Here is a 72,089-nt window from a genome sequence, read left to right on the forward strand (position 1 = left end):
TACGATGAAAGAAGGATGAAATGATTCTCATGAAGTACTTACTTCACAAATAAGCACTTTTAAGGAAATAATAAGTGCATTCATCTTAATTATATTATGATTATACGTACATGCGTTGTCCTGGTAAGTATAGGTGTTTTGTTGCACAATGCTGGTATAAAGGGACATATTTTAAAAGTACATGTAACTTGCCCACCTGACCATTACTCGATAACTATATTAATAAAGTAGAATCAGTTACAGACAATAACGGTTAAAAATTAAAATACCAGATCCACACACTTACTGTATTTGTTTGTTTGTTTATTTTCAATATTGGCCTTCACTCGTATACTGTGCATGGTTGATTAATAGAGAGCAACGTTAAACGATATCAATCAAATTCCTGATCTTGTTTGTGACTACATGTACTTCTTCCCCGTCCCTGTGTCTTCATTAACCAGGAAACTTTATTTGCCATTTGTTTTATAAATAAACAGCTTGGTCCCTGAAGTTGCAATGTTGAGGGCGAGTCCTTTTGATTGAGTTTTGCTTTACAATGATTACTTGTTTTTGAAGTTTCTGATAAAAAAAAAAGCCGGCGAAGTAGTTTTGTTGTCTATTTTAAAGTGTTGAAGTTTCTTCTATGATTCATGTTGGTGTTGTGAAAGTTTAGACCATGACCATTCGCATCATGGCCGTTTGGGATCCTGGATAAAATGCCACCACAATGGATATACAAATACATTGTATACCACTATAATCATGTTTTATAATCTGAGCTTTTTGATTTTACTCTATAACGATGGCGTTTTTATTTTCTTGGTTGATTTCTTCGATGGTAATAATGCGCAGTCATGTCTTCTACGCCTGTCTTCTACGGGTGTAATGGTCGTAAATCGTCTGGTCACCACGCGCACTGTCTGGTCCGGGGGGGGGGGGGTCTACAGTGGAACAGCTGTCGCTCTTTACTCAAATCATTAATATCAGCTACCAAAAGCATACACGTACATCCAGATCTCGTAATTATAAGCCGTGCTGAGTATATTTAAAACGAATGCGGTCAAGTCTAGCTGAATTAATCTCTAAGATGAATAGTGCATAAAATGGCCATTGAATTCTTTTTAGTTAAAAGAAAACGAGATTTGGATTTGCAGTAATAGTTATTTAAAAAAAAAAGACTGAATCTTGTCCAGCTTTTACTGCCATTGGACCTTGTCCATTTTCCCCTCCTCAGTTTTGTACTATTAATGTACATCACGATCAGATTGGCCACCAATTAATAGTAAAAGTCTGAGCGGGTTCATTGCTTCTGACCATCAGTACATGGAGTGGTTTTGAACATTACTGCGTCTTTATGACACTTGTCCGGTGTTGGGTAGATGTTATAGCGATGCCCCCAAGGATGGTAGAGCGGCCATTAACGTGCGTTATTGAACTGTACTACTACACCATCTCGATGTAAATGCGTTGTTTTTCCCATTTGTAGTGATAAATTGTGGTTAATTCATTATGAATTTAAAATATCGTGACCCCCATGCAGTAATAAAAACGACTCAATGATTCTCGGTAAAAATCAGCGTCTCTTGCGTTTAGGAGACGTTTTGAAGAGAAAACAAAATGATTAATTCACTACAATGTACATTTACTGGAAACTTGATGCTCGAAATGATGAGATGCATAGTATTATCTCAAGCTCCGCCATTTTTTTTCATGACCGTTGACGCACATGTCGTTGCAAGGATCATGTTTAAATTCGAGAGTAATTAAATCTGTCGTGTATATTTGAAAGAGAGTGTTCGCCCACTGATGTTTTAACTAAACTACATGTTCTGTATGTTATCATTGTAATGACAGCAGCTGTGAATATGCTGGTCAATAATTTTAATAAAATATTAAATGGCGTTCATCCCCAAATCAATAACCGGAATTGGAGATATATATCTAGTTTGATATATATTTCCATTTTTTCAACATACTTATTTGATATAAAATTATCGATGCAGAATCTATATACATATATTCATAAAGGCAACGTTTTGAGGATTGGATCCTGAGACAACAGGTCGCGTTGCTATTAACTAAGCTAAGCGCAGTTTGGTGTAAAATGTCTGATTCTACACAAAAAAAACCCAGAATATTAGATTTAAGAAATGAAGAGCTTGCAGGCGACCAGAATTTTTTGTGCATCTTTATAACAAAGTGCAAAAACTTAATTTAAATAAATGAAATTTGGTTATCTGATCGATGTATAGTTCTCCGTTTCTCATCCTAGGTCGAAATTCAATACTATTGATTGCAAATTCAAGTTTTATAATTTAAGGTACATGAGAATTTCATAAAACATTTTGTTTTGTTTACATTTGGGATTTCGTATTTGAGTGGCGAAAGGGTAAAAAAGTTTTAACTTCCTGAATCCTTGATCCACAATTTTAATTGCTTTATTTTTCAAATTTCTTAAAAGCGATTTGCATATAATAGATGTTTATCTAACAATAGTCCATTCTCACCAAAACAAAATCTGTATTCCGTCTTATAATTTGACTCACGTCGTTCCAATTACGTAACATAATTGAAAGGCCTATCAAGTAAATGTGATAGAAACTGGTCGGGAGAGGGACCAGAAAAACTAACTTTACGGAATAACAAGCTTTTTTATATAGTGTGTATAACATTGAAATGTTGGTCTAATTTTCAGTAACTTGATGCGCAAGGGAAAATTTCTTTATGCATGTAAACCGAAATTTGCTTAGTTTTCAAAGAAAGGGCATATCTTGTTACCCGCAAACAAAACTGTTTAAATGCATGCATGTACATGTAACTGAAGGTTCATGCAGTTTAGCATGGATCCAATCCCCAACCCGGGGGGGGGGGGGGGGGGGGGGTCATAGAAATAATTTTGTTGCGAAGGCGAAGAAGCGATACTACTATCGTACCTTCGCCATCGCAACTTCGCACTCTCGCCTTCGCATCTTCGCACTTTCGCCTTCGCCTTTTTATAATTGTGGAGCTCTCTATCGTTTAAAGACAATTTTAGCTGTATAAAAGGACATCTGAGGCAGACGATGAACTTTTTAGAATTTATTTTCAACAGCCTGCGCAGATCCATAACTTTTTCTAGGGGGGGGGGATAGTTATGTTCCGAGACATATTTTGGAGATTTTATTATATATAATTAATAAAATTAAATATTCCGGGGGAATGAGATCCGGACCCTCTACCCCCTTTACTGCATGTGTGAAGTTATTTATATTGAATTCTCCGGGGGGGGGGGCGGACCCCCTCTCCCCCCTTTAGATCCATACATCAGCAAGCAGTGTCGCATAATGAAATTAGAATGTTACTGTGTTTGATCCACGGTAAACAGACAGCTGGTAAGTGACAGGGGCTGGAAGTGCATATGTATGCATTATGACGGACATTACATTTTATATTGAGTATATAATGATTAGGCATAGCCAGCACTGGTAAACATATAATATATATGTCACATATACACATTAAAATATTTATAAACATTCATAGTAAGCACAATGGCCTAGCGCATGCGTACCAATGATATCATGGATTAATCGGAAAACCTTGGCGAGTACGGTGCCTGCATCAAATTCTATGTAATCGACCGAGACTTTCTGAATGCTATCAAAAAGGCGAAGGCGAAAGTGCGAAGGCGAGAGTGCGAAGTTGCGACGGCGAAGGAGCGATAGTAGTATCGCTCCTTCGCCGTCGCACCTTCGCACTTTCGCCGTCGCACCTTCGCGCTTCGCCGTCGCATCTTCGCACTTTCGCTCCTTCGCCGTCGCACTCTCGCACTTTCGCCTTCGCAACTTCGCACTCTTGCATCTTCGACCTAAAGGCGAAAGTGCGAAGGTCGAAGTGGCCCCATCGGAACACCATAGTAAGGGGGCGATCTTTTATAGAACGGCGTGGTAATGCTGTATCGGTTTCCTCAGAGTACCAAACTTGGGTTTTAACAAACTCCAAGACTATGATTGGTATGAACCCTTAAAAAATAAAATCTTGATCAAATAAGTTGAGTGTGTATTTTATTTTCAGAAACCTGTTTTGCGAGACTTGGAAAGCTACTTCATTGGAATAAAGTAAGCAGGTAGCTATTCAAGCCTCGCCCAAATCTCATTAATCAAATATATTATGTCTCATACAACCTGCAAAGATATTTGCAAAAGAAGTGCATATGTGTATAAAAATGAGTAACCCTATCATTGCAGAATATCTTTAAATTGCTGTTTGACATATGTAGTGAATGTACATTGAATTCAAATTAATGGAATTTGACAATAATTGAAAGAATTTCTCTATATTGAAAATCTCTATATTGAAATTGTAGATATATCACAAGATTCCGTTGTTAGTGTATAGACTTTTGAGATTACATTTCAACAAATAGTTATTTAATGTGCATGCATACAGGGCCATGAATTCAGTGTGTAAACAGAGGGAAAAGAATGTTTTTTCAATACACAAAAATGCACAGTATACCCGTGAAAGAAATAAAACCTGTAACTTTCAACACGAAACAAGTCAATGTCCGTTGGTTCGACGCAAAAAGAAATGACTTTTTTTATATAGCTAGCCGAATGACAAATTGGTGTTATAAAATTTTGTTTAATTTGAGAAAGCACTATTCTTTTAAAAGTAATTTTTCATTGTTATTTTCATTTTTGGGTGAATCAGAGTTAGTGTAGACAATTAGACGTTAATAATGTAGATTTATAGCTACTTCAAAGGACTCATAAGAATATACTCCTATTCTGTTTCAAGTTAAAATTCATTTACATTGTACTTAGAATTTCTCCCAGAACATAAAATATGTTACCAGAAATCACAAACACATTTACACATACAGATTGAGAAGATGATAAAGGGGGAAAAGGATTGGTTTGACCCGCAGCTACATGTGGATTGGTCCAATCATTCACATGACATCAAATAGTATTACATGTATGTACTAAGAACATGTACTTCATGGAGTCATCCACGTCAATTGTTTTAAAGCTATAACTGTCCAGGGTTTTCGAAAGGTGACAGCATTTTCGGACGACATTAGTAGACCATGCCATTTAGTCCTTTGGATTTATGCAGTAAATGCTCCATAAACAATCTGATTGACAAAGCATTCTAAAACATAATGGCATTCATCGCCTATCAGGTAGCTAGCATTGTTCCACGTGCCAAATTCTAAATAACATGCTAGTATATTAAGGAGGCTGAACGGTAAACTAATCACCTATCAGATCCACTGGAGAAGTTGCAATGTGATTGATCTTGCTATAAACCACAGTTACTTGTTTCTGTATAATAAAAAATCACCCCATTAATAAATAAAGAAATCAAATCATAATAACTACCATTGAGGGATGGGAAAAAATCCAACATATATATGTTTTGTTTTATGTTTTAAAATTTTAAAGTTTTCCTAAATTATATACAGAACTCTTCTTTTGAATAAGATAAAAATAGTCTCAAAATAGCCACGGTGATCCAGCTCAGGCTCGGTCTTTTTTCTTGCCCACACTTTTCATGATAATATATTAGCTTTCTTGCAGAAAAAATACTTTGGCTATAAATAAACATATGCACTTTAAATAAAAATAATGCCGTTTAATTTCATCAAGAAAGACATTCTCGTTACCAAACACAAAGTTTCTCTCTGTACAAATTGACTCGTGCATGACATCTCTATATTTTTATACACGCGTAACAGCTATCACAAAGATGAAAATATTCACATCAGAATGAAAAATTGTTCAATAATTTCTTATTCTATAAGTTAAATTTGGCTAAATTGTAACCTTTTCAGTCGGTGCAATGGAAGTTTTTTGAGTCGTCTGCTACACACAGTGAATTAAGAGTTCTGCTGTCATCTGGTACACGGCCGTAAGTCACCGTGACACTTTGATGTACACTCTCTGCATATTAAACAATGGACTTCATCATATGCATATTACAGGCACACTCAAACTTAATTACAGTCATTTTTCTTATACGCGTATATACGTAAGATAAATGTGAATTCAGCAAGTTTTGTGGGGGTTTTTTACACATCAAAATTAACTGGCAGTACTTGTCAAGGTTGACTGTTCACACTGGCGATGTGATGGGTATCTGTTTATGAATTATTTATTTCTCCTCTTCGCAGCCTTTCTCATATTTCATTCTTCTTTTTTTTTAACAAATTGCTCTCAAAGAATTTTAAAACACATAAGGGACCCATTTTATTTCATTTTTTGTAGGTAAATTTTTTAATAGGAATTTCGTGATATATTCGGGTGGATAGTGACACTCCCCGTATTTCAACATCGTTGGTCATTACAAGAACATATTCCATTTTATTTAGAAAAGAAATGTTGAAATAACCAGTAATTCGACACACCCTGTATGTCAAGTGATGCACAAAGGTGAAACACCCATATTTCGCAAACTTTGAAATTGACCTTTGACCTGCAAAATGTTCTCGTATGCTCTCCTTACAGTGTTGCTCATTGGTTTGGGTGAGGTTGCTGCATTTTTGTCTTTTTATTATATGACGCATTCATCAAATATCGTTTACCTTTAAAGACTGTTGTTGGACACTCCACACAATAGCCCCACCCCCACCTCCACCCCCCCCCCCCCCAAAAAAAGAAAGAAAGTAGAGCGTTTTGTCGGTGATTGAGCCAAGAAAGATAACTTTAGCTCGTTCGGGAAAACAACAAGAATAACCCTATCTGACAAATACTATTTAAAGCAATATCCCATTCTCAAAATGGCATAAATGTGAGGAAAATTCTTTAGATTCAGGTAAAATGTACAAGAGTATTATTTGTTATAATATCCCGATAATATGTAGTTGTCCGATAAAATATTGTTCTGCACGTGCGCTAAAATGATATTGTTTACAACTTCAGAGTTGAAGCTTTATTATTTAATTATACTACTGAAAATTACTATGTGAAATTAATAAGGTTGAATATTTTCCGGGGGGGGGGGGGGGGGGGTGGACCATCTTGATCCGCACATGGGATAGTCCAAAATATCTTACGTATTTCCGACATTTTTAACGATTTCGATTTTTTACTTGAAAGGTAAACTGCAAGTTAATTACAAAAAAAACAAAAAAACAAAAAACAAAAAGAAAACAACAACAGATAAACATAAGAAACATCAGATATTTCGGACTACGCATGGGGTGTTTAACGAAAAGCATACGTCGGTAACTACATGTAAACCATGTAAACAGTAGAATCATATGAAGAACGCCTGTTATCTGTAATATAGCCTAAAATGTACACACTGCATATATCTTATTCCAACTTAAATGTCATACTGTTATGAGTTTTCATTTCTTGGAATGTTAAATGATATCTTTGTTTTATAATAGTGACAATCAATCTCTGTCGTTTAAGCAGTAACATCTTTTATATTACTTTAATGAAATATTGTTAGGCAGTTTATTTCGATATTCTTGGGCTGTACGTACAGAATTAAAAGTAGAACATCAGCGGACATTTCTGATATGTAAAGTATTTCAAACAAATTGATGGTTTCAACATGTACATGTACCACATTCACACTTACGAAACTTTCAAAGGAGGCTGGATGGTCAACCAATTAACCATCAGATCTACCTAAAATTTTAAGTTATGATTTGTGTACCTTTATACTGCTATTAACTAAAAAAAAATTCATAAATTTTGGTCTTTTTTCTATATTTTTTTTTTATATACGGCTCTTCTTCTTCTAAAGGAGATCCATACAGTCTAGAAATAGCGATGACCATCGAGTCCTCTTAAACATTTCCATGCTTTGGGCACATTTCATCAATTGATATTACATGTGAAATGCTCAGGCTTCATGCAATCAATTTAACACACACCGTTTTAAAACATTTATCTACCTGGATGCTCTAAATACATGAACACGGATTTTAAGTTTATAGAAAACGGTAAGTTGAGAGGATAAACACCTTGGAATAGATATATTGACATCCACCTTTTTTCAGGTTAAAAAAAATGTTTGTGGCAATCCCCCTTCGAAAAGATTCGAGAAATATTTGTCTTGGACATGCCGAGTGTGTTTATCGTCTGCACAATTAATCGTCTGCAAGACCAAAGATCTTCACGACAGCCGGAATTCTCGGGTTGCCCGGATGTTGGGGCATTTTTACCAATATTGCAGCTCAGTTCACACGAGTATTGAAAAAGGAATGACAAGTTTGCAAGAATAAAAACATGCAGAAGATTCAAACAGTATAAACAAACTGTTTGAAATAATGCAACGACAATGACCTGCCTTAGGCAAAATTAAGACAAACTTCTGTATGTTGATAAACGTTTATAAAAAAACATCTTCATGATTTTATGGACTCTTTTCATTAGGTATGTGTGCCACATTTAACACTGAGGTAAAAATGAATTAGATATGAAGAAAAAAAGTACAGTTTCCTACATGCACTTACACAATTGTTGCTTCCTTTGAAAACGATATGATACTTAGTACCGTAACTAAAAAAGGCTTAATACTATTATTCCTTTCGTTTCTTTAAAAGTATAAAGTGGACAATTGGGATTAGATAAAAGTATTATAGTTCATGTTCTAATGTAATCATTATTTCATTACTTTATTTATACCTTCTTGGTAAACAAACATATATTGAGTTGCATATCAAAATACAAATGTTTATGTATGCTTATGTAAAGCCTTTCCAAAAATAAAACCGACTGAGTGATTCGGATATCGTAATTATCTCTTGTTCTTAATGTACACATTTTCATTGTATATACAATGTATATACATATATGCTTACATGGTAAAAAAAAAACCGTTAAAATGTTCAATCATAAAAGGCCTCTATGATTGCACTAATTGTATCCACGAGATCTTATAGATTCTAGTATCCGAGGGTCTTACGAAACCAATTTGTGCAGTAAGTATATAAAGGGTCGAAAGAATGCAGCGCAGAGGCCATAAAAGGGACGCACAAAGCTGAAACGCCGGGGAAATAATTCATCAATTATACATTCTATACTGCCCAAATACACAAAACCTTTCGCCAACAAAATCAATGGTTAAAAAAACCCCAGCCTCAATTAGTTTAGGATACCTTATACATGTTCCAACGTAACATATGTGGTTTTGGCACAAATCACCGTAATATGATATTATCCACATGATCAACGGGATTTTGCTTTTTGTGTGGACATTTTGTATTATTAATTCTCAATGAATTTTTCGTGGCTTAAAGGCAAAAAACAGGAAAGAAAGAAGCGACGACCCAAAGGAAAATACCGGGTAGTTTTTGGAGGAAGTCGTCATGATGAAACCGGAAGGAATTACATGTATAACAGAATACCATTTCTTGACCCAGTTATGGGACGTGAAGCTCAGCGCATCAGAGGTAATTGGTCATTTATTACCGTGTGTGTTGAGCGTTTGTTCGTTTTGTTTTTCAATATGTTGACATTCAGTTTTGGATCCGCTCCCATGCAAGTATAATGGTGCAACACATTGCAATTTGATTGATGATGAAAGAGATGACTTAAATCAGCTGATCGTTGTTACATATTTAGCTGATTGAACGTGATTGAATTTTCAAAACGACGCATATTATTTATTTGAAACCTTCGAGACTTCTACGTTAGATTAATGATAGATTGTCAATTGTTGTTGAGTCGTAAATGTAGATGTCACTTCTTGTTTTTTCCAAGGTTGCGGCAAGTTTCCGTGATTATACAAATACGATGTAAAAACAGTTGTAGAAAAATTGGTTTTTTTTCAAGACCATATTTAGCAAAAACATCATGCTTTCATCATGATCTCCGTTCACATTAAAAAAACAACAACCACAATATCATTTGCATGACAGGACTTACCAAAAAATCAAAAAAAATCCAACTTGGTATACTGTTTATGTTTGTAATCTTGTTAACGTTTTTTGGAACAACAACAATAGAAACATGGAGAGGAAAAAAATTGCGAATATGAATAAAGAAAAAGCATATACACGAAATACATATGTGGCACACTATAGACAGATGCAAGGTCTATGTATACAGTCATACAACAAGTGTATTTGCACAGAAGACAACATTACCATTTGAGTTTATACCTTAATTAAATTGTTCTGCCATTTGAATTGATTAGCCATAACAAAATACATTAAGTATGGATAATGGCGGGTGCAAAATTAGCAAGTTTAAGTTGATTTTAGTTTAATAGCTGTATATCTACAAACAATGATTATTCTACTCTGTTCTCGATTTTTCAGCATCAAAAAGAAGAAAAAAAATCATTGAAGATTCACTCGATATCATGAACAAATGTTCTGCTGATTCTAACAAATTTTTGACTTTTTGTCCTTCCTGGTTCGCTTATTTAGACAACCTTGAGAAATGAAACTTGGAGGGTAAACAGAGAGGTTATCAGACCCATAAACCAAACACGAAACTGTCCCCTCCAAAGTCAGTTGACGTTTTTTCTCATGTTTAAAATATTTCTAAATATGTATTTAAAAAAATTCAGGCAACATCCCCCCAGCTCCGCCCACAATATTTTGTAAAGACAGCGTGAGAACAAGCAAATGAGATGATATATAATTATTTAATATACTAAAATAGTCCATATATACCCTGCTCCCGACCCCCAACCGATCTCTCTCCACAAATTTGAAACTACTTTGGCGAACTTGAGTCCCCTCCCCCTCTTTTACATGTTTTATGGTAGGGATGTGCGCCCCCCCCCCCGCCTTTCATAAAAACAATGCACGTCCCTGTAAAAACTGGTTTGCTTCGGCATTAGAAATACCGATATTTTCAGGATGGATAGAAATGGTGTTTAAAACTCAAAGTCAAAAGGACAAATCATCTCTCTCTCTCTCTCTCTCTCTCTCTCTCTCTCTCTCTCTCTCTCTCTCTCTCTCTCTCTCTCTCTCTCTCTCTCTCTCTCTCTAACACTCACACAAACGCACGCCAATATTACCACTCCTTACAGTTAACATGAATAGTAAAGGTGTGAAGATGGAATAAATTTTTTCAACAGTACAAACCAAGGATAGTAAAAACCACATATAACAAACTAATTTAATTCTAGAAATTCAGGAATTTGGGCGACACTCTCGTTTTATATCCTGTAATTTGGACAGTATCACTTGGCGTGGACAGATAAATGGTCCAATAATAACGCTGGAATCAGGTTATGTCTTTATAATTACACCGATCTAATAGAGACCAAGGCATTGTCGTTGTTGAAGGAGGTATTACATAACACAATTAATGTGGAATTGTGCACGTGGAATCAAAACACTAAAAAAAAAACCTGGAAAAGTCATTATGACGCAAAAAGGATTATGTATCATTCAATGAATTTCTTTTTATAATTTTTCTCTCGTGACAATGAGTATATATAGGCGTTAGATAAACATTTGTGATTCATTAATATCGTGTCAATAGAGATTTAACACTTTCAAAACAGAGAGAAAAATGAGAAATATTGATGGTAAACATTGCTTTGTAGCGAAGCTGTCCTTCTGTATAGGTCGATAAGCTAGGCCTCTATTTTATGAATTGTCTCTTTGTTTATGTCTATTAAACCTAAGATATTCACCTTTCACACAAAAATCAATTTCTTGGGCAAATTATTTTGCAAATAAGATTTTAATTTTCCCTTGAAGGCCTCATCGCTTTGCATGTAATGATGATTGTTTTGGGGCTGAAAATTTAGCACATTTTTATGGAAAAGAATAGTGATAGCTCAGTCTGAGGGGGGATTTCAGAAAGATAATCTGTCAATGTGTGTTTCCCATTCTTTAATATGTTAATCAAATGGACTACCTTTCCGCAGGTAAAATGTGGCATTTAAAACCCAGGTAGTAGTAGTAGTCTTGTCTGCCTGCATCACCTGGACGCCATTTTTTGTCATTGTCGCTGATATTGAATGAAAAAAAAGAAAGAAAAATACTGCACACGCATTTTGATGAAATGTTGAATCAATACCTCGGAATAGAGGGATCTGCACACACCCTAACCTATCAGGTGTAGAGCAAGGTAAGTTTTCTGGCGAAGAGCGGTTTATCAAAACAGTTTACCATAACAAGTGAAGCGGTATATAAAATCGTCAACAACCTATAAATATTCATTACAAAATTTAAACGTCTGCTGGGGAATATCTAAGAAGGTCTTGTAAGGATCTAGGCTATCCCCATTTTTTGACACGCGCCATATACAGATTGTAAGAAGAACGAAAAGACCACCATATTCATTTGTGTGCGTTCTCTAGCATTCCATACTTTCCCTTCCGTTTTCAGACGAGACTGAAATTTGGAATTTTATTTGTGTGTGTGTGTGTATTTTCACGCTTTGGATAAAGCGTGGTATTTAACAATTATAAACAAACAGGTAAGGCTGTTTAATTCTTTTTGTTCAGGTAATTACCTGTGTAGACGTTGTTTTGTCTACGAAGGAATTTTTACCTTGTACAGCATTAGTGATCTGGATAATCAATACAGAAATAATGTCCACCATCGATGCAAAATCATGGCTACCAGTAGAGGCATTCTTTGCAATGCTGTTCAAGAGAGGACATTCGTTACACAAAGGACTATAATAGCAAGACCAAATTCTGGCGACGTTATAACCTCATCGTTAGGCAAAGGGGTGGACCTTTTGAAAATTCTGTCTTTTATCAGTGTTCCTTTATTGATGAAAAATCTCTTCAGATATATATTGCTTTAAAATTCGGCCATATTTAACCTTTAACAAGTAAGTTTGTTGGCCCCGTCATGCAGACATCCTCTTGATGTGTCAATGCATGATAACAAAATATAAATCTGGTCCCGATTGAAGTGGCGCTTGGTGAGTTTGACACCTTGTTCTTACCTTGTAAAAGTCTTGTATTCGGCGGAAGGACATGTACAAACTTAAAAATTCTCCACAGGTATGTCTTTCATGGTTATTAATTTTCCCTTTCTCGGTTTTTACTCTGTTTTGTAACCCTTAAATTGTTTTATGGTTTTCATCTGATTAACATAGGCAACTTGACATTTCTTCATTACCTTAATTTGCATAATTCTAAGGTTAAATACAAAGATTCTGAATCTTGTACCACTTAAATTTCATTTATTCTTTTGAGGGGACAAAATTGTCATTATTTATTTTTTCACCTGTATAATGATACCACCATCAGGTAAATAATGCTAAAGATAATTGGCTAGCTATATATTAGAGATTGTCTTTCATGTACGTTTTGTATAATTAGTGTTTATGATTTTGGTTTTCCGATCCATTTTTCCTGCAGATACCTTGTATTTTCTATGTAAGGTTCTCGCCCCAACATGCAAACGTTGGTAACCAATTTTAGAGTCAAAGGATTATGCTTTGAATCAATCTTCGCAAGATTGCATAATTTTTCACATGCATGGCTCACTGTCACGTGGTGTGTTTTTTTAGGATTTAATAATGAATGATTGCATCCATACCCAAAAATCCCCTATTTTGTATAGTTCAGTTACAGTGATATTCTATCTCGTGTCTATTCAAAAGTTACACCCATGTCTGAGAGTTAAAAAAAATTCTGCTGCATAATTTTTTTCTTCCGGGTATGGGGTTTAAAAAGGATAATGAAGTCGAAGGAACGTTCTAACCCTAAGCTTTAAAGAAAAACGTTTGACGCCTGGGTGAATTTGAATGAAATTCCACCAAAATCGCAAACTGCAGTCGGAATGTATAAGGATCTGCATGTCATGGTTAAATAAAAAGGTATGCTTGTCATTTTTTCCAACTAATGATGATAATTAACTCTCCCGGGTAGCCCCCGTTTAAGAGATCTCGTATGTACTATGTACTGAAAAAAAGACCAGACAGGTAAAATTAGAGTTAATGATTCTTAGATTCCAAAGATTAATTAGTATAAAGGTAACTTGAATGTCATCCTCTAAACAAATATCTTATCTCTTCAATTTTTTTTATTTTTGTCGAATAGGTACAAAGTTTATAGCCATGGTTTTATTACACCTTAAGTACTTTCCTTTCTGTTTAATAAAACCTTCTACCTGAAGAAAAGTCACCAATGAACAAACATTAAACTGATATTTCACTCAGACCAAGCTGTATTTTATGTGGCACAAAATCGTTGGAATGTCCTGTTTAATTTTAAGGCGACTCCTAAGGTGTGCTGCGAAGGTTTTTATGTGCGCAAAGAAATTGTCATTTTTATTCGTGTGAATTCAATATCCTTATCTCAGGAATTCAATGCATGATCGTACATTATTTTAATACGATGCTTTTATTTTTAGGTGTTCTAAAAAGATATTATAATGGTATACAACATTTGGGTTTTTAATGAAGGAATATGCTTTCAATTTGCATGCATTATGGACGGTTGCTGTAACGAATTGGGTGTGTCCAGAATTATTTGTCCTTGTGGTATCAAATTTCTTGTACAAAACACGTGCAGGATTAAAGCCGAAACTTAAAAAAAATTAAATGTTGTTACCTACGCTGAGATATTGTTGCAATTCAAAAATAATGGCACAAGAATGCAAGACATCTGGCATAATGAAGTATAGCACTACCGTTAAAATTGCAAATGAAAACATTTTAATGGTCGAAAGATTTCTTTCTTTCATACAAGAATATACATATATTAGAATTTTGTTCACGTCCTTCTTTTTATAGCAGTGTTACGATTCTTTAATCTGTGTTCTACAGTTACTGTTGTATTGTATTGTATTGTTTATTACCAAGAACCATACGATTCATAGGTTTGTAAATTAACACGTGTGACGGTTAGCGGAGTTGTACAACTAGCCCGGGGGTATTGTCGTAACATGCTTCTAAATGATGATGGTCAATGAGTTAATGACCTGCCTGTTTACGTGAAGTTGACCGGTGTCCCATCCCTAGGATCCCGCGCGCTAACTGCCGGGTGGGGTAAGAGTCACTGCTGACCAGTAGATAAGGTCATATTGGGGCTTTGAGATGGACGTGCTTAGTAGAAATCCGTGGAATATAAATGTGTTTGACCAGTTTTCAATATTCAAAATGGCTCCGGATTTAGACTATAAGAGATACGGTATGTAAATTGTCGATAAACATTGTGAATGGCCCGACCTTTGTTGTTTATTACGCCAAAAACGTGATTTTGAAAATCCGTGTTTTAGTGTGGTTTATCTTCGTGTTTGTATCACGTTTGGGCAGACTTAATTTTTCAAAGGAACTTACAAAAATTTTATTTTGTGGAATATGGTATTCAATAATGGTACATGTACAACCTCTCATTGCATTTTGTGGTAATCTCTGATATTTTTCCCTCAGCAGCTCCCTTCCCTAAGTAATGTGTACGTGTGATGGTACCAAAGTTTAATTTGATAAATCATTAACGACAATGGTGATCTGTGAAAAACAAGTTCACTGTTGTAATCTTTATATATCATGAATCATCTATCACCAAGACTGTCTAGCGTTTTCTTCTTCTTTTGATGACGTTTGCTTGATATCAAAGAAAATGAAGAATGTTCCAAGAAATAGTGATATTCCCAATAATGCAGGCAGATTTTAATAAGATTTATATCACTGGTTGTTGTAGGACTAATTGTGTCATGAATCATAGACTTGGACTAATGAGTTGAATGACAAGAAAAATGGGAGCTCGTTCATAACCATGACAATACTGCCTACACCTATAAAGGAATTTTAATAATGTATATCATTTACACAAAAACTCGTATTACGATAAATTTGAATACATCCTTGTAGAGGTTAACATTCATTGTTTCTATTGTATGGTAAATTATTCCTTCTAAGAAATGTTATATCTCGGGATACTGGAAGTTTTAAGTATCTCATTGGGTAATTAAAAAACTTTTTGTATTTTTTTTTCAGAATCTGATGTGACGCTTGAATCTTTGCCTCGTTTCTGGGATTACACGTCACATTTCATTATGGATCCCCATGGAGAATTCGTGCTGCAATATTTGGGGAGTACCACTCTCGCCAAAGCTACCTCTTCTGGACTCGGTACCATTCAGAAACCTTTACGTGACAGTTATTTTGAATACAGAAAACATTCTGGAAAGAAACACAAATCCAAAGACCTAACGGAAGTGGCGCTTCAGATAACTCCCAATGGCATAGCCGTTATTGTTGCTGGGGTAAGTCCCGGAAGTGAACTTTTTTACGACATGCAGTCCATTTCCTTTTTTGAGGCCGTGCGATTTACGACAGTGAAAGGCCACGATAAGAAAATTCAGGGTGGGTTTGTTCCCATAGATATTAACCGGGCGCCTAATACAGGGTCGGAAAAACTGTTTACGCCATTAGACAAAAAACACAGCAATCTGGCGAAGGTGGACCACCCTCCAATGTTAGCGCTTGTTATGAGAAGGAATTCTGGTGTGCGGGCGTTAGAATGTCACGGATTCGTGTGTGATAACGAAGACCAGGCATTACGTATAACACAGCTGATATACATGTTACAAACTCGCATGATGGAGCCAGGAAGGCCCGAGTACATGAGGCAACCCTCTGATCCCAATTACGAAAGAGAGCCACCCCAAGTACGCCGACCTGATATTTTGCAAACAACTGAGGGTCAAAGGCCGATGCAACTGACCGATGAATATCTGCGTGGTTCTCGGACCGGAGAGTGGGAGGATTACCGACCGGAATTTGAAAGTCAAGGACATGATAGATACATGAGAGATCCATACGTTCCCCCAGGAGGACCAAGGGACCCTCAGGGATACATGTCTGCGTCAGGAAGGTTTGATAATAGATTTCCCGCACCGGGGTATGATGAAAACATTCGTCACAGACACGAACGAGAACATTCGGGTGATTATCAAAGACCGCCATCCAACGAATTTCATCACGAAAGACACCACTCCAACGAAATGCGTCGTGATCGACCTCCATCCGACTATCGTTACGAACGACAACCATCAATGGAATACAGACATGAACGTCAACGGTCAAACGAACTCGCTCATGAACGGAAACAATCGGGCGAATTCAGGCACGAACGCCAACCTTCGGCCGAATACCATCACGACCGACAGGGCTCGGGAGATTACCCAAGGGGCGATGGTCGCTACCCAAGAGAGGGCTATGACTCTGGTGGAAGAAGAGGCCGTCCCGAAAACAGACAGGAAGACTTCAGGATTCCCCGCGTAATGTCACCCGGTCGTGTTCCCCCGGCCACTGCCCCAAAACCGTCACGTGCTCTGTCTCCAGGACCAAGATCGCCAATGGAAGACCGTTATCTAGGAAACGAACCAACTGGCGTTAAACGTGGTCTACCCCGAACTCCTTCAGTCGACGAACCACCAATTCATTCCCCAACACGTGACCGACCGCCATCTTTTAAAGGCCCAGAATACTCCGCGTCAAGTCTGGAGAGTAGACAGGAAATTGAGCAACAGAGGTCTAAGCCTGTCGCTCGAGTTCCGCCACACCTTGTGGCCGGAGTCAAAGTTCTTCCGACGGGTTTTGCGGCAGCTATTCAAAAGAAACAAGAAGAGAAGAAATCTCCTCGCAGTCCGAAGCAAGAGCGATACGCCGAAGAGGACCCTTATGACAATGCAATGACTAGAAAAGAATTTTATGAGCACGAATCAAAGAAGTTTGACCATAATTCTAATGCGCATGCCCCACCGGATATTGTTCCGAGGGTCGATCACGGGAGGGAGGAGGATTATAATGACTACGACCGAGTGATCCGGAGAGACCCCGAAGGTTACTACCCAAAAGGGCCTGCTAATTTCAGACATAGTGCTCCTTCGGAGGATCTCGGAAAACCTCACAAGCCTTGGTCTTACGATGAACAATTCCAAAAATATTCGCAAGAAAAGGATAGATTTGATCCATCTTATGACACATCACGTGACCCGCTGGACGGGCCACCTGATCACAGGCACGGCGAAATGGCTGAAATGTTTAACAAAATGAATATTCATAATCCTAGCAGTCGAGCGGAAGTGCCAGAAACCAATTTTGAACAATCACTTGGATATTATCCGTAATTCTGATCAAAATCATTCTAATTATACATGTAACCCACATATTACGTATTTTTTTTCTATAGGATTATACATGTATAATTATATTATCTTCTTTGGCTCTCGCAAAAATTTGAAACTTGATATGAGGATATTGTAATTAGAGATTTCAATCAGTCAACCTGGTTTTTAATTTAAGAAATCAAAATTTACTTACAAGCGATGTTATAAAAACGTAACTTAAACGTATCAAGTTAAGCTATTTGTTGTTGATTTATTTCATACAGTCATGTACTTCGTGTTTTATGACCTAAGATTACCTCTCCGCGTGATTATATACAATGTATTTGCTTTACTTTAAACAGAAATCTTTACATGTGTACATGAAACCTGTATATATAGAAATGTAGAAACTCATAGATACATGTATGAATGTATGTTGTTCTGGTTTTGAATTAACCAATTCTCGTATCACTGAATTTGTTATGTAAATTTTTACTTGTATAATTAATATAAAAAGAATTATTTCAAAATTTGTCGTCTTTGTCTTGAAAAAGGTCACAAAGTTATAGAAATGCTTTCATATGTAGCAAACACGTAGGAATTGATGGTAGAACTTGATGAATAGTTAAAGAAAAATGCCCTATTCGACCGACAATAAGATTACTGTCAAATTAATTTGGAATATTTTTCATTAACATAAAAACTTCAATAGCATCAAAAATTGAATGAAATGTGTATTATTTTAGTTTCCAAGGTACCGAACATAAAGTAAATGGACCCCCCAATCCCTCTGCATTTTATCGTCTGCATGTCATTCATCTAAATATAGTTTGAAATATTTTTTGTTGTTGTTTTAAATTGGCATTAATATAGAAAGCGAAAAACGGTTTGTGTTATTATATATAATACGTATTCAAAGTTTGACTTATTCAGCTAATGGTACATTGTATAAACATGTATAATGAATTTCAAAATCAATGTTTTCCAATGGCTTTACATGGCTCGATTGTCGTGACTTTATTTTTTAAAACTGTTAGTAATGACCTTTTAAAGAGGAACTCTCTCTCTCTCTCTCTCTCTCTCTCTCTCTCTCTCTCTCTCTCTCTCTCTCTCTCTCTCTCTCTCTCTGTTTCTCTCTCTCAAGAAAATATAGAAATTTGAAGGTAAATTATATGGATTTTTTCTATACTAAATTTATATAATTATAGTTTATAGCTTAACAAACCATACCTCACAAATGTTAGGCAGATCTGGCCCCACCGTCACCAAAATTTTCAAATCACTCGACTCAGTCCTCAACTCAAATCCTTAAAAGAAACAGTGCATGAATTTGTGGTCAAGCTCAGAATTGAGGTTGAGTATTGACTTGAGGAAAGTTGGTGACTGTGGGACATGATGGTTAATTAGCCGACCATCTAGCCTTTTTAATGATCAACGTAATTACAAACTACGTATTTCGTAACAATTTTAAAGTACAGAATTATACTAATGGTACAACTTGTAAGACTTATTAGAAATGCCCTATCATGCTTACCTCATCATATTTTTAATGACACTCTAATTACTTGAGAAAGACATTTTGAGCAGCGGAAAAAGTTATCTCTCTTTGATTGAGTAACTTCTGTGTAACATTTGACAATATTTCAGGAAAACTTTTTACATGTTTTCATAGCTTAACGAATTCTTTCGAACGCATATTATATCTATAAATTATCCTAATCAATTATTTACAAAATCCTTTCAAAAATGCCCCCCCTCCCCCCCCCAAAAAAAAATCGCAAAAATGTTACTATACAAAAGTTCTACGCATTCTGCATGATTTTGCTATGTTTGCCCGTAACCAGCTAATTAAGTAACATTTAGAAAATGTATTAACATCCACTTTTGCCAATGGGAATGAGATAATATTATTTACATACAACATGTATCTCTAGAAAGTATATTGGATTTTGATTGGTCAATTTATTTTCGCCCATGTTCACTCAAATTAAAAAAAAAACACTCCCGTGATTCTGGATTAAATATTATCATTGAAACATTGCAATAAATCTTCAATGATCCTAAATTTCACTCCTGATAAAATACATCCCGGTACTGTCTCCATGAAAAGTGATTTGCAGGTAAAAATGTTCGACTCAACCAATCTGCTACTTCATTTGCACAGTGCAATATTTTGATAGAATTGTTTTGTTTTGTTTTTAAGTGAGCTAGCCATGCGCAATTAAAACGACTGTTCTGTTAAAGCTGCAAAATCTTTTTTTTTCTTTGAGGAGGCTGAAGCTTAAGATTATCATACAATGTAATAAAATAGAATTTTTGAACATTGACATTAATTGTTAAATAAATTATAGAATTACATATCACGTAGAACCCCTGACGATCAAATGGACTGACACATTAAAATGTCAATAGATGTTAGATAATTTACGCTCACCGTGTGTCATCATGTTTGATTTTTGTAGCAGATGTTGTTTTTGGTGTTTTTTTAATTTATGTCCTCTTAATAACACATAAGAATCCCGATGTAGTGATACGTGATATACCATTTGATAGTTGTTAAAAGGATTTACATTTCGATTTACATGACACCAAAAACAACAATTGGTTAATACGTACAAACATGTATTTTTCCTTGAAAGTACATGTACCTACATGTTTATACATTAGTAAATATTTTTAAACTGTGCAAGTCCTTCAAACTACATGAAACTTGCTTTCATGTATATACATGTAAATATATATTTTAAATTACAACCTACATGTTCCTCATGGAACTTTTCTAGATACCCACTTGATGCCCCTCTCCCCCCCCCCCCCCCATCCCCCATGCCAGTCACACTCATAAAAACCGTGTTATCTTCGACCACCCGTACATGTAAATCAAACCAACTTCTCTTAAAGCCATATCAATAGAAAAATTAATGCTTCTCCAGTTGCTTAAAAATAGAAAAGACAAATAACTGAGAGATTTTTATATTCGACTTACACAAAACACTACAGATATGATTTAGCTATTTCACTTCTGGTACATAAAATACATAAAACATAAATATGGTCAATACTTTTTTGAAGACAAGAAAAGGATTGCAAAGAATTGTAAGCTCTGTAACTCGCTTATAACCCAAAGATTGACACTCACATTTTGATTGCATATTAAAAATGCCTTACTGAAGCATTGTAAACATTAAAATTGGAAAAATAATTTTTTGACAAAGATCATGACTATGCCCCTTTAAGGAATCGATTTTTCAGTAACTAGTATATGAATTATTTCCAATAAAATATGTAATGATGAAAATGAGTTTATATCGTTTGAATCGGGATAGGTAAGGATGATGGGGGGGGGGGGGGGGTCCCTATATTTTCTGATCACCAAATTATCATAATTGCACAAGGCTGTGGGCAAATATATCATTGTTAAGTTTACTACTTTATCTATCTGCGATGATATATTCATCCATGGATATGAAAAATCGAAACTTAAATAATGATTGGAATTAAATGATGCGGACGGACGGACGTGATAATAAAGGCGCTTTGGCATCAAAATCCTCATTAACATCGCAAAATATCACAAAACATAAAAAAGAGAAAGCTATTTAGAACAACAATTATGCTGGTCTAGATTACGAAATAAGATTGTTTCTATGAGATAACCGAGAAATTTGATAAAATTCGCAGCTAATGTTTGTAATGAAATGCTCTAATATCTCTGCATTATGGCACGACGTACATCACTCCAAGCTAGGCCAAAGACTAAAAATGAAAAAATATATTTGTTTCAGGTTGCTGAGGATTTCATACAAGAGCTACATCTCTCCATAAGTAATAAATTTCTCAGAAATTTCGCCAGAAGTAGTTCACAGTAGATGTATAAATACATGTACTTCTTTTACCTTATTTAATAAAATCCCAATAACAAGTCCTCGAGAGCCACCCCGCCATCTCAACATATCAGTAGCTATTTTCTGACCCTAGGATGATTTAAACTTAAAAAGTTCATCTCTACATCTCTTCATCTCTATCAATCTCTACAATCTTGCATCGATTTTGATTTCGCAAATCATCACGTATTACATCGTACAGTTTTTTGTAAACTTGTAAACTTGACAAACTCCGAGTTTCCTGATATCTGGCTCCTCTAAGTCCCCTGTGATTATCATATTATATATATAAAAGTCTCCTTTTTCTCAGAAAATGTCAATGTTCACCCCCCCCCCCCCCCCAAATGACCAACACACAACGTATAAATAAGGTTAATCAGTCAAAAAGTAGCACAAGTTTTTTTCTGCGCAATAAATACATAATTTTTTAATAGGTGGCACTGTAGCCCCCAGTCGTCTATCCGATTTTTTTTCAGACCGGGAGCTACAGACATAATAGTAAATACATCATTTCTCTTATATAAGGAAACTTATTTAATTATTCCAAAGTCCACTAGATATTAGTGGGGTCGGGTTAAACAACTGAATTGGAGGATCATCTTGTCCTTTGTTCGGACACATTGATTAAGGATAATGAAAGCTCTGTACTAGATTTGGTTGAAGTTAGAAAATGGACTGAAAAGGTAAGAAAAAACTGACTTCGATGACAACCGCTTTAACGTCAATGCTCAATTTCGCATTTGAGTCGAATGAAGTAAACATTAGAATATGTACATGTAGGTAGACTTTTGTGTTTTACACTATAAATATTGTGTGTTGGTTTTGTTAAAAACAAACTCAAACAAGAAAACTTCAGTGAAAACATTTATGGGCGACATATTTTGGTAAGTAACAAAAATGAACGATTTTTTTTTCTCATTTGTAGCAGAAATATCGAACTTGCATAAAACGAACTCCGGTCAAGAAAAGATAGAACCATCAAATAAGTTTTAGATTGTTTGAGCGACCGGAAACAAAATATTCGTTACTTTGGCCTCAACTATAACATCTCACCAAAGAGAGCGGTTTTGTCTTCATATTTGCAACAATACTATCATCATTTTAGCTGTTTAAAGGTTGGACAATGATCGCGGTTGATCTATTATACAGTTTCTAGGTATGAGGTTACGCCGTTTACGCACATCGAAGGATGAGTCGTCATCCATACAGTTGCAACGACATCTGTTACAATTGTGACTTCCGGTATATCTAACTGCGGATTACTTCAATGACACTAATAACCCAATACTCCAGATTTCCCACAGTCTTAATCGTTACTTCGTATCCTGGAGAGACAAGAGACAGTCGTACAGTGAAATCTCTTTCGTATGAATGAACTTCTGAAGGTAAGTGAAATCACTTGACGTTGTTTCTTCCTCCTCATTAACTGCAGCAAACACCTCGGTCCATTAACGCTGACATTTTGGTAATTATATAGAAATGGTCAACGTCCATTACCGCCTTACACCGTAGGGGAATTTAAGTTCAAACACCGAATGGTCAATTTTATTAGGACGATTTAACAGCTGATGACGGTTAATTTTTAAACTGTTTACCTTTTAACTGCAACAAACTTCTAGGAAGGGTGAAAAATACAACGTGTCTATTTTTTTCTTTTGCGTTTGTACATGTAAAATACATGTACGTTCATTCGTCTACATGCACGCAGATGAGCAAAGTTTAACACTATTGGGATTGAGAAAATTATTCACTTTCTTAAAATTCGCAAAGATCACCTTATTCTTCACTGTGGACACTTTTCACCGTGATTAGGCAAGAATTCTTTTTAAAAAATCCATCATCCTCCAACCAAATAAAAAGAGAGCATAGCCATAAAACATAACTCACACATTTTACCTATACTGTACTAAAATTCTAATTGCTTTTAATAGCTTAAATAAAAAATTGTTGGCTTCATTTGTCGAATGTAGACTTGCATTTAACATGAATTGTCAAGAAATATTTAAAAGTATTTTTCAGAAACTGCGTATGTTATAGATATTGGTAATAGTTCACGACATCGAAAATGTAGTAAATTAATAGAACATTGCCCTCTTTCTTATAAAAGGGAGTATGGATGAAAAGAACTTCATAATATATTCGGCAATGCACAGCTAGCTTATTACCTTTTTCACTCAAAAAAATGTAATATTACAGCGCCGCTTATTAATCAAACAGGCTTAGTTAAAGGTGTCGAAATATTATGACAGGAGGCACAAGGACCCATCAATTGAAGATTATTAATGGATTAGACCAACAACAACAACAACAACAAATAAGGTTTAACGTTAGCTGGGTTGTGATAGGTTCTCTCAGTCTTTGTCCGTCTGCGTTCTATCGATCCAATGGACAGACGGCAGGAGAACAGGCGAAGTGGGAGTTAGCGTTTTATAACAGTTGCTACAGTTTCAGAACAATATAATAGATTATTATATCTATATTTTACGACTTGGAACAAAATAATGTAAGCTGCTGCCTTAATTCGTGGATATTCAACATGGAAAAAAAACCCTAGCGGAACTTAAAACGCAGTTTGAAAAGTTTAAGGTAAATTATGAGTATCAGTTAATCATGTCAAATATTTCGTTTTTAAATTGCTTTTTTTGAATTTTAATGTTGAATGGAAACAGTTTATACGCAGTACATTAATTAAGTAGACATATGGTCATTTTGAATCTATGCTAATATAGAATAAACTTTGAACTGATGGTGTGATACACTGTACCTAAAATTAAAGCAATATGTGAACACTAATTTGATTGACTTTTTGGCAGTCCCATTGGTGTAAAGCATCGATTTATACAACTTATAAAAGGAGGGGTGTGATTTTTGTGACATAGAATTGTCGTAATGTGCTCCATTAGATTAAGAACAGTTTGAAAAATGGGTTTACATATATACATGTTATTAACTACTTAAAGACATAAAAACACTCTTGTTACTGTAACTATATCACATACTATTAAAATCAAGCTTAACGTGGTTTAAAGCATTTTTCTACTTGAGTTGATGCACGATTTACAATGATTTACAGTTCATTTATCAAAATAACGACTTGATACACAAGAGTTGTTTGACAAAGCTAAATATTTTGAATCTCATTGCATATAATTTTGTAGTCAAAAGACCTTGGCCTGATTAAGATACTGAACTACTATGAATATAGGATATATAACATCTTTAGCTCACATAAAATTGTCTGTGAACAGAAAGTAAGAGAATCTTTTGTTAACCTCTTTGTTTCTTCCCTAAAGTCTCGTATGTCAACCAGAGAGCCAATTTTAATCAAACAAAATAGTTACATAAATTCATCCTTGGGTATAGGGCCTTCGAATTTGCTTTAATGAGGGGCCATGCCAGATGTATAGAATGCATGGGAAAAAACAATGATTTTTCACAAAAAAAACATAATCATTTAGCTAAATTAAGTATCAAAACTCTAGGCTTTTGAGATGTGCGAATGCAACCAACGAAACATTCGAAAAACAATTAAAAAACACCACACAACTATTATAGCTGTAGGTTCAACTCCTAGAAACAATGTACAGGAGGTAAAAGATCAAACGTTAAACGTTTGTGATTTCATTTTAGTGTCGCGAAGTAAAATGGTGTGTTCACGCAGCTGTTAAAAGTGCACGAGCCACCGAAATAACAGATTATCTACCTGCAAAGGTTCGTGAGAAATTGGATGTGATTTTATCTGTATAAAAACACCTATCGTGTGACACGCTTTTTCTTTATGTGGGATTTCCGGTTGTTTTCAGTTGGTATGTACTTTAAGATGTCCGTTTAAGACCAATAGAATATATCTGTAAATTAATATCATACTGAAGGATAGATTGCCATTGTATCTTGTTGAGGTTTGTGTCCTTTAATGTTGTTTATTAATATTTCTATGTTGTTTAAAGTCCCTTCAAGATTTCGTCTTTTCAAACGTTGAATTGAGCACGGATGGATGAACATTTACATGCTTTCACAATACAATGTGTCAAACGGCAATGTGATGTAGGCCTGTCTATTTTATTGTTGGCCACTTAGCCATGGCTCTTTGAAAGCAACAAGATTTGCCTAGCTTTTGAGCTAAGACTACGCAATCTATGCATATTTCGCTTGAAACTAGCGTCATTTTTAACTTGTTTTGACGCAAGAAATAGATAGTTACGTCCTACTAAAAATCCAAGGCCTGGTTAAAATGGTTCGATTTCACTGATAAACCAATGAATATTATTCAAAAGTTTTCAACCAGTAATTGAAAAGCATATGATAAATTGTTCATAATGCGTTTTGTTATTTTTTAAAATTAAAATTGCATGTTGAACTCCGCATATTTTTCACTCTATTTAATAAACATGATTGTCTGTTATATAATAAGGCACAAACTATAAAAAAATATCGATCAAATAGCACATTTCAGTGCACGAAGAACAAACATTTTGGAACATAGGCAAACTAACGATTACCCAATTGTGTACTGTGTCTGAAATCTAGATCTCCTTAGCATGAAAAATATCGTTGGCTTTCGTTTATTGTGAGGTTGTTTTTTTTGTCATAGCAACACTTTGAATTACGCACTTTTTTTCTTTTTAATTTCAACATGTCAATTGCTTTATTAAATTATATCTTATGTTTGACTAAATTTGAATGCAAAAACTTCAGTCTTTAATGCGTTAACGAGACTTGTGCCATGTGTACAAGGGTACTGATACATATAGTGTGACAGTTAAAATTTGATTAGATATGGAAGTAATTTGTGACCACAATTAACAATATTTGAGATATTCTTTCTAACGTTTTGTCACTTGACTTTTTTAAATTAGTTCTGCATCTTCCTTGATACAGTCCGTAATTAAAAGCAAGGCACAAGCTTTGTATGGGTTCTGTATATCGCTTGTAACTCGATGTCTGACATTTAAGGAAATTTTGGCTGGCCGTGCATTTAGAATTACATATCTTATAAATTTTTAAACATTATAAAATTTGAAAATTTTTAGCCGAATCGTTCCCATGTCCCGTTCATAGATCAGCTTGAAGAAAGAATAAGTTGACAGCTCTTAGATAACTTTATTTCATTTAAATGCAAGCCGTATTTTTTTTAATCTCGTAAGCTACCAAACATTATTATAGCTTCCCCCGAATTTCAAGTAAAAACACAACTGCTTTTGTATAGACATGGGAATCCAATATCAATGACTAAAAAAATTATGTGACTATAACAAAATTAAGTTTCCCAACCTCAATTCATGCAATATCTAGTCACAGACAAATTATGGCCTCTGTCTATTGTCTGGTTTTATAGTAAACGAAGAATGGAACACATATTCCGTGAACTTCCTTTGATTAAAATAATACAATAATAGACTCTTCTAGACTTTTCTTCTATTGCATGATACATTACCATAAATCACGATGAATTCCGAGAGGCAATCAATCCGATGTCGTGTGGGTCTCAAGAATATGACCAGTAACATGAATTAAATGGTTTTCTAAAGAGATGATAACTGAGTAATTTATTGTCCAAATGTGTTAATTTGCCTCTCAAGTTTATGACGCCAAATTTCGGGTTTCAAATATAAATTGAACATCATATTTCTTATGACTTTTAGATATTTTTCATTTCATTAGACATGCTTTTAAACTATGTTCAAGTGCAGTTGAAAAACCATTTATGAAAACGGTCCTTCCATCATTGCAATTTTACACGCATAAAACTGATCTCAATGATCACGAATAAATGACGTTTTCTAGCTTTTATCCGTTATGGGACAGTAAAGAGTAAAAAAAAACCCCAATAAATCAGTTAGAGAAGATGGAGTATATGTTACATTTTCTAAAAAGATTTCAACTATAAAAATGCTAGTTTTGTCCATACTAGAGGTGATTTCACCGGTATTACAATTTATTATTCTAGATTACATGACACAATGATGCAGCATTGTCAAACTTAATTTCCTGAACAATTAATAATTAACAAAAACCACACCACTAGTAACTAGGATTTCACAATTATAAAAATAGCACGTGTCGGTTATATGATTTACACATTTTCCATGCAATTTTTTTTAATGGGTTCTATTCAGAAATGTCGCATTGATATCATGATTACGAGGCATTTTTACCTCCTTGAATCGGAGAGTTCTTCTCAGTGCGTGCACTCGATCACAGGAGTTTAATCATTTATGATATCAAGATGGGCTAGATTCAAATCAGACATGTTTCATTGCCTTCCTTGCGCAATCAATTAATTAGCCTTCGTTACCCAACAAGTTTTAATTTGAATTCTTCTTTACCACCCGTACAATAGAATCACTGACGCAATTTCCGGAATTAAATCCATAGAATGAATGGCTTGCACAAAAGCAAATTTGTTTTAGTGTTTATAGCAGAATGCCTCAACACAATGAGGGGGGAAATTGATATTTTACTTTGCTGTGGTCGTATCGGTCCATTGAATCGTTACAAAAAACGGAGACCGCCATCCATTCTAATAATGAAATAGGAAAATAAGTTTGTTATTTCTTGGGATAACACATAGTAAGGAAAAACCTTCGTCTGTTTTGCTGGGGTAAGACCACTTTGTTTCAGTGTTTTCTTTGAATCAATTCTGACCAGAAGAGAGAGGGATATTCACTTTAAGAGCGATGCTTAAATCTCCATTAAATGTTCTCATATACCATTTTGCAATCAATTAAGGTTTTCGTTGAATAAAGCCGATAAAATATTTAAATAGTAATTTGCTAACTGTAAATTCTCTCTACTTCAATATGTGGTTTGAACTGCGGTGGACTAACTAATGTACCCAACGGAAAATGTCTTATGTTGACGTCAGAATCGACCTTCCCCCTTTTTACAGGTAAATCAAGTAATCTCGTCAATGAAAGATAAAATCTTCGCAACACAGTTAAGTTTGCACAGAAGACAGGGATTTATTGCTCTTACAGAGGTGATGTTTAAATCCTCATTAATTCATGTCATTTTTTTCGCAAATACAGTAAGTACATAATACTCCTCATAAAGTATTCATGTTTGCTTTCATTCGAAATTCTAAAATTTAAAAGTGTTTATTGAGAAAACAAACTCCTTGGCTTGATGTGCCTATAAATTTTAGATTTGACTTTTTTTTTAAATCTATTTTCAGCTTTGACTAGCCCGAGCTGGCAGGATGCTACTGACAGCAGGCGTTTTTACGCTTGGGACCGTTTTAGAGATTTCGCTTGTTTGTCTGACTCTCTACCTGTGTTACTGCATCGCAAAAAGTTTCTTGGACTCGGAAAACGGCCCGAAACTCTTGTACAAAGATTCTCAGCTAAATGACTACTTATTGAGCCAGTGTAAACACCTGAAATATCCCTTCCGACCAACGGTTTGGGCTCAGAATGCTCACCTACAGAGTTTTCTAGGTTTCTTTACACAGAAGAACGATGTATTATACGAAAGAGAATACCTCCAATTATTGGACAAGGGGATTGTGGCGCTGGACTGGTGCAGGTGTCAAGACTTCCCGCAAAAACGAACAAGTGCAATACTTATTGTTCTAGCGGGACAAGCAGACGATAAAAAGGGTGTTCGGACATTGTGTTCAGAGGCTTGTAAAAAGGGCTTCCGGGTGGTTGTGATTAACCCCAGGGGCCATGGAAATAGTTACCTCTCAACTAGCAGATTTCAAAGTTTCGGAGATCCGATAGATTTGAGACAGTGCGTCATGTATATCAACCGGAAGTTTCCGAAAGCGAATATCACCGCCGTCGGAGTCGGTTCCGGTTCCGCTGTACTTTTCTCATATCTGGGAGAATTCGGATCTTCCACGCGTTTAAAGGCTGCTGTTTTTATATCGCCCTTATATGAAATAGACGAAGAGTATTTAAAAAGTGTCTCGAAATTTTATCAATTTATTCTACTGTGTGGACTCAAACTGACAGTATTACGTCATTCGAAAGCATTGACAAAATCAATCGATCTTCAGTCGGCATTTTCTTCTTGGAGATTACTAGAATATGTCGAAAAAGTTTACTGCGACCCTTTAGGATATTCCTCCATGGAAGATTTTATCGAGAAAAACAACCCACTGAGGGATGTGGATGACATTGCTATCCCTGTCCTATGTATAAACAGTCAAGACGACCCCGTGTGCCCTCAGGACCACGTTCCTCTAGATATCTTTAATTACTATCCAAACATGCTTCTAGTTTCTACCAAACACGGCGGCCATTGTGGTTTCTGGGAGGGCCTGGTACCTCGATCTTGGTCGGTCGACCTCTCGTTGGAGTATTTGTTAACAGTGTTAGATTTCACTTTGAATAACAACAGGGAAATACCTCGAGCAGATGGTGCAAAATGACTGTATTAATGCATCAATATTAAACGGTTCAAGTTTAAATGTACCACTTGATTTGATATGCGTATGATGCAATTTTCATCACAATATTTATGATTTTCCCAACCAACTTTCATTTTTAGATTGTTAATAATTGTCGTTACATTTTAACAATGAATTATCATTGTGGCAAATGCTGTTAAATTAAGCCTTTTCCTTTCATTCTTTAGTACGGATCAAAAATAATCCTGATGAAGGAAATAAATGTATCATAGTACAGAAAAAGAAAGTTTCTGTCAATGAAACAGTAAAACTATGTAGGTTGATTCAACAATCAATGTAGTGATTGTTTTTTAATAAAATCACAAAACAAAACATAAATTTCCCTTTCAGTGCCATCTTATGGACGAATCAAAGAGTATCTTTTTCAATGAATAACTTGTTCATTATTTGACTCGTTCAGTAAAGATTTCTTTCGGAAAGACAGAAAGACAAGAAATTGGTTGGTTTTATTTGAAAACGTATTTTTTTTTAGTACCGATCGGAGTGGACATGAATTTTAAGACTATTATCCCCCCCCCCCTTTAAAGAAATGGACAAAAAATTGTCTACGTGCCTAACAGATGGTTAGTCCCCGAGTTTAAAAGTACAATCATGTAGTATGATTGAAGGGATAGTTACCGTTTTCAAATTTTTGATAGAGACCAGAGGTTCTCCAAATCCTTGCATCATGGCAGGAACCAGGCCAACGGGCACACAATGATGTGATTCGAAAATTTGGATCACATACCATCTGAAATTTCCAAAAAAGCTGTGATCATTTCATTATTTATTATTGTCATAGAAACCCATAAGTTTGCTTTTAATTGTATTTAAACAATATCTTTTTTAAAGAGAATTTTAGAGATGTGAGATTAGGTATGCATATGCATGTATCTGCATGTTTTAATGAGTACCTGAACATTAAGACTATGGAAACCTTTCCTATTCACATAGTCTGCCTCATTAGCTGTTGGTGTTGAAATGCGAATTTGGGTACCATCAACGCATCCTATAACTTTAGGGAATCCTGTCAAAAATAAATGATTTAAGTTAAAATAACATCTTCCCTGTTATTAGAATACATTTTTCTGTCATCCATCTGTCATTATAAACTTTTCACATTCTCAACTTATTATTTTGAACCACTGGGTATATTTGGATCAAACTTAGCACATTTATATGCATCATTTGATGAAGGTGATGCAATTTCATTGAATGGCAATTTTTAAAAACATTGTTAAAAATTAGGAAAATTTAGAATTGTGTGTGGGAGCATCCTCATGAAGTATATTTTTAAGTTTTTTCAAATCATGACCCCATCCCCCCAAGCCCCCCCCCCCCCTCCGTAAGGAAGAGGCCATAACGGGGTGTTATATAAATAATGCCAATGTATATGCCTTATAACTCTAACTGTACTGTAGATCAAAGCCTAATAATCTTATATATATATATATATATCTTAATAAAATAAAGTAAACCAATTGTACTATCAATCCTTTTTTCCACTGCTCTTCATATATTTTATCAACAGTTGTTCTATTTCATTGTGCATAAAATTATGTTAAATTTTGAAAATATTATAAATAACATTTTTGGGAAGTCTGCATAATAGTGAGCATTATAATTTGAGAAAAAAAAATGTAAATACTTTCTTTTTTTAAAATAAAGTTATTTGAAATTGAATATTGAATATGAATTCTGTTTTTTTTAAATTAGTTCTATTTTTTTTAATCAGATTTGAAAGTTTAAAGTTAAATGATACCTAGTTTTATATTTCTACAACAATTTCATGTTAGCAATGAGGAAGATGGAACATTTGTTAATTAAAATGCAACTGTATATATATGGATTATCGCATTAACTCAATTATCATTATCTTTTAATCTATAGACTGATAAATGTGTGTGAATTTTAATGTTGATATGAACTAGTATAAATAATTTAAATGAAATAGTGTTAATGAAAATAAGTGGTAGTAGAGGACAATGCCCCCCCCCCCCCCCCCCTTACTCACACACACACAATTTGCAAATTGTTTAATCTATCATTTTATTTGATTGACAGAAGTTTTTGTTCACTCAGAAAGTTTAAATAGGATAAGAATATATTTTCATTTTGCGAAATAGGAAAGTGTTTGTATTTTTGTTCCATATGTATTTAATTCTACTCCGGTGTAATTTTATTCATTTACTAAAAGGTGGATCCGCCCTTATTTTGTTTCTTATCAAGTACTCCCCCTTGCATCTAAACTCTCGTTACGAAGGAAAACACTAAGGTGCTATTTTTGCACACGGCTTTTTCATCGAGTCAGTATGAGTTTGGTCTTCGGAAAAATTGCATGTAACATGTGGCGGTACAGTGTAAGAGACAAGGAATTTTATTTGAAAAAGCAGGCACGTAGCATCAGGGGGGGCCAGGGGGGGCCTGGCCCCCCCACTTTTTCTCGCCGGAACAAATTTTTTAAAATTAACATATAAAAAAATGAATTATAATGGAGTTGCCCCCCCCCCCACTTTTTTGGAAGTTAGTAAAAAAATGATATGAAAATAAGGAAATGAATAGTCAAATTGAAGTAAACCCCCCCCCCCCCCCCCACGGATTAGGAATTTCATGATGTGGAGGAAAAAAAATTTTGGTAGGGAAGATTTTTTGTGGAAGTATAGTTGACTCTACCCCTCCCCCCCCCCCCCCCCCCCCCCCCCACGGATTAGGATTTTGAAGATTTTTGGATGGGTCTGGCCCCCCCACTTTCAAAAACGATGCTACGTGCCTGAAAAGTAAGATATTAGTGTTTGCAATGTTTGTGCTTTCACCTGCAACTCGTCTGAAGCCCTCCTTCACTTTCGTTGCAATTTCTCCAACAGGGAAGACGAGTGTAGCTTGCGCAAAAACAGCAATGATGGCAGCAGCGACAGCCTTGACCGATCTTCCTACTGAGGATTCGGAAATCCCGAGGCTGTCTCCAATCAGCCGAAGATGGGCCCCAGTTGCTACAAACCGTAGAAACAGCAACACTTGCAACAGTGGAGGCACTGGACTGTTCCTTTTGGTCGCTGTTACGAGTTGGTCGGAAACACCATTCACAAGGAAGTGAATGGTGTCGGGGCGAAATCTATAGCGCTGGTAGATTTCAAAGTCATCCAACGACTCCAAGGGATTACTACGATCTCTAAAAACCCTTGGTCGGACTAAAACATGACGTCGTCTGCGATTTCTTGCTAATCGTCTGTGTACGGCAGCCATTTTGTTTGCTTGAGAAAATTCTTAAGTCTACTTTTTTGTATACTCAAATATTTGAGAATAAAACAGAATTTGAGAATTTTTATTTTGCTCAACTTTTTTATGGCGGCGACTGAGTCTGAGAATTGAGGTGTTGAGAATATTCTCAGACTTGAGAACATTCTCAGACTTAAGAATGTTTTATGGCGGCGGACCCAGATGTAATAAGCAAAAAGTACAAACAAGTGTTCATTTTCGAGTCTCCTATGTTGCTAAGTGAATTATCACCCAGAGCAAGAGGAAATATTCTCCAAACAAACATGCATGTACAACGCAACTTTTAAAGTGTGCAAATAAAGCTATGGGCATATTTCATTGCACAAAATGAATTTAAAATTTTGTAAATCCTTAGCTGTCTTATTGTCATTCTTTTGTCTGGTTTAAAATGAAACCTAACTTATCCATGGTGATACGAAGATTGTTTCTGCACGTAAATAATACTTAAGTAAATCGTCATTGTCATTGCTGGTGTTAAGATGCTTTTTTTTTGTTGGTGAAATAATTGGACCTAAGAAAAAAATCATACCATAATTTATTATAGTATAATATTATTTGTCATGGAAAAGCGGTTGCGCTGAAAAAGACAGCGATTCCGGAATGAAAAGAAGTGAGTTTTGTCTTCAATGTCTATGGACAAAAAAAAGAACTTATTATAATGCGTCTTGTCAAATACATTTCTGTTTATATCTTAGTATACATAATATCAGAGACAAAATATTGCTTAAAGCTCTCAGTCGTCTGTGCATAATAAGCCGAAACAGTTTTATAATTCATTACTGAAAAACCCTACTAAAACGGTCTGTCAAATGCAATGAACGTCTTAGAAAATGACGTTTCTTTCGATTTTTTAGATTTCATGGCCTGCCTTATACTATTAATGTTGTATAGTCCTTTTGGGAAAGAAATAAAAATAAATAGGGCCATAAAGAGCAAAGATAACATCTCTGTCCTCTTTTTATATATATGACTATTCCTTATTATTGCAGACATTTGCATGTGGAAGGTCCATTCTGTCGTGCAGGGTTTTTTTATTTACTCTCGAGTCTACCATTAGGTACGTAAAAGTAGAACCAATCTATTTCTCTTCTCCTCAGAAGAAATATGGGACAACGTACATTTTTGTACTTGAAGGGGGTTAGAATCTGTAAATTATGCCATTAAGGATCGACCGAAATAAGATTTAGTTTTGTCTTTGGCTGTATGGGCCACTTAGGGCAGTTCATATATTTGTCATAAGATATTACGTTAATGGACCAATACGTTCTCCAACCTTATTGCGCAATGCACATTACATAAGACAGGGAAAAAAATTGCATCGCTCGGTGTCAAACAGTGTTTAAGAGCATACACTTCAAGAATGCATATTTGTATAACAGTACTAGACAAATTTGACTTGAGCCATGGGGAGAGATAATTTTGTAAAAATATTGCATTATGTAATGTTTATAAAAATCTAAAACAGCGTCATTTATAATTGCCTGAAATGGTTATATTGTCTAGCATCATTTATTTATGATAAGAATAAACGCACATGTATGTTTTCAAAACTGGCTATGTAAGATCATAATGAAATATAAGTTATATTTGAAAAGGATCGTTCAAAACTACTTCCGACATAACCCCCCCCCCCCCCCCCCCATTCCGTATACGGTAAAGGTTTGTTATCGAACCGGTCTAAATCTTATGGCTTCTGAATATCTTTGAAAAATGATAAATTGAAACCATTTTTTTTCCGAATCTGAGCCCTTTCTATTATTATTCTTGATCCTAAATATGGCTTCATTGTCAAGCGCTCTGAAGTAATGAGATATATATATTAAACCAGATGTTCATTTTGTAAACAATGCAGACATTTACTTTTTATATTAAAAATCAACGTTTTATTGAATCAAAACTCTCCAATTTCAGTATCTTTTTCTTTTCTTTTTGTTTTGTATTGTTTGTTTGTTTGTTTTTGTTTTTGTTTTTTTTTTTTTTTGGGGGGGGGGGGGGGTTTCAAAAATTCCTTTCAGTAATGTTATGAGATTTTCTATTTCGTGTAGAGAACATTTATCATGCTGTTCGATCATTACGTTTATAGGCAACAGAAGTTAGTAGCATGCCTTATTTCAATACCATAGTTTGCAAGAAACGCACAATGGCAAAAATAGTACTGTTGTAATTAACAACACCATGATGTTTTACACACTTCCTTTTTTTTTTTGATAACGCAGAAAAAGGTTACAGATGACTGTTCAATTCCCATTAAACATAGAAAGATAAAATTCTAACATCTTATTCATATCAATTCGATGGGACAGTAAACGCATTTTTGCGACAGAAAACATCTATCAATATGCTTTGATTGTTTTCTATACACCGGGGAGATTTGTGGGGCGAGGAACTTGGGTGTCAAGACTTTCAATTACGTATTGATCTTCGGTAAAATCATACACGTTCCCGTTCAACTGATATAAATTCTGTCGATGCATGCAACTGTCTGCAGAATCAGAAAACACGCAAGGAAAGAATCTTTTCATGATCATTGCATTATTAAAAATCATGAAAACCATTAAAAAAACCCAGTAACACTAAGTGATCACATATGACCTTGATTTTGTAACAAGGTCAAGTCAAGGTCATTTACAATTAGTCGTAACCGATCGATCATAGGGTAGCTACTTATATTTTAAAACATTATTATTTTTTTCATTTTTGAAGCAAATTTGTATCAATATAGTTCCACCAAATTGAGAAAAATAGCAGTTAGCTGTAATAAACATGTCATTTAAAAATTTTGATTATTCAAGAAAAAAAAGAATTATAAAATAAAACCAGATAAATTATGCAAATACAAATACGCAAACGATATCATTCTTCAATATCTTCAATGTAAACATCTGTATTAATTTCACTAAAAGAATTCAAATATATAAAAAATGAAAACGAAAATAAAATTATATGGAAATTTCTCTAGAAGGACATCGTCGAAAACACAGTTGATAAATCTTTGTTCCCCTCAATCTGGGATAGAAAGAGGAACAAAGCATGAACACACATGGGCATCCGACGTTGATAGAAAGATATGATAGTGACTTTGGATTGACATTGAAAATAGAAGAAATGCGATTACAATTTGACACTGCAGGCCTTCTGTGTCAACACTTCTCTCCTGAGTTGCTTATTATATATTTACATTTTCCGTTTATTCCTGTTACGTTCAGGTGAAGTCCCTATAGCTTGTCTCAAGATAATATTCCAGCATCTTTTTTTAAAATAAAAATACACATTGCCTGTTAAAGAAGTGCAATTAAAATCGATGAAAGGAATCTTCATCAAAACATTATCATTTTCACTCGGTAAAATTCACAAGAACGAAAACCGATTTCTTACGGAGATTTATAATGGGAAATGTTTACATCTTTCCTCCACTTGGAAGTTATTTGGAATACCAAGCACAATTTTTCAACGTTATTGCCCGGGTACATTCCTCACAAATCCTCCCCCGTAGAATTTTAATTTTAACCGTGTATAGAAACCTGACAAGCCAGAGGGGGGCGTTTGAACCAAGAGGTATTTATGAATATAGAATAATTTAAGAAAATGTGCGGCAAAAATACCGTGGGACAGACTATAGTTAATTTGTGAAACGTATAATATACATGTAAACGCCACAAACTACTTGTGACATGTGAAATCTTACACTTTCAATCGCTACAATTTGTATTATTTTTATACGATATTCATCTCATTTAATGTATCAATAAAGTTTATTCCACAAAAATAGCTTTTAAAACAAAGATTTTCTAACATCAAAATTCATCAACGGTCTTTTTTAATATTAAACGTTAAGTGATTTAATTTTGATGTCTTCGCTTTTATTAATAAGTTACCAAAGATAAATCAGCATATTAACGCACTAACACGTGTTGTTCCATCTGCTCAAAGCTTTCGGCGCGACGACGCCAAAAAAAACAAACTCAAATCAAATTCTCAAAGATCATCAATGAATAATGGTATCGGTTAATACAGACTATACAATGAATACTCTATAAATATAAAGATGTTGAATAATTTATTAATAATAGTCTAACAAATAGTCGGATGACCAGCATCCTATGTAAATCAAATGAAAAAAATATGTATTTAACACTGTGAAATGTTCGTGGTAGTCATTGTTAGTAGATTTTTCGTGGCTTTATCACTTATCCGCGAATTCAAACCCAAAAGAACTTGGTATATTAAACATTTATAAACAAGAGGGACATATTTCTTTTCGGGGCAATCCTCCTCCAAAATACATCCCCGCGAATAAGTATTTTTCGTTTTTAACAAACCACGAAATCAGTCCACAGTATAGTTGGAAAACATAATTCTGTTTGATGAATACGACTCATAAAAATTATTTTAGAAGTTTTCATATCTACGTTGTATACGGATAAGTAAAAAATCGGACGGGATTTCAAAAAAATAATATGTAGATGTAGTAAAATAACACGAAGTAATGATGAGTTACTGTAGATAAAATACAGAGAAAATAAGGAAAATATGACAATGATTAAGGCTTCATGTGAACATCTACATTGTAAAACAGAAACAGGCATGGTTTTATGACCCGTACATAAAAGACGAATATTGGACGGATTAAAGTTATAATTGCAAGTAAGGTCATAAACTTACTATCCAAGAACTTTAATTAAGGAATAATAAATCAATTTTTTAAATATGTAATGGCCATATTAAGTTGCAGGAGTATAATAGTTAGCAGACATGAAACTACCATCTATCGTAGTTTATGTTACTTGGTTAGTTTTTATTATGTCAATTATACATGTTTGTCAAGGCACAGTGTATCGTGTGCACTAGAATCAAATAAAAAACGCAACACTGTTTTTGCCTGTAAATTCGTGCCCTTTACGATGTGATGTTGAGCGTGTAGGATCCACTGTCGGAATAAGTGTCAAATATTTTCTCTTCGAATATGTACATAACGATACACGCCAATCCAATAATCCCAGAGAAGAATGTGGCCCAATATGGCGCTTTGTTGGACATGTAAATTACGCCAAACAAAAGGCCGTTGATCATCCATACTCCGGAAATCAGGTAGAAGAAATACTCCGGAATCTTCCAAAATCCTTCCCGACCCCAGACGTTGAATTCAACAGATCGAAGATGGAGGAAAAAAATTAGAAAAGCGGCGGTTAGAACAACCAGGATCATGTTCAGGATTAGAAGGATGTGCGCAGGCGTTACTCCGCGCAAAGTTGTGCGCAGCTTCTCTGCGATCACAAGAAGGCCTTCCGCCAATTTCCCGTTGTTTTTATAGGACACAAATGTCGTCTTGATGTAATCTATGACATCAGAGGTCACGAGACTATTTGCTTTGTATCCCACTGCAACATGGACCTTGAAATTATAAATAAATCAGACTCTTAGATTTAAATAAAACATATTCAGAAAGCACAACACCAATACCACAATAGTGCAATATACCTTGTTCAAATCCTCGGCATAAAAAATGACGACGTCATTTCCGCATGAACCGAAGGCCCATCCAGTTCTGAGGTAGTCGCCGAAATTTTCAGCGATGGCTGTCTTCTGGCTGTCTGAGAGTGCACTGGCGGTAATGTTTGTAACCGGTTGAAGCTCTCCACAATTGTTGATGCAACTAAATAAATAAATCCAGTGGCGTCACATTCTTTCCTGTACTTAATTCAACGCAAAAAATTCACCGCCGTTGATGAATTGATCACAAAATCGTATCAAAATATTGACCTTAAATTTTATTTGAAAATGGTTTGTTAATAAGAAATAGACATCTTTTTTTTCTTACCTATGTTCCTTTTCACCATTGATTAACGTTGTAATATGATACAAAGAAAAATGCCTCGAGTCAATTTTGTATGTGATAAGTTTAAAGATAGTCGAGTTATCTTTCGTAGTGTATCCACACTTTTCAAAAAATTTTGTACTTTTTCATAACTAAAATTTTGCGTTATTGGCTAATTAGCTAGGGACGTGGTACATGTATCTAACCGGAGAGACATGATTAGATTTAGCTATTGATTTTAAACATTATCAAGACAGTATTGTTTAGTAACAAAAAGAATTCTCGTGACGATAATCATCACCCCTGCGAATGTTATTGTCATTTAAATTTTAGACCACGTGGCTATATTTGACCCTTTCAGTTTCGCAGTAAAAATCGAGCCTCGTGTTTGTAGTCCATTTCATAGAATCTAGGTACTTGTAGTCAATTATAAAATCTAAACGTTTATTGGTTTTAAACTTTATCTTCATTAATTGGTGAATTAAATGTGTTCTAGAAATAAATGTAACAATACAAAAAATAGTTTTTTTCTGCTGTTGCAACAATTTAAATGCTTAGTAGAGATCCCCCTAAAGGTTTTATTTTTGATCCGCGCCTGACCTAGTAATATCATCAATAGTGAAACAGACTATACTATTTTATGCAGAATGTTCCTTGAAAATGGCTCGATATACTAAGTTTTTATGCAAAACAGACACCCATTGTTTTTTTTAAAAACATGGTATTGCACACAACAAGCATCAAACATGGCTATGATTTTATTAAGCAACCCAATGTTTATATTTTCAACCACTCTACACGTGATTGAATACGAACGATAACTCTGTTCTGAGTATCATCGTTTAATTCAAATTTGATTTAAATAACATAGATCAAAGTAGGATATGATTTGAAAAACGATCAGTTCTTACGTATTTTGAGCATATTATCCGAACACATTTACTTCCGTTCGAAATTTCACAGGAACTGAACAAATCTCGGTGAAGTCTCGTGAACTTTCATTCGAGCACCTCTGGATTTATTATATACTTAGCAATGATAAAGAAATCATTCCGAACACATTCGCAGGGGTGATCATGCTGCAATGTCATTGATATGATTTTCCACTTGATAATGAATGAATTGACCCAAATATAGCATACATTACTGTCACCCAGATAGTTTTGAACTTTCAACAGGAAAATACTCTAGTAGCGAATTTGTCGTAATTATATACATGTTTAACTTCAGTACCGTTATCTAGAAATTTTGTTCCATAAAATTTGCTAAAACTTACAGACTGGCGGACGTTAGGTCCGCGATGCGTGTTCGATTGACGAGAGCAATGGACACGGTAAAACTTTCGGAGTCTCCGTCAGCGCTGCTACAGAGTGTGGAGGTGTTCGCTTGGATGTTCCGAAGAGCCAGATCAATCCCATCAACTACAACGAATTTATAATAATTGTTTGCATTTTATCAACGACAGAATCGCGGTGTTTTTATCAAAAAATATATATATATACAATGACCATTAGAAACGTTTCGAAAATTGTATATACAGAGGATCGATGAACCTCCGCCGAAAGTGACTGAAAGATACAGTAAATGAATGGCATATACCATGTAGGTTTACCAATCTGTTTACCTTCCAAACATTTCAGTTAAAATTCAGTTGACCGAATAACACATGTTTAATGTGTGACATCTTCTTACTTTCGAGTTGTGACGATAAGAGTCCATCCGGATCACAAAGGAAATGTTCCCCACTTGTGTAGGTCAGGCCACAGAGGGCGTAGTCAAAGCTGGGGTTGGGGAAGCCGCAGTGTGACCAGACTTTCTGCTGGGTGGTCGGGTCAATGGTATAGGTGTAGCCCTGGTAGTTGAGGGAGGTATCTGTACAGCCGGTGTAACCTAGAGAACCCTTTATCGCAGCCCCTAACAGATAGCAAATGACAAGCCACAATGAATTCATGGTCGCAGATGATCCCTGAAATAAGAAATTTGGTGTTAGGAATAAGACGATGACAGGTGACAGGTGAAGTCAAACAATCTCTTCTTGTTTGAAAACATTGTAAAATTCTCTCTCTCTCTCTCTCTCTCTCTCTCTCTCTCTCTCTCTCTCTCTCTCTCTCATGTTTAGAGTCGCCAAAGGACAATTTGTAAACATTAAAAACGTCCGCCATCTTGAAAGAAACAAAATATTTTCATTTGAACTGAAATGGAGATTCCAGGTAAAACATATTATAAAATAGTAATTTAATCAAGAAACTATTGTGAGTAGACAAGGACAATGTAATTCTTTACCAATAAACCTTAATATGGTAAAAAAAATTCAAATCTGTTAATTTCATATCGGAAAAGCCCAGTCAATTGAGTTTTATTGACTTACCTCGATAAGGGGGAATTTGTCTCGGGTGTAAGCGACTTGATCTAGCCTTGGAATTTAAATATCGATCACAAGATCGCTCGCTGTGTGAAATCTGTGTATTCAATTTCAATGGGCAGGAAGTACTGTTTAAATGTCTTTCTTCGATCGAGAGTGTATACTATGAATTAGTCTGTATTTCAAATATGCCAAAACTTGTCGCATCTAACATAAATGCGTCTGTCCATGTTTACACATTAGCAACATTTCTTCCAGGTCAATCTTTTACTGGGTGCTTTTTTGTCATACACTAACAAACACTTATTTCTGTAATAAAAGTTCATCCTATATCGTGATAAAATATAACATACATGCATAGTGAACTCTTGTTACATAAACAAATCCCTGTGCAGTCAAATTAAAGAAATAAACTGAACATCGTTTATCTGTAAAATTGAACCAAAAAAAAAAACCTTTCTTTTTATATCGTATCATTCCATGGCATATATTTCTTGATACACGGCTGAATAAAAATAGCGCAATCACAGGCACCTGGCTGACATTATATATTTTCCTCATGATAAAATCATACATCCTCTACCAAATAATTGGTAGAGGATGGTATACAAAATTCTGACATTAGTCAGTACAAATTATGAAATACTTCTGCTGATGCAATGTTACAGTTATTAGAAAAATTTGGACATTAACCACGGATCACATTTTATATATTATATATGCTATATATTTTTTTCATAGGAATACAAATCAGGAAATTTTTTATCTGTTCATTGAATTTGGCTGTAGAAAGCGCCCGTTATAAATGTAACTGTTATTTCAATCATGCGCGGATCTAAAAAAAAAAAAAAATCAGAAAATATCCGAGGGATTATTTTTTGCTTGTGGGGTGTCCGGGGCTATTTTCGGTAATTCTGACATGTAAAAATTTGTAAGTTTGATTTTTTTAAATTTCTTTCATAAGACTGTTATTAATAAAAACAAAATAAAATGAATATACCCCCGTAGAAAAATTTTTTTAGACTCCCATCTAGATTTGAGGTTTATTTATATATTCAAGATTATTTAATAAAGCTCTATAAAAGAAAATCATACGGAAATATTGATTCTTTATTTCGGAATTCATTACGTCTCATTTGGTTTGTTCTTTTACAGTCCATAAAGTGTTTCCTGCATGATCATCACACGTGAATTTGGTAGGTACAGTGTATTTCGTCAGTTTGACTAGATTTAAGACTAAATAATTTATAGAAATTGAACTTTCCTATTGATGATTGATTTAGGAAAGCTGCAGGGTTTTGAAATTATGACTTTTTTTGCCAAAAACTTCAATTGACCTTCAACTCAATGTATGACTAAAGGACTTGTCGCTCGATAAAGTAGACAGATAGTGGTAAATTTTATATTATTATGATTTATAATGTGGTCAAATTATATTTTAAAAAGTGTAGGCACCTAAACTCCAATTCGACCTCTACATGAATCCTAAATCCACCCATTTGGTTAACACGTTCAATTTAATTAAGTTTAATAGGTGAACGCTGTTATTCTCTTTTGAGAAGTGGACAGGCATAGCCTACATCCACTTTTCTTCGCAAGCCCTCATATTTTGATTCTGGAAAATATGTAAATGTCGGAACCAAAGACGGTTAACACTTCGACTCATTTCTCGACTCCAGTTTCCCTGAATTTTCGTAACAGACCTTTTATTTCTACATTTTAAACATTATGGCATCCATATATCACAAAAAAATCAATACTAACCCGTTGTCAAATCATTTTCCCAACTTCTACATCCCCGGTTTAAATTTTGTGTATCACATTGTTTATCTAGGTCAGCGCGGATTAAATGTTTATGTTTCGGATAAAATTGGAAATCTATTTAAGACAATAATGTCGAAAACGTAACTGAATCAACTTAATCTTACAATGTACAAACGAATACTGAGTCACAAAATTACAAAGTGGTATTTCTTCCCTTTTTAACCATCTCTTTTGGTGACAAATTTTGCTCTATACAGCTGTTTTTAAACATTAAAACGAACATTGATTACTATAGCATCCAACAAAGATTAAAATAAAGAGTTTTCATTGTGTTATGTGAAAAAGTTACATATTTTATTGTATGCATTTTGTTAATTTGTCTTAAGTTGTAAAACCGTTCTATATACCTCTGTAAATTATAAGAAAAATACCTTTTAATATAAAGTCTACTACGGAACACTATTTTCCGTTTTTTCCGACTCTAAATTTTCTACTTTTTTAACCACCTATAGTGAGTGATCTCATAATTTAAACCCGGAAAATAGAAGTTGAGAAAATGATTTGACAGCGGGTTAGAAGCTGACGTTCTTATATGTTGTAGAAGAAGGTGCACAATATCTTCTTTTAGTTTACCTTGCATCAAATTTTTATGATATAACTATAAACAATTAATGATAATATATTTTAAATCGCACATGTCAAGTACATATATTATTTTCTATTTCAGATTGACATGCGTATCAATTGGAAACATCCAGTGATCTTGACCCTCATAATCGGAGTTCCAGTGTCACATTTTGGGGTTTCAGGATACAGATATTTCACCAGCAAAGGTGAAACGGAAAGTGACAGTCAGGATAAAAAGTTGCAGCAGTTATATGAAGAGAAATTAAAGGCACAGAGTAGTGAAGCTAAATAGGAGAATTGACACAAGAGTGACAAGAAAAACCTCAGCTATATAATCAGAAAGTAAGTACATATTTTATAATTTAATCAAGAAGACTTGTACATTTATATGAGTGACTTACATATAGAATCATGAAATTATTTGAGTTAATTCATGATGGCCCAATTATTTTTGTGTATGTACATGCACATGCATATGAAGTTGGTATCCATCACTTATCTATTTTTATATTCAATGAATCATGAACCATACTACATGTTTTTTAATTTCTCTAATTCTTTTTAAAAAAGTTAGAATTCAAGGAATAAATGTCGTAAAACAACTTGGTTAAAGATCGATGGTATTCCGTTAGTACTGATCCCCAAAATATGATATAATGGATTATATATGTACCATGTTATATCTTTGGCATGTACATGTACCGGTACATGAATTGGTTTCTAATTAGTTTTATTTACAATTCAGAGATGCCTAAAGCACCAAAGACTAAATTGGGAAAAGTGAGAACAGAGAAAGTGATTCATCCAAACAGTAGGAAAGCTGCATATTTGGCAGGGCAAGTGAATCGCAATGAGAGAGTGCAGATATCTAAGCAAGCGTCATCTCTAAAGTTAGAAGTCCTGGCAGAAAAGTTACTCTGGTTTAAAGAGAGACTAGATCCTGAAAAGAAAGTGTTTACAAAATCGGATTTTGGTTCCCTAGTACAGGAGTACTTACAACGTTTTAATTCTGAACTTGAGCAGATAGATATTGTTCGGAGTGTAGGCAAAAGACAGGGAAATCCTCACAGTTCAAGAGAGAATGCTGTGAAATTGACCATTGAACGGGAGAAGAGACAAATCGATGAGGGGTCATTTGAGGTTCCACATGTATTCAATGCTAAAAACTTGGCGTTCTTCCGAGCTTGGAATGGGGAAATTAAGTATGTTAAGAATATTAAGTTGAGCAAAATATCAAGTAAAGATTTAGAAAAGGGCTCTACTGAAGATGTCAGTGATGAGAATGAAGAAATGGAGGAAGAAGAGGAGGAAAAGGTGAAGGAAAAGGTGAAGGAAAAACCAGAATCTGCCACTTGAATGTTTAATCATTCTTTGCAATTTCAAGTCTTGAATAATTTGAAATTGTTTTTAATTACTTTGTTGTGAGGCAGATTGTAAATAAATGTTAAGATTACCATGAAGAGTTTTTAATGCATTTTCTAATCTTGATTCATTATGTAGTATCTGAGTTGTCTTTCTTTGTTTAGAAACATTATATATTGCAAAGTTCTGCTTGTTAATTATCGAGGTTTTTTGTTATCATTCTTTCTTCATACATGTATCATGTCATTGTTTTTTTATGGCTCCAACTGTCTGGAGTTAAAGAATTGATAAATAAAAATGACGGAAGTTGTTAAACAGCGATTAAATGAAAAGTTGGAAAATATATTCTATTCACACTAATAATAAATTTGTGTAACAAAAAGTCGTATGTTACGCTTATATTTTTGACCATTTAAATATGATTCCCCCTTAGTAATGGTTTTGTTTTATTACTCAAGGATCTCCCATAAAATAATTTTGCAAGTCAAGTTAAACAGTTAAAAGTGAAACTTAATCAGTTGTACAGTAAAAAGTTCTTCCTCATTTAACGGAAGACGTCCTTATTCAGCAAAGGACAGTTCGATCATTGATCAATAAAAACAAATCAAACAATCGAATTCTTAGAAAGGAACTTAATTTGTTTGTTTTTCATCCAGAACGAAAAGATGGATTTAACGTAAATAAAGCAACGTCAGACCTTGACAACACAAAGACATGATGTCACCGTTATTTAAAAAAAAAACCCAGTGACGCGTCATGCAAACCCAGAAAGAGACCAAATCTACATGTATGTCAGAATAAAACAGATTTTTTAGATTGTCCTACTCTTGGCAAATGTACTGAAATTTTTATTTTGAATCTTATTTGCTATATTAAGTCAGCGATATATATTGAAGTCTATATGTATAATTATGGAATGAATTCAATATAAATTATTTGTTTTATATAATATGAAATGGTTTGGGGCAGTTTACGCTTTATGAACCGCGAAGCGGTTTATTAAAAAAGCGTAAACTGTTTCAACCATTTTATATCGTATAAAACTAATAAATATTGAATTTATTGCTTATAATTTAATTTTTTACTCTTCATTGTAGATAAAAACGGTCATTTGACCTTTAAAATGACGTAAAATTGTACAAAATTCAAACGTAACGTCAGGCGTATTGATACGTTTTTGACGGTAGTCTTACTTTGACGTAGGCAACATTCTTTATAAATACGATATAAAATAATTTTTTAGCCAATCAGAAAGCGCGTTACAAGGAGAATTAAATTATTTACATTTGCATCCCCTAAGTACGATTCCCTCTATCGTGTATGTAAATTCATGCATGTACATGTATAAACCATAAAATGCTTTCTTTGGTGATTCATGTGGGCTATGAAGGTCAATTTTGCATCAATTCCACAAAAAAAACCAAAACGTTTCATTTTGATTTTGTTCATGTAATCTAAAATTAAATAATTGTTATACAGCATATGAACTATCTTTGTAATGCAAATCAGGAATGCGACACGCTAGATAGGTCGAGGATCACTATCATGCAACCATTAGGCATTGCATATCAGTCAGTCAGATTAAAACAAATCCCCGCATGACAACAAATGAAATTAAAAAAAAATAAGACGGGAAATGTATTTAATATAAAAAAGGGGTTTAAGGGTGCTTTCTGTCAAAATATATTTTAGATTAATCTGTGAAATAGGTATTATTCTGTGTAACAATAATCGCAAAAATCTGGACGTCGTCATCTGCACTGACTTAACAGATCATGCGCGGATCCAGAAAATTTGTCAAGGAAGGGGGGGGGGGAGATGTCCGAGGGACATAATTGTTTGCGCGTGAAGGATGGGGGTTCAAGGACTATTTTTGGTATCTTTTTTCTGGAAATTTAAGAAGTTTGAATCTTCTAGTTACTTGACCCCTTCCCATGATCCACGCATGAGATAAAGTTTCTATGTGAAATACACTACGTAAGGTGTTTTTATCGAATGAAAATGAAGTGTTCACTTAGTTAACGATGAAATCAAACGTCGATTAAATGTTTTATATTCGTCATGTACAACTTGTATGAATTTTCAGGGTGAATGAACTGCACTAAAGCCAGAAGAAGACCTTAGTACTAGAATGACGTCTGTAACCGATATTTGGGTAGTCATGTGTCAAAGTAACATGATAGGGGGTAGGAATTATGTTCTTTTTATAAAAATGTTTGTTAAATATAGATTCTACTGGTAAAAATTAAAAAAGCTGATGTAATAGTATACTAGTAAAGTAGGGCAAATTTCCAAAGAGGTCTAAAAAAGTAACCAACTTTAACTTGTTGCATTATATACATTGTATTGCTGATTTGTACCTCCCTGGGTTTTGTATGTACGTGTATTATGGAAAATCCATATGAAAGCCTTGAACCCTTCAGACGTACAGATAATGAAATCAGCCCATATTTCTTTTTATAGTATTAGAATAAATCGGAATTCGTTGACAACGTTCATCTTTGATTTGTTTTGGGGTTTTTAAAAGGCGGATTTTTAACTTTATATGCCTGTAATATTTACTTAGTCCTGTACATAATAATTTAAACCGTATCCGATATATAGGTGAGACGAGGACTTTAAAAGTCATTATAGATAATCGAGCACGGGCATACAATAAGTACACACAGACCAAGACAGGCAATTTACACAACAGGTGCTTGTTCATACATGCAGTTCGCTCATTTACTGTAAACAATAATATTGTTATTTTTAATATCGGCTATAGTAAATGAGCGCACTATATGAAACAAGCGTGTGTGGTTTACAAGACTCAGTATAATTTGGCATACTCTAAAACCCGGCCTGGCCATTACTTTTGGCCTCAAATTAAGTATGACTGTGTCAAATAACAAACGACAATGCAGGCAATACACCTGATCCTAATGTAATAGATAAGCGGCGACAAAAGGGTGATATCGAATTTCTGCTGGGGGGGGGGGGGGGGCTTAATCGGTGTTGACAGGTAATATAAGCAAATTGAAGTGCATTGCACAGTGATAGAAGTTTGATGCTATGTACAAGTTTACAATTGTTTGAGATATTTATAAATCCTTCACCAGGTCAGTCTCTTTAAATGATGTTTTACTTTTAAAGGGGGGGGGGGGAGGGGGAGGCGGCTCTTAGTTTTAAAGCGAATCACTTTGATATTGAAATAATTTATTTCAATAGTGGTTAAGGATGCGGTTCATTACAACCATTATTGAAATAAAATATTTCAATAGTGGTAGGTATGCATGTCATCTTAAAGCCTATTATTACACTTTCGGTTCCAGACGACAGGTACTCGGGTGGTATGGAAAACATGACCATACAGAGGTAAATCAAAAAATATCATTATTTAATAGGAATTCATCATCTCATGAGACATACTTCTTATATTAAGAAATTCTCCTTCCAGAAAGGAGGGTATTACACAAAGACGGAATAATAGATATAAAGCTGAAATGCATCAAAGCCACTAATGAAATACTTTATTTCAATAGTGGTTGAAAGAAAACGCATCCTTAACCACTATTGAAATAATTTATTTCAATAGTGGTTGCAACACCAGGTCAAATTTTGAGGCACGGCCAAATTTTGGGCCAAGCCAAATTTGAGGCCAAAAGTGAGGCTAAGCTAATTTTGAGGCTAAGCCAGGTTTTAGATTATGCCGTATAATTCAGGTTAATACGAACCAAATGCATCCTAAAATAATACTACATATATGTAGTACTTAATTGTTTTTATTAAAAGTACCATGTTTTTTATTGGGTTTTTTTCTGATCATGTTTCTTTAAAACAGCTCCACTTAATTTCAATTATTTCAACCCAAGTACACATGTAACATGTTTGCTAAAGATTAATTATAATATTTTTTCAATATATTTTCCTTCAGATCCTCTTTTTGGTGTCTATATGAAAGCCTTAATGATCCTGTACGTAATACTTTTTTGAAACAGCTGTGGCATTAGGATAAGATCATAAACTGTGCTGTCGATATACTAGTATCTGCTCTAAATTTAAACTACAACCAGGAAACCCCTATAAACAGAGACGTCGTCAATATTTGCACTGGTACATACGCACTTGTTGTCATTTGTAAGCCGACAGACAGAGGAACAACAATGTGACTGTTAAACAGAAAACTAACCACAAATAGAAATAATTATTCAGACCAATACATCCAAAATGGCTAAATCATTGCCTCCAGTATCAGCTGACAAATCTGCCATGGACACTTTCTATGTTCCCGGAAAAATACGGGTCCCTCACTATGGAAAACAAGTTTCTGTCCGTAAGTAAAATAATGTCATAACATCATATCATACCAAAATTTAATCAAGGTCTGAAAGTTATGGTATAGTAAATAAAAAAGCTGCATGTACTAAATTCAGATATAAGTAAGGTCTTTTCCCAAGAAAAATGGCGTTATTTTTACAATATTCATATTTTCTTTTAAAATAAGGCGGATAGGTAAATTGCTTGTCCAAATTCAAAATGCAAAATGTGAAAATTACAAATTCATTTCCGAGAAATATGTAAAACGTGTATATACAGCATATGAAAGTGTTTCTGTAATACGATAGATTTAATATACCAATTAGTACATGTATATATCAATAAAAATTGTTTTTGCGATAAAACTTAACCATTATTAGTATAATATTTTATGCGCTGAAACATGTGTCTTTGACACATAAAGTGTACACTGTGTTAAACATCAAAACTGTTTCATTAATAGATCCTGAGGTAAATGTTGATGAAGACAGTGACCAAGAAGACAGTGAGCAAATCCAAGTGTTCAGTGAGAAGGACAGTTGATTCGAGCGACCTCTTACGGGACTCATCTCTTAGGAAAGACTAAGCCGATTCATAATTCAAGCACATCCGAAGAACAGATTCTAACAAGTCTAAGGTAACCTTACGACGCCCAAATAAATCCCACATAACTTCCGTCACTGCTCATAAGTTGCTATGCACATGCAAACTGCAGAGTTTCGGCTATGGATTGATGAAAGATTAAAGGGACTTCCTTATTTATCGCCATTTGAGTGAACAGCTTTAAAAAGTGTCCGTATTGCATATGACATTTAAAAGTGTGAAAGGACTAAAATGCGTTTAGAAAAGCAAGCATGAAGACCAGTAAAATGAACGCTGTTTAAAGACGAGAACGTCAAGTTGACATTGCATGTATACGTTACGTATTAACGTTCATTTGTAAACTGATTGTTACGTGAACAGTCATACACTTCCATTACATGCATTTGTATTTGTTTCAATAACATTAAAGTAATGAAATCATGCTTAGCATTTTTTTTTCAATTTGTGCCTTTATATTACCTGGTAAGTATCATTCCTACAACGAAAAATGCAGGTTTATTTGTTGTGACATTACACAATAATCAGGATTACAAGAAAGTTTATACAAATTACTTAAGAACAAATATGATTAGAAACAGTGAAGTCAGGTATACACAGGTGATAATGAAAAAATTGAAAAAAAATAAATAAATAGAAAACAAATAACTCACAGTTCAGCTAATTTTAACGATATCAGCGATCAAACCACTACAGGGCATTGGACAATGTTCATTGCAAGAAATACGTCAGATAGTAAAGGGTTTTTAAAACAATTTTTCAAAATCTTTTTGTTTTGTTATCTTTAATGCTATTTGAGCAGTTTCACGAGTTACACAAAATATCTCTTAATTACTTTTATAATGCCTGTTTTGGAAAATTTTTAAACAAATTACATCGATTGCACAGTGGCAAAAAACACAACTAGGTTTATCGAAACATAAAATCAAATACGTGTAAGAAGCCGTATTGATATTGTTTCATTGGGAAGAGATACAAACGATAGCTAACATGGTAAATGTCGTAATGTTTGTTATCACATGTTGTTAGTGTCAACAAAATAATGACGTAGGCTTTGCTATTTTCTTTAGTCACTTACTCTCTACTAGAAATCAACATTTGTCTAATCTTAAGTTTTACCAACGTACTTAGAACATACGTCACTCGAGACAAGCGTTCCTTTCCATTCCATGGTTCCGTTATAATGGTCCATCTATTGTTTTCTGGGTTTTTTTGCTATTACTTTTTAAGAAACAAAATCCGATAAGTTGTTTTGATTTGTTTTGGGTTTTTTTAAACGGCGGATTTTTAACTTTATATGCCTGTAATATTTACTTAGTCCTGTAAATAATATTTTAACCGTATCCAATATATAGGTGAGACGAGGACTTTAAAAGTCATTATAGATAATCGAGCACGGGCATACACAAGTACACACAGACCAAGACAGGCAATTTACATAACAGGTGCTTGTTCATACATGCAGTTCGCTCATTTACTGTAGACAATAATATTGTTGTTTCTAGTATTGGTTATAGTAAATAAGCTCACTATATGAAACAAACGTGTGTGGTTTACAAGACTCAGTATAATTTGGCATACTCTAAAACCCGGCCTGGCCATTACTTTTGGCCTCAAATTAAGTATGACTGTGTGAAATAACAAACGGCAAAGCATGCATTACACCTGATCCTAATGTAATAGATAAGTAAGTGACAAAAGGGTGGTATCGAATTTCTGCTGGAGGGGGGGGGGGGCTTAATCGGTGTTGACAGGTAATGTAAGCAAATTGAAGTGCATTGCACAGTGATAGAAGTTTGATGTTATGTACAAGTTTACAATTGTTTGAGATATTGATCAATCCTTCCACCAAGTCAGTCTCTTTAAATGATGTTTTACTTTTAAAGGGGGGGGGGGGGGGCTCTTATTTTTAAAGCGAATCACTTTGATATTGAAATAATTTATTTCAATAGTGGTTAAGGATAAATAAAATATTTCAATAGTGGTAGGTATGCATGTCATCTTAAAGCCTATTATTACACTTTCGGTTCCAGACAACAGGTACTCGGGTGGTATGGAAAACATGACCATACAGAGGTAAATTAAAGAATATCATTATTTAAAAGGAATTCATCATCTCATGAGACATACTTCTTATATTAAGAAATTCTCCTTCCAGAAAGGAGGGTGTTACACAAAGACGGAATAATAGATATAAAACTGAAATGCATCAAAGCCACTAATGAAATACTTTATTTCAATAGTGGTTGAAAGAAAACGCATCCTTAACCACTATTGAAATAATTTATTTCAATAGTGGTTGCAACACCAGGTCAAAATTTGAGGCAAGGCCAAATTTTGGGCCAAGCCAAATTTGAGGCCAAAAGTGAGGCTTAGCTAATTTTGAGGCTAAGCCAGGTTTTAGATTATGCCGTATAATTTAGGTTAATACGAACCAAATGAATCCTAAAATAATACTACATATATGTAGTACTTAATTGTTTTTATAAAAAGTACAATGTTTTGTATTGGGTTTTTTTCTGATCATCTTTCTTTAAAACAGCTCCACTTAATTTCAATTATTTCAACCCAAGTTATTACACATGTAACATGTTTGCTAAAGATTAATTATAATATTTTTTCAATATATTTTCCTTCAGACCCTCTTTTTGGTGTCTATATGAAAGTCTTAATGATCCTCTACGTAATACTTTTTTGAAACAGCTGTGGCATAAGGATAAGATCATAAACTGTGCTGTCGATATACTAGTATCTGCTCTAAATTTAAACTACAACCAGGAAACCCCTATAAACAGAGACGTCGTCAATATTTGCACTGGTACATATATGTAGACGATATCGCACTTGTTGTCATTTGTAAGCCGACAGACAGAGGAACAACAATGTGACTGTTAAACAGAAAACTAACCACAAATAGAAATAATTATTTAGACCAATACATCCAAAATGGCTAAATCATTGCCTCCAGTATCAGCTGACAAATCTGCCATGGACACTTTCTATGTTCCCGGAAAAATACGGGTCCCTCACTATGGAAAACAAGTTTCTGTCCGTAAGTAAAATAATGTCATAACATCATATCATACCAAAATTTAATCAAGGTCTGAAAGTTATGGTATAGTAAATAAAAAAGCTGCATGTACTAAATTCAGATATAAGTAAGGTCTTTTCCCAAGAAAAATGGCGTTATTTTTACAATATTCATATTTTCTTTTAAAATAAGGCGGATAGGTAAATTGCTTGTCCAAATTCAAAATGCAAAATGTGAAAATTACAAATTCATTTCCGAGAAATATGTAAAACGTGTATATACAGCATATGAAAGTGTTTCTGTAATACGATAGATTTAATATACCCATTAGTACATGTATATATCAATAAAAATTGTTTTTGCGATAAAACTTAACCATTATAAGTATAATATTTTATGCGCTGAAACATGTGTCTTTGACACATAAAGTGTACACTGTGTTAAACATCAAAACTGTTTCTTTAATAGATCCTGAGGTAAATGTTGATGAAGACAGTGACCAAGAAGACAGTGAGCAAATCCAAGTGTTCAGTGAGAAGGACAGTTGATTCGAGCGACCTCTTACGGGACTCATCTCTTAGGAAAGACAAACGCCGATTCATAATTCAAGGGCATCCGAAGAACAGATTCTAACAAGTCTAAATTCCTCATAAATTCCGTCACTGCTCATAAGTTGCTATGCACATGCAAACTGCAGAGTTTCGGCTATGGATTGATGAAAGATTAAAGGGACTTCCTTATTTATCGCCATTTGAGTGAACAGCTTTAAAAAGTGTCCGTATTGCATATGACATTTAAAAGTGTGAAAGGACTAAAATGCGTTTAGAAAAGCAAGCATGAAGACCAGTAAAATGAACGCTGTTTAAAGACGAGAACGTCAAGTTGACATTGCATGTATACGTTACGTATTAACGTTCATTTGTAAACTGATTGTTACGTGAACAGTCATACACTTCCATTACATGCATTTGTATTTGTTTCAATAACATTAAAGTAATGAAATCATGATTAGCATTTTTTTTTCAATTTGTGCCTTTATATTACCTGGTAAGTATCATTCCTACAACGAAAAATGCAGGTTTATTTGTTGTGACATTACACAATAATCAGGATTACAAGAAAGTTTATACAAATTACTTAAGAACAAATATGATTAGAAACAGTGAAGTCAGGTATACACAGGTGATAATGAAAAAATTGAAAAAAAATAAATAAATAGAAAACAAATAACTCACAGTTCAGCTAATTTTAACGATATCAGCGATCAAACCACTACAGGGCATTGGACAATGTTCATTGCAAGAAATACGTCAGATAGTAAAGGGTTTTTAAAACAATTTTTCAAAATCTTTTTGTTTTGTTATCTTTAATGCTATTTGAGCAGTTTCACGAGTTACACAAAATATCTCTTAATTACTTTTATAATGCCTGTTTTGGAAAATTTTTAAACAAATTACATCGATTGCACAGTGGCAAAAAACACAACTAGGTTCATCGAAACATAAAATCAAATACGTGTAAGAAGCCGTATTGATATTGTTTCATTGGGAAGAGATACAAACGATAGCTAACATGGTAAATGTCGTAATGTTTGTTATCACATGTTGTTAGTGTCAACAAAATAATGACGTAGGCTTTGCTATTTTCTTTAGTCACTTACTCTCTACTAGAAATCAACATTTGTCTAATCTTAAGTTTTACCAACGTACTTAGAACATACGTCACTCGAGACAAGCGTTCCTTTCCATTCCATGGTTCCGTTATAATGGTCCATCTATTGTTTTCTGGGTTTTTTTGCTATTACTTTTTAAGAAACAAAATCCGATAAGTTGTTTTGATTTGTTTTGGGTTTTTTTAAACGGCGGATTTTTAACTTTATATGCCTGTAATATTTACTTAGTCCTGTAAATAATATTTTAACCGTATCCAATATATAGGTGAGACGAGGACTTTAAAAGTCATTATAGATAATCGAGCACGGGCATACACAAGTACACACAGACCAAGACAGGCAATTTACATAACAGGTGCTTGTTCATACATGCAGTTCGCTCATTTACTGTAGACAATAATATTGTTGTTTCTAGTATTGGTTATAGTAAATAAGCTCACTATATGAAACAAACGTGTGTGGTTTACAAGACTCAGTATAATTTGGCATACTCTAAAACCCGGCCTGGCCATTACTTTTGGCCTCAAATTAAGTATGACTGTGTGAAATAACAAACGGCAAAGCATGCATTACACCTGATCCTAATGTAATAGATAAGTAAGTGACAAAAGGGTGGTATCGAATTTCTGCTGGAGGGGGGGGGGGGCTTAATCGGTGTTGACAGGTAATGTAAGCAAATTGAAGTGCATTGCACAGTGATAGAAGTTTGATGTTATGTACAAGTTTACAATTGTTTGAGATATTGATCAATCCTTCCACCAAGTCAGTCTCTTTAAATGATGTTTTACTTTTAAAGGGGGGGGGGGGGCTCTTATTTTTAAAGCGAATCACTTTGATATTGAAATAATTTATTTCAATAGTGGTTAAGGATAAATAAAATATTTCAATAGTGGTAGGTATGCATGTCATCTTAAAGCCTATTATTACACTTTCGGTTCCAGACAACAGGTACTCGGGTGGTATGGAAAACATGACCATACAGAGGTAAATTAAAGAATATCATTATTTAAAAGGAATTCATCATCTCATGAGACATACTTCTTATATTAAGAAATTCTCCTTCCAGAAAGGAGGGTGTTACACAAAGACGGAATAATAGATATAAAACTGAAATGCATCAAAGCCACTAATGAAATACTTTATTTCAATAGTGGTTGAAAGAAAACGCATCCTTAACCACTATTGAAATAATTTATTTCAATAGTGGTTGCAACACCAGGTCAAAATTTGAGGCAAGGCCAAATTTTGGGCCAAGCCAAATTTGAGGCCAAAAGTGAGGCTTAGCTAATTTTGAGGCTAAGCCAGGTTTTAGATTATGCCGTATAATTTAGGTTAATACGAACCAAATGAATCCTAAAATAATACTACATATATGTAGTACTTAATTGTTTTTATAAAAAGTACAATGTTTTGTATTGGGTTTTTTTCTGATCATCTTTCTTTAAAACAGCTCCACTTAATTTCAATTATTTCAACCCAAGTTATTACACATGTAACATGTTTGCTAAAGATTAATTATAATATTTTTTCAATATATTTTCCTTCAGACCCTCTTTTTGGTGTCTATATGAAAGTCTTAATGATCCTCTACGTAATACTTTTTTGAAACAGCTGTGGCATAAGGATAAGATCATAAACTGTGCTGTCGATATACTAGTATCTGCTCTAAATTTAAACTACAACCAGGAAACCCCTATAAACAGAGACGTCGTCAATATTTGCACTGGTACATATATGTAGACGATATCGCACTTGTTGTCATTTGTAAGCCGACAGACAGAGGAACAACAATGTGACTGTTAAACAGAAAACTAACCACAAATAGAAATAATTATTTAGACCAATACATCCAAAATGGCTAAATCATTGCCTCCAGTATCAGCTGACAAATCTGCCATGGACACTTTCTATGTTCCCGGAAAAATACGGGTCCCTCACTATGGAAAACAAGTTTCTGTCCGTAAGTAAAATAATGTCATAACATCATATCATACCAAAATTTAATCAAGGTCTGAAAGTTATGGTATAGTAAATAAAAAAGCTGCATGTACTAAATTCAGATATAAGTAAGGTCTTTTCCCAAGAAAAATGGCGTTATTTTTACAATATTCATATTTTCTTTTAAAATAAGGCGGATAGGTAAATTGCTTGTCCAAATTCAAAATGCAAAATGTGAAAATTACAAATTCATTTCCGAGAAATATGTAAAACGTGTATATACAGCATATGAAAGTGTTTCTGTAATACGATAGATTTAATATACCCATTAGTACATGTATATATCAATAAAAATTGTTTTTGCGATAAAACTTAACCATTATAAGTATAATATTTTATGCGCTGAAACATGTGTCTTTGACACATAAAGTGTACACTGTGTTAAACATCAAAACTGTTTCTTTAATAGATCCTGAGGTAAATGTTGATGAAGACAGTGACCAAGAAGACAGTGAGCAAATCCAAGTGTTCAGTGAGAAGGACAGTTGATTCGAGCGACCTCTTACGGGACTCATCTCTTAGGAAAGACAAACGCCGATTCATAATTCAAGGGCATCCGAAGAACAGATTCTAACAAGTCTAAATTCCTCATAACTTCCGTCACTGCTCATAAGTTGCTATGCACATGCAAACTGCAGAGTTTCGGCTATGGATTGATGAAAGATTAAAGGGACTTCCTTATTTATCGCCATTTGAGTGAACAGCTTTAAAAAGTGTCCGTATTGCATATGACATTTAAAAGTGTGAAAGGACTAAAATGCGTTTAGAAAAGCAAGCATGAAGACCAGTAAAATGAACGCTGTTTAAAGACGAGAACGTCAAGTTGACATTGCATGTATACGTTACGTATTAACGTTCATTTGTAAACTGATTGTTACGTGAACAGTCATACACTTCCATTACATGCATTTGTATTTGTTTCAATAACATTAAAGTAATGAAATCATGATTAGCATTTTTTTTTCAATTTGTGCCTTTATATTACCTGGTAAGTATCATTCCTACAACGAAAAATGCAGGTTTATTTGTTGTGACATTACACAATAATCAGGATTACAAGAAAGTTTATACAAATTACTTAAGAACAAATATGATTAGAAACAGTGAAGTCAGGTATACACAGGTGATAATGAAAAAATTGAAAAAAAATAAATAAATAGAAAACAAATAACTCACAGTTCAGCTAATTTTAACGATATCAGCGATCAAACCACTACAGGGCATTGGACAATGTTCATTGCAAGAAATACGTCAGATAGTAAAGGGTTTTTAAAACAATTTTTCAAAATCTTTTTGTTTTGTTATCTTTAATGCTATTTGAGCAGTTTCACGAGTTACACAAAATATCTCTTAATTACTTTTATAATGCCTGTTTTGGAAAATTTTTAAACAAATTACATCGATTGCACAGTGGCAAAAAACACAACTAGGTTCATCGAAACATAAAATCAAATACGTGTAAGAAGCCGTATTGATATTGTTTCATTGGGAAGAGATACAAACGATAGCTAACATGGTAAATGTCGTAATGTTTGTTATCACATGTTGTTAGTGTCAACAAAATAATGACGTAGGCTTTGCTATTTTCTTTAGTCACTTACTCTCTACTAGAAATCAACATTTGTCTAATCTTAAGTTTTACCAACGTACTTAGAACATACGTCACTCGAGACAAGCGTTCCTTTCCATTCCATGGTTCCGTTATAATGGTCCATCTATTGTTTTCTGGGTTTTTTTGCTATTACTTTTTAAGAAACAAAATCCGATAAGTTGTTTTGATTTGTTTTGGGTTTTTTTAAACGGCGGATTTTTAACTTTATATGCCTGTAATATTTACTTAGTCCTGTAAATAATATTTTAACCGTATCCAATATATAGGTGAGACGAGGACTTTAAAAGTCATTATAGATAATCGAGCACGGGCATACACAAGTACACACAGACCAAGACAGGCAATTTACATAACAGGTGCTTGTTCATACATGCAGTTCGCTCATTTACTGTAGACAATAATATTGTTGTTTCTAGTATTGGTTATAGTAAATAAGCTCACTATATGAAACAAACGTGTGTGGTTTACAAGACTCAGTATAATTTGGCATACTCTAAAACCCGGCCTGGCCATTACTTTTGGCCTCAAATTAAGTATGACTGTGTGAAATAACAAACGGCAAAGCATGCATTACACCTGATCCTAATGTAATAGATAAGTAAGTGACAAAAGGGTGGTATCGAATTTCTGCTGGAGGGGGGGGGGGGGCTTAATCGGTGTTGACAGGTAATGTAAGCAAATTGAAGTGCATTGCACAGTGATAGAAGTTTGATGTTATGTACAAGTTTACAATTGTTTGAGATATTGATCAATCCTTCCACCAAGTCAGTCTCTTTAAATGATGTTTTACTTTTAAAGGGGGGGGGGGCTCTTATTTTTAAAGCGAATCACTTTGATATTGAAATAATTTATTTCAATAGTGGTTAAGGATAAATAAAATATTTCAATAGTGGTAGGTATGCATGTCATCTTAAAGCCTATTATTACACTTTCGGTTCCAGACAACAGGTACTCGGGTGGTATGGAAAACATGACCATACAGAGGTAAATTAAAGAATATCATTATTTAAAAGGAATTCATCATCTCATGAGACATACTTCTTATATTAAGAAATTCTCCTTCCAGAAAGGAGGGTGTTACACAAAGACGGAATAATAGATATAAAACTGAAATGCATCAAAGCCACTAATGAAATACTTTATTTCAATAGTGGTTGAAAGAAAACGCATCCTTAACCACTATTGAAATAATTTATTTCAATAGTGGTTGCAACACCAGGTCAAAATTTGAGGCAAGGCCAAATTTTGGGCCAAGCCAAATTTGAGGCCAAAAGTGAGGCTTAGCTAATTTTGAGGCTAAGCCAGGTTTTAGATTATGCCGTATAATTTAGGTTAATACGAACCAAATGAATCCTAAAATAATACTACATATATGTAGTACTTAATTGTTTTTATAAAAAGTACAATGTTTTGTATTGGGTTTTTTTCTGATCATCTTTCTTTAAAACAGCTCCACTTAATTTCAATTATTTCAACCCAAGTTATTACACATGTAACATGTTTGCTAAAGATTAATTATAATATTTTTTCAATATATTTTCCTTCAGACCCTCTTTTTGGTGTCTATATGAAAGTCTTAATGATCCTCTACGTAATACTTTTTTGAAACAGCTGTGGCATAAGGATAAGATCATAAACTGTGCTGTCGATATACTAGTATCTGCTCTAAATTTAAACTACAACCAGGAAACCCCTATAAACAGAGACGTCGTCAATATTTGCACTGGTACATATATGTAGACGATATCGCACTTGTTGTCATTTGTAAGCCGACAGACAGAGGAACAACAATGTGACTGTTAAACAGAAAACTAACCACAAATAGAAATAATTATTCAGACCAATACATCCAAAATGGCTAAATCATTGCCTCCAGTATCAACTGACAAATCTGCCATGGACACTTTCTATGTTCCCGGAAAAATACGGGTCCCTCACTATGGAAAACAAGTTTCTGTCCGTAAGTAAAATAATGTCATAACATCATATCATACCAAAATTTAATCAAGGTCTGAAAGTTATGGTATAGTAAATAAAAAAGCTGCATGTACTAAATTCAGATATAAGTAAGGTCTTTTCCCAAGAAAAATGGCGTTATTTTTACAATATTCATATTTTCTTTTAAAATAAGGCGGATAGGTAAATTGCTTGTCCAAATTCAAAATGCAAAATGTGAAAATTACAAATTCATTTCCGAGAAATATGTAAAACGTGTATATACAGCATATGGAAGTGTTTCTGTAATACGATAGGTTTAATATACCCATTAGTACATGTATATATCAATAAAAATTGTTTTTGCGATAAAACTTAACCATTATTAGTATAATATTTTATGCGCTGAAACATGTGTCTTTGACACATAAAGTGTACACTGTGTTAAACATTAAAACTGTTTCATTAATAGATCCTGAGGTAAATGTTGATGAAGACAGTGACCAAGAAGACAGTGAGCAAATCCAAGTGTTCAGTGAGAAGGACAGTTGATTCGAGCGACCTCTTACGGGACTCATCTCTTAGGAAAGACAAACGCCGATTCATAATTCAAGGGCATCCGAAGAACAGATTCTAACAAGTCTAAATTCCTCATAACTTCCGTCACTGCTCATAAGTTGCTATGCACATGCAAACTGCAGAGTTTCGGCTATGGATTGATGAAAGATTAAAGGGACTTCCTTATTTATCGCCATTTGAGTGAACAGCTTTAAAAAGTGTCCGTACTGCATAAGACATTTAAAAGTGTGAAAGGACTAAAATGCGTTTAGAAAAGCAAGCATGAAGACCAGTAAAATGAACGCTGTTTAAAGACAAGAACGTCAAGTTGACATTGCATGTGTACGTTACGTATTAGCGTTCATTTGTAAACTGATTGTTACGTGAACAGTCACACACTTCCATTACATGCATTTGTATTTGTTTCAATAACATTAAAGTAATGAAATCATGATTAGCATTTTTTTTTCAATTTGTGCCTTTATATTACCTGGTAAGTATCATTCCTACAACGAAAAATGCAGGTTTATTTGTTGTGACATTACACAATAATCAGGATTACAAGAAAGTTTATACAAATTACTTAAGAACAAATATGATTAGAAACAGTGAAGTCAGGTATACACAGGTGATAATGAAAAAATTGAAAACAAAAATGAATAGAAAACAAATAACTCACAGTTCAGCTAATTTTAACGATATCAGCGATCAAACCACTACAGGGCATTGGACAATGTTCATCGCAAGAAATACGTCAGATAGTAAAAGGTTTTTAAAACAATTTTTTTCAAAATCTTTTTGTTTTGTTATCTTCAATGCTATTTGAGCAGTTTCACGAATTACACAAAATATTTTTTAATTACTTTTATAATGCCTGTTTTTGAAAATTTTTAAACAAATTACATCGATTGTACAGTGGCAAAAAAGACAACTAGGTTCATCGAAACATAAAATCAAATACGTGTAAGAAGCCGTATTGATATTGTTTCATTGGGAAGAGATACAAACGATAGCTAACATGCTAAGTGTCGTAATGTTTGTTATCACATGTTGTTAGTGTCAACAAAATAATGACGTAGGCTTTGCTATTTTCTTTAGTCACTTACTCTCTACTAGAAATCAACATTTGTCTAATCTTAAGTTTTACCAACGTACTTAGAACATACGTCACTCGAGACAAGCGTTCCTTTCCATTCCATGGTTCCGTTATAATGGTCCATCTATTGTTTTGTGGGTTTTTTTGCTCTTACTTTTTAAGAAACAAAATCCGATAAGTTGAAGTAATGCGTGCAATTGCTGGTCATCCTGATTTATAACTTATTAATAAAATTCATGCAATGGTAAATAACAGTATGAGGACACAAAATATTTATCATCATTTGTGAACCTCGGAGATGGTACAAAATATGATTTTATCGATTTTTTTTGTTCGATTCTTCATATTCACACATTTAAATCAGGAAGTACAGTAATAAGGAAGAGTATGGTAAAAATCATGTTCAAGAATAATTATCATATTCTTTTTTTCATTGTCTTTTCTTCAAATTCTTTATTATGACAATAACTATCAAAACAAAATTATTAATGAACATGTGCGTAATAATACTTAGAAAAACAGTTGTGATCATTAGAATTGAATTCTAAACTGAATATAAGTTCTGTCGATATATGCTATAAATTGAAACTACAATTGGGAAACCCCTAAAAGCATGCACATATATTTATTATCAATGAATATTTTACACTAAGTCTTGCCATTTTGCCAACCTTGTCAGAGATACAACATCGAGACGTTGAACAGAAAACCAACTACAAATGAAATAATCAAATGGACCAATACATCCGAAATGGCTAAATCATTGCCTCCTGTGTCTGCTGACAAATCTGCTATGGACACTTTCCATGTTCCCGGGAAAATAAGGGTCCCTCACTATGGAAAACAAGTTTCTGTCTGTAAGTATAAAAATGTCCTTTGTATCGTATCGAACCAATATTAAATCAAGGTCTGAATGTCATGGTATAGTATATAAAAGCTGTATGTACTAAATTCATATATAGTAAGCCCCCCCCCCCCCCCAAAAAAAATATCGTTGTTTAAACAGTATATTTTCTTTTGAAATAAGGCGGATAGATAATTTGCTAGTAGCAATTCAAATTCAATCTAAATTCATGATGCAAAAATACCAAAGCATTCCGAGAAACACGTAAAATATCTATTCACTGCACATTAACTTGTTTGTTACACCCTATAGTACTTGTATATATAATATATACATGTATTATTTTATGCGTTGAAACAAGCGTCCTTGCCACACTGCATTTGTACTGGATTTAACTTCAAAACTGTTTCATTAACAGATCATGAGGTAAATGTTGATGAAGACAGTGACCAAGAAGACAGTGAGCAAATCCAAATGTTCAGTGAAAATGACAATTGATTCGAGCGGACTCTTACTGACTCTTCTCCTAGGAAAGCCAAACGCCTATTCAAAATTTAAGGACATCCGAAGAACAAAAAACAAGTCAACCTTACGATGCCAAATAAAAATGTTATAATTTCTGCTTATGCACAGAGGTTGCCATGCAAGTGAAAACAGGTTTTCACCCATGAAACTGGCGACTAGACTCATCGCTATATGAGTGAGAAGTGAATGAAAAATACGCTTAAAATGAAGTTACTATTTATAAGACAATAAAAAGTATGAAAGGACTATTAGCGCTAGAAAGAGCAAACATGAAGACCAGAAAAATGAACGCCGTTCAAAGACGAGCACTTCAAGATGACATTGCATGTGTACGTTGCGTTTTAGCATAAATTTGGGAACTGATTGTTACATGAACTGTCATGAACTTCCATTAAATGCATTTGTATTTGTTTCAATAACATTAAAGTAATGAAATCATGCTTAGCATTTTTTTCAGTTTGTGCTTTTTCATCAGACAACATTAACAGCATTTCATACAACGAAAAATTCAGGTTAATTGTTTATAGTTTATTTCTTGTGACAACACATACACAATTCATGTAATGAGAACATGGACGTTTACGCAAATTACTCTGTAGAACAAATATGGTTAGGAAAGGTGAATTAGTGTACATGGGTGATAAAGGGAAAAAAAACGAAAAATGAATGAATAAATAAAAGTAACAATACTTTTTTTAATTCTTACATGTGTCCTTTACAAACACTTAGATTGTTGAGAATAAAGATTTGTACAAATTTACTTTTAAACAATCTAAATTTTAAAGGACATTTATTAAAAAAGAATATTAATTTTCAAATTTGTAAATTTTCAAAGATGTAATATCTGAAATTACATAATAACTCAATAGCCACAGTTAAGCGTATGCCAAAGGTATTTATTTCACAATCAAATCACAACATGGCATGGGCAATGGACATCGGCAATGCAGAAGGTCTGAAGAAATACATAAGATAGTAAAGGGTCTTTGAAACAAAAACGGAAGCTTTGTGTTTTGGTATCTTCAATGCTATTTGAGATGATTCTGTGTAACAACATTTTTTTCTAAATAAATGAACATATAGTATATGAACAAATACTGCTGAAGGTTACAATATCAGGTTCATCGAAACACAAAACTATATAATTGTAGGAAGCCAAAGTGATATTGTTTCATAGAACAGAAATAGAAAAAACTCCACTAAAATGTTGAGTGTCGTAATATATAAATAGTGCCTGTTTGGGAGGGAAACAGTTGAAATTGACACCCCGAGGAAACCATTGTCAACCGACGCGAAGCGGAGGTTGACAATGGTTTTTTAGGGGTGTCAATTTCAACTGTTATCCTCCCAAACAGGCACTATTTATTTTATTATACTGAATGTCTTAATTTTAGAGAATTTTTATATTGCTTTTATATAGAAATGACGTGAATTCTACGGCGAACCGTACGCGCACAATTTACGCGCATGTAACAATTCGTTGTGTTACCCGTTGCTAAGGGTAATAAAACGGATTATCAACTGCGTCTAAACCAGTCAGATTTCAGTATTTAACATGAAAGTATAATAATGTTTGTTATCACATCATGAGAACCATTTTATTTAACATTTACGTGAACTTTGTGTTAATTGTGTTAACAGCAATATGACACAGACATTTCTATTTTCTTTAGTCACTGCCATTCATGATCAATCATTCTCCACTGGAAATCAACACCATTTGTCGAACTTTGAATATAAGTTTTGTCTACGTATAAATATAGACCATACGTCACTCGGGATAAGCGTTCCTTTAATTATTAAATTAGATGTTGGATCCGCTCACTTACTCGCTATGCAAACGTGTGTGAGCGAGCAGATCTAACATCTTATTTTAATGAGATTGTTTTTAAGTCAATTATCTCGTTAAAATGCTCAATCTATGTTTGCTTTTTTGGCTACTTATTTAAGACAAAACAAAATCTGATCACACACACACACACACACACACACACACACATATATATATATATATATATATATATATATATATATATATATATATATATATATATATATACATATATATATATATATATATATATATATATATATATATATATATATATAAATCAGGTATACTGGTATACACGAACAGTCAAACCAGGAACATATTTTGATTTTGTCATCGCTTATTTTTAAACAACTGTCGTTATTTAGAACACAGACATGTCCAAATGGGATATTGTTTATGAATATAAAATATTTAACGTAGAAAGTATTGAAAAAGGAATAATTATTTCTAAATATTTTTATTCAGCATTACCCTTAGAAGAACAGGAGAGTCATTCGAACTCCCATTGTTCGGAACAACAACGAAGCATATTTAGGCAAGAATAGAAATCTTTGCAAATACTATTTTTAATTCTGGAAACCAAAATATTATTACTAAATGCATATATGGATCTTTGCCAACAATCAATAGGTAATCATATCAAGGCCGCGTTCTAGGGGCCACACCCCTGCTAAATATAGATTCGATTAGTAATGCTGATGTAATAATCGGGTCACTTTTTACTAGGCCCTTTAAAGTAAATTATGACTATATCCATATGCATAACATACAGATCATATCAATAGTTAAACGCCAGATTAAAAGCCTTGAACGTTTTGAGAAGTACATGTAAGGAAATCGGCCCGTTATATATTAGCAAAAAAATGCCCCCGATTATTTATTTTTCGGAAGTTTTGTTAAGATTTGATTACTGCACTTACAAGGTTGATTATTTGTTCGACTGTTTCAACTGTCTGTAACACAAAGCAAATCGTATATTTTACAAATTATGCGTATTTTGATCACCCGATTACCGTGAATTTGAAATCTGCCAAATGGTATCGAAGTGTTTCAGACTACTAGACGCATAGCGCACTCGGACCATTGACCCTCACAAAGTTTGACTATCGCTATTTTGCCTGGAGTATATATTTTTGGAAATACTTGTTATATACACCTACAAAAGGCGTGAGCTAAATCCCTCCCCAATACGTTGAAATCAACTCCCTCATACTTTTTGTCGACTCCGCCGCGTTATGGGTTGTATACGATGAAAATGGTCTACTAATAATACCTAGAAACAGTTGTGTTCATCAGCATTAGATCATAATAAAGGTGCCGTCGATATATCTAAATTGAAACTACAACCAATCGGGAAACCCCATATACAAGCGATCAATATTTTATTTCCACTGGTTTATATATATATGTAAACGATAACGCATTATTGTCATTATAAAACCGATCAACTAAGAAAACGACATCGAGACTGTTTAACAGAGAACTACAAAAAGAAATAATAATTCGGACTAAAACATCCGAAATGGCTAGAGCGTTGCCTCCTGTATCAGCTGACAAATCTGCTATGGACACTTTCCATGCACCAGGAAAAATAAGGGTCCGTCACTATGGAAAACAAGTTTCTGTCTGTAAGTAAAAACAATACCTGTGGTGTTAAAACATTATACACATGTATCGTATAAATATTTATATTATTCATAGTATGTAGTAGACCTGGACTGAATTGTAACTATTGTAAAAAAAAAAAAATAAATAATGACTTTGTTTCAACAGTATTTATATATTCTTTTGATAAAAGTTTAATGACACGTAACAGCATTCCAACTAAATAGTTTACCCAAAAGTACATGACTGTACGTGTATATTTTAACAATATAATGCTTTCTTTGGTGATTCATGCGGGATATGAGGTTGACGACATTAAAGAAAAAAAATAACCCGCGTTAGCGGATAATGTAATTTTTCCTGCATTGAACGCTACTTTCATAACCCGCATCTTTTAACAGACTAATAAATTTGTCGTAAAAAGAAAGGAAAATTAACCAAATTATAATTAATGTACAGCAGCGCAATGGATAAAAGAAACAGCCAAATCGGCTCCTTAGTATGAGAATTTGAGTCTGATATCAGCATGATTATTTCGTGCAGTTCGTGGATTTTCTTAGATTGCTAAAGGTTTCAACCAATCGATAAAAGGGGCGTGTAAACTTCAGTCCTGTCAGTTTCTACAGAGCTATGAATGTACAATCAATAGAGGGAATCATACTAGGTAGATGTGAATATATATTTTTATTATACTTTCATGTTAAACACTGAAATTTGATTGGTTTAGACGCAGTTGGTAATCCGTTCTATTACCCTCAGCGTTAGCAACACACTTGGCAACGGGTAACACAACGAATTGTTACATGCGCATAAATTATGCGCGTACGGTTCGCCGTAGAATTCACTTCATTGCTATATATTTACATTTTCCAGTGTCTTTGCCTGTGATAACACTACGTATCGATTTTGTACTATATAACCCATAATACAAATGACGCCAAATTGAGGCGCCAGCGGGGTTTGCTTATTTATATTTAAAAATATTTAATCGTACGATGGCTTAAAATTACATAAATATAAGTAATAAGGAATCATTCTTTGAATATTATGAGGTGATAATTTCGGTCGGGGCGTGATCAAATCTATCATAAAGCCCTTCGGGCTTTATTGGATTTGATCACGCCCCGACCAAAATTATCACCTCATAATACTCAAAGAATGATTCCTTATTCCTTATATAAAAGCAATGAAATTTTCTTTAAAAATAAGACATTCAGTATAATAAAATGAATAGTGCTTGTTTGAGAGGGTAACTGTTGAAATTGACACCCCTCGAAAACCATTGTCATCCTCCGCTTTGCATCGGTTGACAATGGTTTTCTCGGGGTGTCAATTTCGACAGTTTTCCTCTTAAACAGGCACTATTTTTATAATAATGACACTTGTCTCCGAATAAAGTTTACCCCAAAGTATACATGTAAAAAAAACTTAGTAAACGCAGAATCAAGTGTATATGACACATGTACAAATCATGTGCAGTGCTCCAAACATCAATACTGTTTCATTAACAGGTCCTGAGGTAAATATTGACGAAGACATTGACCAAGAAGACAGTGAGCAAATCCAGGAGTTCAGTAAGAGTGACCTTTGATTCGAGCAACATCCTCTGGACTGATCTTCTGGAAAAGGCAAACGCCGATTCGAAATTCAAGGACATCCAAAGAATGGAACCAAGCCCAAGGTTACCTTGCGATGTCAAATATCCGCTTATGCATGCACAGAAGTTGCTATGCAAGACATCCATTGACTAGTACAAACAAGATTTCGCCTATGGATTGATTGGAAGCTTGTGGATACTTCCTTATATATTTATCGCCGCCATTTGGGTGAGCAGTGAATGTAGGGACGAAAGTACGCTTAAAAGTGACCTTACTGCTCGAGACAATAAAAAGTATAAAGGAAATGAAAATGTGCTCAAAAAAGCAAGCTTGAACACCAGTAAAATGACCGCTGTTCAAAGACGAGAACGTCAAGTTGACCTTACATGTATGTACGTGTATACGTTGCGTATTAGCGTACATGTACATTTGTAAAACTGATTCTTACGTGAACTATCATTCGCTACCATTACATGCACTTGTATTTGTTTTAATAACAATAAATAGAGTAAGGAAATCGTCACTAGTATTGTACATGTAAATTGTTTCATATATGCTTTTATATTAAACAGCATTCATTCAATGAGAAACGCATTTTTCTTTCTTCCCCGTATAAATAGCCCTGACATGGCATGTACACAATAAGTAAAACAAGAAGGTTTTATACGCAAATTTCTTTGTAGAACAAATATGGTTGGGAAAGGTATATCATGTGGGCATGGGTGATAGAGAAAAATAAAAAAAAGTTACAAAACTTTTTTATTTTAAAACACAGAAATTAAGATTGTTAGAAATCATTTGAGCAAATTTTGATTCTCAACAATGTACATTTGTCATTAAAAAAAATGAGCACATGCACTGAGGAATAGTTTTACAGAGAGGATAGTCGATATTGGGGGGGGGGGGATGAAATGTTCTGAGATATCAGTCAGCTCTGGCATTGTAAAAGCGTGTACAGATAACTCCGCCTATTAAAAAGGAGTTGACCAATCATAAAGTTTTCTCACCGGCGGCGTATATTGTTTATGCTTAACATAGCTGACGGAATTGATGATGACGTTATCGGAAAAATCAACCGAAGCGGTTTTGATGATATGAGGGCTGCGTTTTAAAAAAGAACTTACGACTTATGACCAAATAAATGAATTTCAATTAATTACGAACTAATCAATGTTTTAGTCTAGTGACTGTAGAATTTGATTATGGAAGTCAAAATAGTTATAAATAAATGGTTTTATATAAATTTTGTCAAATAAAGATGAATCCATGAAACTGAAAATATTTACGACTTTGTCGTTAAGTTCTCTTGTAAAACGCATTCCAGTATTAAGACACAAAAATAAATTATCATCATTTGAATACCTCGGTGAACGGTGCCATATTTGATTTAATCGATTGTTTTTCTTGTTCGATTCATTCAAAATCAGGAAGTATTGTTCATATGTTATGGGTAATAAGGAAGAACATGGAAAAAATAATTATGATTCTAAGTTTATATCACTAGCATGTTTGCAAACATCACATGCTCCTTCGCGCCAACCAGAGTAGTATTAGTTACATATCAATGGTTTATTCATAGCGAAAAGAAAAATAAGTACACGATCGATTATGATACATAATTACACAATTGATGAGTAAATTACAAATTGATTTTCGTAGAATTCCTAGAGGGGACGAACCTATTCATGTTACGCCATTGACTGTTTGCAAACATGGACTTTTACATGAACATGTGCCAAGATTTTGATATTTATAAATACCTGGTGTATATATAGCTTTCTTACCAGGAACATATTTTGTCTTCGTTATCACTTACTGTCGTTATATAGAACATGAAAAATAAATTATTGAACGTACATTGTAGAAATGATTAACAAAATTGTATAAAGGAATTATTATTTTCAGAGTATTTTCATGCCTAATTAGTTACAATAACTTTATTCGCAAATAATATTCCATCAATGCAAGGGAAAATTTGGGCCCTCGTAAAAAAAAAAACGTGTGTATAGTGGCTATCATATAATTACTGCTTTGTCATCGGTATCCACGCATGATATGAAGCCCATACATAGCCTTGTTATTTTGGTTCAGGTCATGTTTAAAAATTCCCTACCTTATGCATTGCATGGTCAATGTGAAGAAAAGAAAATTAAACTATAAAGCCAGCAGACACAAAATATAGATTCATTTTTTAATTTGCTTTAAAGGATCTTGCCTAATGACTTCTGAAACCAATATTTAAGTAATCATATCCAGGTCGCTTTGTAGGGGGTCAACACTTCAATATAACAATACCTGCTAAATATAGATTCTACTTGTAATGCTGATGTAATATAATCAGGTGACTTATAACAGGTACATTCATTTCCTTACGCATAGTATACAGCTAATATCGATTTGGAAACGCCCTTAAAAGCCTTGGCATTTTTTTTAAATGCAGATAATATGTTTGGTTCAAATTTCACTCAATAATATAAAACAACACACATTAGGTGTTGTAAAAGACAAATTATTGTTTTTAAGGTTTTGAAGCCATGTTAAACCCTAATAACAAATCTTTCGGGAAACTATGTACATAAAAGAATATCATTTAAAATATTTTCAACGCTGTCTGTGTTTGCCTTAGTTGTTTTCCAGATCTGATCTTTACATCAAAATGTTATATGCATATATAGAACTTCCATTTTGTGCCCTTTTTCCGCTTCCCCCTTTTTCTCTGTATTTTGTACGTGTACCTCTGACGATTTGTCCCTATTATATATTTACTAGAACACATTGTATATACGTTTCTCATTTTTCAGTCGAGCAAAATAAACTGAATTAGTACATACAAATGTTCTTTTAAAAGATAAACAATAACGTTTTAATAAAGTTTCTGTTTTATATATATAAAATGTACACATATATATCACTATTTGTCCTTTCAGATTACAAAATAAATATGATAAGACCGTAAGGTCGAAGTCCTTCTAATCAAATTTTACATTTTTACACGCATATAAATAGTAGGTGGTGTTAACAGAACACATGTGCAAAGATTTCTTATTAGAATTAGATACAATCAAAGCAGGTATTTTACAAATACTTCAGTGGAGCTAATATTTAAGAGAATAGAAAATTACTCGCTCAAAAGCAAATAGTTTATTGTTTTCTAGCGATGTATTAGAGGTCAACTTTATTTGAGTGTTATGGGACAGGGAAAATATATTCTGAATCAGTCTAGCATCATTTTCAATACCACATTTTATAATTAATTTAAATGTTGAAGTCCACTCCCACATCTTTTTTTTTTATTTTTTTTTTTGGGGGGGGGGGCATATATACCGGTACCGGTGCAATCATATATTAAAATTGATAATAGGAGATGAACTGACCAGTATATAATATGTAAATGTAAATATGAATCGCATGGAATGCAGTATGATAACA

At 34.1% G+C, this 72,089-nt stretch overlaps 5 protein-coding genes and 6 long non-coding RNA genes across 25 annotated transcripts; 9 read left to right on the forward strand and 2 right to left on the reverse strand.

The window, feature by feature from the left end:
- The first annotated feature begins 9,240 nt into the window (after window positions 1–9,240).
- LOC105326200 (uncharacterized) lies at window positions 9,241–18,811 on the forward strand. Of its 7 annotated transcripts, none has more exons than XM_011426072.3 (2): window positions 9,241–9,376; window positions 15,855–18,811. In XM_011426072.3, the coding sequence occupies exons 1-2, from the start codon at window positions 9,316–9,318 to the stop codon at window positions 17,990–17,992; spliced, it is 2,199 nt and encodes a 732-aa protein (XP_011424374.3). In that variant the 5' UTR covers window positions 9,241–9,315; the 3' UTR covers window positions 17,993–18,811. The 7 variants fall into 7 exon arrangements, with proteins under 7 accessions (XP_011424374.3, XP_011424377.3, XP_011424378.3 ...); XM_011426075.4 differs by lacking the exon at window positions 9,241–9,376 and adding an exon at window positions 11,555–12,020; XM_011426076.4 differs by lacking the exon at window positions 9,241–9,376 and adding an exon at window positions 12,117–12,371.
- Window positions 18,812–22,955: 4,144 nt separating this feature from the next.
- Window positions 22,956–30,586, forward strand: LOC117692516 (protein ABHD15-like). Of its 8 annotated transcripts, none has more exons than XM_066079260.1 (4): window positions 22,956–23,240; window positions 24,105–24,441; window positions 25,486–25,566; window positions 29,030–30,586. In XM_066079260.1, the coding sequence occupies exon 4, from the start codon at window positions 29,054–29,056 to the stop codon at window positions 30,227–30,229; it is 1,176 nt and encodes a 391-aa protein (XP_065935332.1). In that variant the 5' UTR covers window positions 22,956–23,240; window positions 24,105–24,441; window positions 25,486–25,566; window positions 29,030–29,053; the 3' UTR covers window positions 30,230–30,586. The 8 variants fall into 8 exon arrangements, with proteins under 8 accessions (XP_065935332.1, XP_065935331.1, XP_065935329.1 ...); XM_066079259.1 differs by lacking the exon at window positions 25,486–25,566 and adding an exon at window positions 28,745–28,834; XM_066079257.1 differs by lacking the exon at window positions 25,486–25,566.
- A 271-nt stretch (window positions 30,587–30,857) lies between these two features.
- On the reverse strand, window positions 30,858–33,684 carry LOC136273438 (putative nuclease HARBI1). Its single transcript, XM_066077850.1, has 3 exons — window positions 33,061–33,684; window positions 31,162–31,274; window positions 30,858–30,998 (listed from the first exon to the last, which is right to left on the reverse strand). Exons 1-3 carry the CDS (start codon window positions 33,488–33,490, stop codon window positions 30,858–30,860), a joined length of 684 nt encoding a protein of 227 aa, XP_065933922.1. The 5' UTR covers window positions 33,491–33,684.
- Window positions 33,685–37,563: 3,879 nt separating this feature from the next.
- On the reverse strand, window positions 37,564–41,864 carry LOC105326203 (uncharacterized). The gene is made up of 5 exons (XM_011426086.4): window positions 41,707–41,864; window positions 41,031–41,304; window positions 40,615–40,759; window positions 39,002–39,176; window positions 37,564–38,914 (listed from the first exon to the last, which is right to left on the reverse strand). Exons 2-5 carry the CDS (start codon window positions 41,287–41,289, stop codon window positions 38,420–38,422), a joined length of 1,074 nt encoding a protein of 357 aa, XP_011424388.3. The 5' UTR covers window positions 41,290–41,304; window positions 41,707–41,864; the 3' UTR covers window positions 37,564–38,419.
- A 985-nt stretch (window positions 41,865–42,849) lies between these two features.
- LOC105326204 (translation machinery-associated protein 16) lies at window positions 42,850–45,821 on the forward strand. Of its 2 annotated transcripts, none has more exons than XM_011426087.4 (3): window positions 42,850–42,896; window positions 44,192–44,433; window positions 44,837–45,821. In XM_011426087.4, exon 3 carries the CDS (start codon window positions 44,839–44,841, stop codon window positions 45,445–45,447), a length of 609 nt encoding a protein of 202 aa, XP_011424389.3. In that variant the 5' UTR covers window positions 42,850–42,896; window positions 44,192–44,433; window positions 44,837–44,838; the 3' UTR covers window positions 45,448–45,821. The 2 variants fall into 2 exon arrangements, with proteins under 2 accessions (XP_011424389.3, XP_034336493.2); XM_034480602.2 differs by lacking the exon at window positions 42,850–42,896 and adding an exon at window positions 43,071–43,093.
- A 3,740-nt stretch (window positions 45,822–49,561) lies between these two features.
- Window positions 49,562–50,776, forward strand: LOC105326206 (uncharacterized). The gene is made up of 2 exons (XR_002199369.3): window positions 49,562–49,768; window positions 50,216–50,776. It is a non-coding gene; the product is annotated as an uncharacterized lncRNA (long non-coding RNA).
- A 2,113-nt stretch (window positions 50,777–52,889) lies between these two features.
- Window positions 52,890–54,391, forward strand: LOC136273364 (uncharacterized). Its single transcript, XR_010711555.1, has 2 exons — window positions 52,890–53,404; window positions 53,852–54,391. It is a non-coding gene; the product is annotated as an uncharacterized lncRNA (long non-coding RNA).
- A 2,109-nt stretch (window positions 54,392–56,500) lies between these two features.
- On the forward strand, window positions 56,501–58,002 carry LOC105326207 (uncharacterized). Its single transcript, XR_899837.4, has 2 exons — window positions 56,501–57,015; window positions 57,463–58,002. It is a non-coding gene; the product is annotated as an uncharacterized lncRNA (long non-coding RNA).
- A 2,108-nt stretch (window positions 58,003–60,110) lies between these two features.
- Window positions 60,111–61,610, forward strand: LOC117692517 (uncharacterized). Its single transcript, XR_004603845.2, has 2 exons — window positions 60,111–60,625; window positions 61,073–61,610. It is a non-coding gene; the product is annotated as an uncharacterized lncRNA (long non-coding RNA).
- Window positions 61,611–61,665: 55 nt separating this feature from the next.
- Window positions 61,666–64,067, forward strand: LOC117692518 (uncharacterized). The gene is made up of 2 exons (XR_004603846.2): window positions 61,666–63,111; window positions 63,517–64,067. It is a non-coding gene; the product is annotated as an uncharacterized lncRNA (long non-coding RNA).
- Window positions 64,068–66,864: 2,797 nt separating this feature from the next.
- LOC117692519 (uncharacterized) lies at window positions 66,865–69,250 on the forward strand. The gene is made up of 2 exons (XR_004603847.2): window positions 66,865–67,085; window positions 68,574–69,250. It is a non-coding gene; the product is annotated as an uncharacterized lncRNA (long non-coding RNA).
- Window positions 69,251–72,089: the final 2,839 nt, after the last annotated feature.

Source organism: Magallana gigas, chromosome 3, assembly GCF_963853765.1.
Source record: "Magallana gigas chromosome 3, xbMagGiga1.1, whole genome shotgun sequence".
NCBI classification, from domain to species: domain Eukaryota; kingdom Metazoa; phylum Mollusca; class Bivalvia; order Ostreida; family Ostreidae; genus Magallana; species Magallana gigas.

Coding starts and splice junctions, on each gene's coding strand:
- LOC105326204 (XM_011426087.4), top strand. CDS start 44,839: ATGCCTAAAGCACCAAAGACTAAATTGGGAAAAGTGAGAACAGAGAAA.
- LOC105326203 (XM_011426086.4), bottom strand. CDS start 41,289: ATGAATTCATTGTGGCTTGTCATTTGCTATCTGTTAGGGGCTGCGATA. Junction 39,177..40,614: donor GACCTAACGTCCGCCAGTCT/GTAAGTTTTAGC, acceptor TTATTTATTTAG/TTGCATCAACAATTGTGGAG. Junction 38,915..39,001: donor ATGCCGAGGATTTGAACAAG/GTATATTGCACT, acceptor TATAATTTCAAG/GTCCATGTTGCAGTGGGATA.
- LOC105326200 (XM_011426073.4), top strand. CDS start 14,952: ATGGACGTGCTTAGTAGAAATCCGTGGAATATAAATGTGTTTGACCAG. Junction 15,046..15,854: donor TTTAGACTATAAGAGATACG/GTATGTAAATTG, acceptor TTTTTTTTTCAG/AATCTGATGTGACGCTTGAA.
- LOC117692516 (XM_066079260.1), top strand. CDS start 29,054: ATGCTACTGACAGCAGGCGTTTTTACGCTTGGGACCGTTTTAGAGATT.
- LOC136273438 (XM_066077850.1), bottom strand. CDS start 33,490: ATGGCTGCCGTACACAGACGATTAGCAAGAAATCGCAGACGACGTCAT. Junction 31,275..33,060: donor GGGCTTCAGACGAGTTGCAG/GTGAAAGCACAA, acceptor TATTTTTGACAG/GATTCCCTAAAGTTATAGGA. Junction 30,999..31,161: donor TCCATAGTCTTAATGTTCAG/GTACTCATTAAA, acceptor TGGAAATTTCAG/ATGGTATGTGATCCAAATTT.